Source organism: Pygocentrus nattereri, chromosome 12, assembly GCF_015220715.1.
Source record: "Pygocentrus nattereri isolate fPygNat1 chromosome 12, fPygNat1.pri, whole genome shotgun sequence".
In the NCBI taxonomy this organism is placed as follows: Eukaryota; Metazoa; Chordata; class Actinopteri; order Characiformes; family Serrasalmidae; genus Pygocentrus; species Pygocentrus nattereri.
Window position 1 is genome coordinate 16,839,934 of NC_051222.1, and position 52,929 is coordinate 16,892,862.

At 40.4% G+C, this 52,929-nt stretch overlaps 3 protein-coding genes and 1 long non-coding RNA gene across 4 annotated transcripts; 1 reads left to right on the forward strand and 3 right to left on the reverse strand.

The window, feature by feature from the left end:
• Positions 1 to 4,358: 4,358 nt before the first annotated feature.
• On the forward strand, positions 4,359 to 5,027 carry LOC119264764. Its single transcript, XR_005131198.1, has 2 exons — positions 4,359 to 4,451; positions 4,977 to 5,027. It is a non-coding gene; the product is annotated as an uncharacterized LOC119264764 (long non-coding RNA).
• Positions 5,028 to 5,496: 469 nt separating this feature from the next.
• On the reverse strand, positions 5,497 to 13,703 carry LOC108429798 (interferon-induced GTP-binding protein Mx3-like). The gene is made up of 14 exons (XM_037543555.1): positions 13,669 to 13,703; positions 13,496 to 13,565; positions 13,206 to 13,402; positions 12,687 to 12,824; positions 11,181 to 11,335; positions 10,958 to 11,096; positions 10,683 to 10,881; positions 10,508 to 10,586; positions 10,070 to 10,192; positions 9,162 to 9,294; positions 8,508 to 8,666; positions 7,607 to 7,683; positions 7,257 to 7,472; positions 5,497 to 7,119 (listed from the first exon to the last, which is right to left on the reverse strand). The coding sequence occupies exons 2-14, from the start codon at positions 13,546 to 13,548 to the stop codon at positions 6,895 to 6,897; spliced, it is 1,893 nt and encodes a 630-aa protein (XP_037399452.1). The 5' UTR covers positions 13,549 to 13,565; positions 13,669 to 13,703; the 3' UTR covers positions 5,497 to 6,894.
• A 13,656-nt stretch (positions 13,704 to 27,359) lies between these two features.
• Positions 27,360 to 33,594, reverse strand: LOC119264763 (interferon-induced GTP-binding protein Mx2-like). Its single transcript, XM_037543556.1, has 3 exons — positions 33,440 to 33,594; positions 33,105 to 33,320; positions 27,360 to 27,845 (listed from the first exon to the last, which is right to left on the reverse strand). The coding sequence occupies exons 1-3, from the start codon at positions 33,542 to 33,544 to the stop codon at positions 27,621 to 27,623; spliced, it is 546 nt and encodes a 181-aa protein (XP_037399453.1). The 5' UTR covers positions 33,545 to 33,594; the 3' UTR covers positions 27,360 to 27,620.
• Positions 33,595 to 36,799: 3,205 nt separating this feature from the next.
• Positions 36,800 to 44,877, reverse strand: LOC108417434 (interferon-induced GTP-binding protein Mx3-like). The gene is made up of 14 exons (XM_037543554.1): positions 44,794 to 44,877; positions 44,621 to 44,690; positions 44,331 to 44,527; positions 43,807 to 43,944; positions 42,322 to 42,476; positions 42,099 to 42,237; positions 41,819 to 42,017; positions 41,644 to 41,722; positions 41,206 to 41,328; positions 40,298 to 40,430; positions 39,644 to 39,802; positions 38,869 to 38,945; positions 38,519 to 38,734; positions 36,800 to 38,381 (listed from the first exon to the last, which is right to left on the reverse strand). Exons 2-14 carry the CDS (start codon positions 44,671 to 44,673, stop codon positions 38,157 to 38,159), a joined length of 1,893 nt encoding a protein of 630 aa, XP_037399451.1. The 5' UTR covers positions 44,674 to 44,690; positions 44,794 to 44,877; the 3' UTR covers positions 36,800 to 38,156.
• Positions 44,878 to 52,929: the final 8,052 nt, after the last annotated feature.

A 52,929-nucleotide genomic window follows, 5' to 3' on the forward strand; every position in this document is an offset into this window, starting at 1 on the left:
TATGAGGTTAAACTCTCTCTCCCAAGTCTAGTCTGTCTAGTCTAGACTGTTGCTATTCACTTATTTCATTTAGTACTTTGCGTGTATGAGCTCCACACTACAGTTATCACCAAGATATCAGGAACAGATAAAAAAAGTGTGCCCTACTGAAAAGGCCGGATATAATTGGATGTTTTAGCCTAACTGATTGCTGAAAACAACATATGACAACATATGCTGCGCACATTGCTGTGTGTTGTACGTAGGGTTTCATCTTCAATAACTACAAATACCATAATTACCTTGTATCTCCAAAGTGATAACTTCACAGGAGAGGGAAAAAACATACTTTCAATGTATGAATTTTTCCAAGTAATTTGTGGCCTTTGATCCAGACATCACAAAACTTATACAACATTTAAAGGGCCATTTATATATATATATATATATATATATATATATATATATGGCCCTTTAAATTTTATATATATGAGAAATAATATACCTGTGTTTGGTGAAAGACTCTAGTCTTCTCTGCTCATTCACTCTAGTTTAGTGGGTTAATCTGATCTTTTTCTGGACATTCTAAAGACACTGCAGATTTCAGAACGTTTGTGTTTGTTCATATGTGTCCAGTTGATGTGCTTAGGCTTTAACTAAGCTATCACCAAAATGACCCATCAGTGAACTGAAGATTTCTGGTCTCTTTGCGAGACAAAATTTGACACAGGAGGAAACACAGCAAAACATATAACTAACACCTTCAGCACGAAACTACTTACTAGATAAATCAATTCAGTTTAAATGGATTTGTATAGTGCCTTTTTTACAATGTTGTAAAGAAGCTTTACAGAAATCCAGCCCCAAGCCTCTTAATGAGCAAGCCAAGCGAAACAGTGGATTAAGAACAAGAGAAAAAACCTCAGCAAAAACAAGATATAAAAGGGAACCCAGCCACTTGAGGTTGACATCAGATAGTAGCAAGACAGAGGAAGCAAGAGTTATGAGAGTGAGGAGTCAGGACATGACTAATCAAATATACAATAATAAATAAGGAATAGAGCCCATTAGACAGGCGTATTCAGATCGACTTATGATAAGCAATGAATAATTTTAGAAATCTGGACAAGTTCTTCTAAGACGAAGACTGAGAATGAGAATTAAGTGTGTGATTGCAGTGAGAACATGTCAGTATGAACAGGGAGCTCAGTATAGTGTGAGGCAGCTGTACAAGGTCTTGGACTAAAGAGTTTTAGTTTTAGTCTGTACAGGGATCAGCCATTACCAGCCCAAAGCAAATAAGCTGCTGCTGAAGCTCATGAAAAATCCATTAAATGGGATTCTGTAGCCATGTTATGTATGGAGAATGGATGAAGTGATGCTATGGTTATTGAGAGAGAGAAAGAAAACTACGATGACACTGTTTTCAGATCGTCTTGACTCACTAAGCAGAAGCAACCAAATGTTACCGTGCTGTTGGGCTGCTTGTGCTCTTGTGTGGAAGTCATGCATATCATGTATATTTCCTTTAAAAAACTCAAGAGAAAAATATTCTGTATCCTCCACTAGAACCCAACTAATATAATCATTGCCTGATTAAATCAGCCATCACTGATGATTTCAATGAAAATATTATTGATGATGTGCCAATAATTAGTAATTAATCTATCACAGCATGACAAGCAGTGCTGATAAAACTGAACACAAAGTACCAGCACGGTCAGCAAAACAAAAACATGTTAAACGTGTCCAGATCTGAGTGTTGATGTGTCTTGGGTGGAGTCTAGGGTTACTCTAGACCTCAACTTGAGTAAAAGTACAGAAGTATTTGCCTTCAAATGTACTTAAGTATCGAAAGTAAAAGTACTAAAAGAGTAATTATGGCTCTGATGTCCTGTTATCAGTTTTATAACTCGCTTCATGAACTCATTTCAGGTGAAAGTCCTCCAGCGTCTCTCGTGGTAAACCAGTCTTTTAATAGAACGTCATTAATTAGTGATGCTGACGTCTATTAAAATGATCATAAGCACAAAACACTGAAGGCCAACAGTTTCCATCAGGGAGAACCGAGTGGCTCTGAAATCACTTTTACACACAAGCAAAGTTTTAGTTTAAGATTACTTTGTAAATTAGTTACAAGTTGAATAAAAACTGTCTTTAAACTCAGGATCACAAATAAGTTTTCCTTTACTGTATTTATTTGTAGGTCTCTGCTCATAAACATAAACTAACTGTAACTAATTTACTATAAAATGAAAGTGTTTGTATGAATTCAGAAAAAGGGAAACATGCCAGTCACGACTGCACATGTGGACATATTTCTATATTGTGGTCTGTTTACACAAAGTTAGGTTAGTTCATCATTTAGGTGACGCATGTGCTCCCAAATTTTTACACTGCTGCGCTGACATTGAACCGTGTGCTGCACTGGGTCGGTATGACCAACAGGTCAAAACAAGCTCAGAACAAAGTGACCGCTGGGCCCTGATTGGTGCTCTTGCTTTGCACTTCTTTTGTTTTGACATGTTACATTTTTATACACACAGAAACCAAAAGGACCGACAGATTTCTCAAAATGTAGCGGAGTAAAAAGTCAGATATTTGATTCTGAAATGTAGTAGAGTGAAAGTAAAAAGTTGCCCAAAATGGAAAAACAAGTAAAGTACAGATACACGAAAAAACTACTTAAGTACAGAAACTAATTACATTTACTTAGTTACTGTCCCCCACTGTCCATAGCGCACTGTGCACTGACTCTGCCCTAAAGCGGTGAACAGCACCAGAGGCGCTATAAATGAGGAGACGTCACCATGACGTCTGATTACAGAGCAAGTCCCGCCCTTCAAGAAAATGAGCCAATCAGATTGCTGGTTACAGCTCGAGCGGGGACCCGCACCAGCGCTGCTGACGGAACAAGCCGTAAAAGCCGTTTTGGTGCGTGATGGAGGCCAAAGCTACAAGCTAATTATGAGGTTTCTGTCACTTTGTGCTTCATCAGTGATTTCAGACATATGTACCACACGCTAACCTGACCTTCGGTTTCGTGTCTGTCCCCATATTCACAGGGAGAGGAGTCTGGTCCTCTCAGCTCTGCAGCTCCAACCCGCTCAGTAGCGCCCGCAGGCGGCGAGCGACGAGCCTTTACGGCCTGTGTGTAGCAAAAGAACCATAAAACAGATTCATTGGGATGAAATGTTCCTTTATTTGCTCATTTCAGCTGAAATGTAAAGCCTTATATGCCCGTCTTATAACGCTTTCTAGCCCTTTAGCAACCAGTGCTCTATATTTATATGTGAGTGAGGCTAACTAGCCACTGCTAACATTAGCGGACTTAGCTAACTAGCTAGCTAGCTGGCTTTGATACACTCCAACTCCTTTCTTGTCCAGTTTATGGGTAAAACAGCAGTAATGTGTCTGGGAAACCGCTTAAGGTAGTTAATAAAAGTCACTGGAAAGAAACTAAGAAATATAGCTCACCTTGCTAGCAGCTTCATTAGTTATTAACATCAGATAATGTCCAGTACTGTAGCCACATATCGTTACTGTCAGAAGAATGTTGTATCTCCATTTTTGGCATTTTTCAGTTTTTGACATAATTTGAAAGTATCTGTTACTATTTATATAGTTTGTAAATGTTATGATGAAAGAAATGTTAAAAGAAATGACCCAAAAAGACATGGGAAAAATTCTGGTTCCATTGACCTACATTGAAAGTAAAGTATGTTTTTTCCTTCTCCTGTGAAGTTACTAGTTTATAGATCCAAGGTTTTCTTCCGCCAGCAGCGATATGTAAGTTAACACTATACCTCATATCATTATACAGCTACAATGTTTTTAACAACACATTTGACGTCATCACCACGGTGAGAAAGTAGCTGTCCCCTCTCTCATGATGAAGGTGCAGGATGACCTTTCCTCCTGTGCACTCTTTGGGGCAGCTGTGTGCAGAGAGGTGAGAGTAAGTGCAACGTGCACTTGGAAATACAAAAAAGATACAGCGAAATCCAGAAATGGAGAAAAATATTTTGAAGTTGTTCTGTGTAGCACCAAAAAGGGTTCTGTTATTGATACAAGCTTGAAATCGTAACAGTAGAAGAACCCTAGAACTGTGTCCTACATATTCCCTGTCAATCCGAAGAACCATTTCATCATGCAAAGAACCCTTTAAGCATTTAAGGTTCTAAACAGAAGCATTCTCTTTACTAAAGAACCCTTGAGGAAACATCACGTTCAGTCATGTAGCTATAGTTTTATGTAGAGTGCTATCTAAATATATGCACTGTGGTAGGACATTTTGACAAGGTAGCACAATTTGGCAGAACAGAACAGAGCCTGTCTGCTCCCTGCTAGACAGCGCATGCGAGCAGGACCTGTTTGAATGAGGACTGAATGGAGCTAAACAGCTAAAACATTAATGAAACATATTTCTTTCATGCAGGAATTCCCAGACACCCAAGGATAACCCAGAAAAGGTGAGTTCTAATAACAGTAAATAAGTGGTAATCCATAAACAAGCCAAGGTCAGAACTGAGAAAAGTGAAGAGTAGTCAGGAAAAAGATCAGGGTCAAGTGCCAAACTACTTTTTTTGCCACCTGCTTTGTATTTTGTCTATATGAACGTGTATCAGTACAAAACAAAATAAAAAATTAAGATAAAAAAGAAGACAACCTGAGTTATACCTCAGTAGACAAACCATCCACAGCTGGTGTCTAATTTACCAAAATGATAATAATGCTGAATGGCTTTCAGTACTATGGAGCCTTTCATAGTACTGAGAATGATTGATGCTGAAAAATGATTATTACTGTGTGTGTCTATGTGTGGTAGGATGTCAGAAGCCTTGGTGAAGGCAAATTCTTACATTCAGATCAGTGGCTCCTCTGGAAAGCTGTATAAAATCTCAGAGGCCATAAAGGATGGGAGCTTACACCAAGCTTGTAGGTAATCCGTCCTAGGATTACTCATTTTTAACTGTTCGTTTGCTCTTATTTTTCAGAGAATGGAGCAAGGCAAAGATCCCCAATTCTGTTGCTATCCAGTCAGGCCATAAAAAGAGAGTCATACAAAAGATGTGCTTGGTAAGCATAAGTGATGTGCAGCAATGACAGGAGCTCAGCAAAAGTTCTTTACAGTGTATGTAATGTACTCAAAACCTCAGTAAAATAATTCAAGTATAATATTTTTATTGTTATTTTTTTAAATGTTCATTGCAGTGGACAGTTCTTAACAGTGGTAAAGCAAAGCTATAAAGTCTGTTTGTTTTTCCTTTTTGGAACATAAATTCGGACCATAAAGTAAAACTTCTATGCATGATGTTAAAGTTTTATTTATGTGATTATCTGTCATAGAAATGTATGTTTAACAGTTCACCAGTGAGAAAAAAGCCACTAAGTCCAAATCAATAAAAACTCCCAAAAAGAGCAATCCAAAGACAAAGTTGAAAAAACAAGGCAAGTCAATATAGAGTGATGACAAACTGGTATACAATGCTTTGTGGCAAAACAGTGGCAAAGACATAATGGCACATGTTTATTACAAAGCATGAAATGAGGAACAAGTGTAAACAGTATTCAGGTGACATGAAGCTTTGTCTACACACTTTAGGCATAAATAATTCAGTCATATTCAGATTGTTTTTCATTTTCTGTTTTTAAGACAAGAAATGAGCTAAGAAATCAGAAGGACTGTGAAGAATTAGTAATTGTGAAATGCTGGTGTAAACAGTCTGACCTCATTCTTTTATCAAAAAGAATGCAGCAACTCAGACGTTCATGTTCCCTTTAAATTAGAATCTATTTCCAGAGAGTTGGAAGATAGAGCTGATTGTATTATAGAATGATAAAATGCTGCATTATATTATAGTAGTGTGTGTCTTTGTAGTTTATATAATTAAATAAAATTAAATTAATTAAAGTAGTAACAAACATCTGCTAGTAAAATAGGCTACATTACCCTGCATGCACTAACAAATTCACAGACTCAGTGAATCATTTAAAGACAGCCAGGCATGCCTGATCAATGTTCAGTAATAAAACAGACCACCATGAGTCAACCAAGAAAAATAGGCCTTATGAAAAGTCTAGTGTTGGATGTTGTTTGGCTTTAGGTTTGAAATATACATTTTGTTGCATAGTTAATCAGTAAGCTTCTGTCGTTCTTCCAGAGGTCTGATAACGTCTACTGTATAAAAATATACTTACATACTTTTGTAAATATCTGAAAAGTGTTTTTATTAAAAAGGCAACAAATGTGTTTTTATATCAAGTCTTTAAAAAAACATTGTACACATCACATTCCTCTGTATTAGTAATATGAAGAATGCAAGTGTTTATTTGAAATTGTTTAAGATATGACACCAGACCCCCTTGAATTGTTCTGCAGAATTATTTAGGTCAGTTCCTAGTCTTGGTCCTGTAGCACCACTGGCGTGCATGTTGTAGATAATAATGTCTAATATGAAACAATGTGTGATCACTTGAAAACCTGTTGATGTGAAACAAACGTGATTACTTATAAACACATAATTGTGTGAAACATAAGGGACTTTGCTAAAAGAGGTGGCAAAATCCCTGTGGCTTGTTTGTTAGACATATGATGCACTGTTTGGATAGCTGAGGCCAGATAGGTCACAATGTAAGGAGCCATTTCAGAGTCAGCCATAGGAAGGAAGGGCTTGTAAATGAATTCCTGAGTTGCATCAGGTGTGTTGAGAGCAGGATTGAGAGCCAATGATGTAGGTTTTCTAAAATGTATCCACACTATTTGTGTGCTGTACCTAAAACCATAAAACATGAAAAAATTACCTTTAAAAAGATAAAAAATAACTGGAATTGTCATTACTGCATCTAAATAACTCCCAAGATGTCTTATCTGTTAGTATCTAAGATGATAGCTTATATCCAAGGTCGTCCCCTTCAAATGAAGTTACTGAGCTTCTCTTGAGCGATGGTGAGACGATCCATCCGGTTCTGCATGTTAATGCGGCGTCTGCTGACATCTGACTCCTCCCGGAGAACCTCAGCTACATTAGCACCGTGCATTAACCCCAACATCTCACTGCAGAGCAGCTGAGCAGACTCCTTCAGCATTAAGTATCTGATCAGCATGGGCACCTGGTCAGCCAGTCGCTGCACGACGATCTGTTAGGAGTTGAAAAATGATAACATTGTTGTGGATTTCTATTCCATTTCTATTTTGCATTCACACATTATAGCTGAGGTGGTTCTTCAAGACTATTTTGCCCTCCTACTTTATTATCCACTGAACTAAAATATACCTCATAATAAGTGTGCAGCATCTCAGGATATTTGGTCCTGCTGTCAAGCCCAGCGTAGTTGTCTTCTGAAGCTGTTTTTCCGTCCCCTGGTGTTCCATTCAATGTTTTGAAGTAGATGCTATCTTGAGTGTAGACCAGCTGTTCCATCTCAAACTGCTCCAAGATCCTCTGCTCCACTTTGGCTTCTTGCTTTGACTGAATGTTGTCTATCTTGTTCTGGGGTAGCAATTATAAGCAGAAAGGGTACATAGTGTCAGTAGAGCTGCTAGAAACCACCAAATCAAGTTGAAAGTTAAAAGTATTTTAAAATGTAATTAAAATATTCTTTTAATTCTAAAAGTAATGTTTACCATGGCAACACACTGGAGGAAAGGAAAGTTGAGGAAGCAGACTTTGGACACATCTGAGAACTGTTCCTGGATGGTTTCTGAAATCCATGTATCATATTCAGACAGTGGGTGCAGCTGATAAAGTGATAAAGTTCAACTAAAGATCTATTTACATAGTTTTCACCTCATCCCAAATGTAGTCAATCAGCCAAGCATGTTTGGTGTCCCAAGTGTGCTTTTTTAGTCTTACACTAGAACTACAAGGCTAATGCAAATAATGGAAGCTGGTACACTGACCCAGTTGGTTACCACGTCAGGTTGTTAAGTAACTTCAGAGAGACTTGCTTATGTGGCTTTTGACACTGTCTGTACAGTTACCTATACAAATTGACAAATTCAGGCATCAGCTGGCTGTTTTTAGCCATGCAGAAGAGCATTTTTAACAAAAAGTACTGCTTTAATCCAGTTACTGATAACACAGTCTTTTTTGAGTATAAGTGACTGTGGGACACTGCAAATTCTTAATTACTCAGAATTTACTAAAATCTTTATCTAAAAAAGCCAGACAAGGCACCATACTGATTTGTTTTGTTTTTGGCCAAACAAATTTGCTGATAACTTTACTCCTCTGTTTGGAGAATATATACTTTTCTTCAAGCAAAGTCAACATACAGAAAATTCAGTCACTGATATTTTAAAGACTGGAATGTTTGTCATTGCAAACTGTGTTAAAGATTAACTCCAGTTTAGGTGGTGTTAATGAATCTTTACTGCCGTTCCTGTAGTTTGTATAGTATAGTAGTATAGTAGGGAACACTTAAAACTGTGCATTGCTGGAGTTTACCAGGAGCAGGATTAGCAAAAAACCCTGTGTGAAAAAATAAAGACTGTGAAAGGCCATAGTGTGTAAGTGTGAACGTACCTCTTACGACTCTGAGTCGCTCAATGGCTGGTCCCTTCAGTTGGATCACAAGTCTCTGCACCACCATCTCAAACACATTATAATCACTGAAGCCAGGCAGCTCCCTTCCTCTGTGCTTCAGGTCATATTCTTTCACCACAGTCTGGACCTCCTCATGAACTGCGTTGCGTGTAAATTTTGACATGAATAACCTCTTCACATACAAAGTGATATTTCATAGAAAAAGTATATTTCATAGTTTTCTAGGCCAACTTTTGATCAGCTTTGAGCCTGTACTGCGGTGGATTACAATTGTAGCTGGCTAACTTCACTAGCATCACTCAGCAGGGTACAGCTCAAAGCTCAACAGAACAAGTCTATTTTTAATATTTCTGTCACTTCACCAGCAGACATTCGACTTTGTTCCCTCTTCAGAACACAATTAGAATACGTATTGATGAGAACAACCATGTCTGCCTTATGCTGTGCACTGAATTTAAAATGGTTAATAAACCAGTGCTGATGGTGTTTCTTTTGATGATTGATGATCTTTTTTCATTTAGTAGTGAAGTATTCCAAAAGAACAGAGATACTTAACTTCCGTATTCTGAATACATATTCCCAATACTTTTATAACCCTGGCCAGGCTTAACATGTATTGACACATTTACTTACATGATGACTTTGTACTGTCAAGATGCTCTTTCCACTTTTTGAACTCCGACCGAAGCTGAACAAACAAGTTGTCCGCATTACCCGCTTCCCCACATGCCAAGCGATTGATCTTGTCATTGAACTTCATCAAAGTCTGCAAGAACAAGGAACCACCAACACAGAATTTAGGCATGTAAACCAAAGCTTTCTTTAAACACTGGTACTGTAGTGAGAAGCAGTTAGGGCAGATTTATTGAGAGTAGAAAAATATGAGTTATAGTCAGGAGTGGAAATGGCCATGTTGTACTGAAGGGACTCCACTAGGTTTCATTAGTTTATTCATTTATAAGCCTGTTTCTTGTACATTGTCATGTTGAAACACTTTACACTAAATGCTCACAATTGCTTTACTCTAGTGCATTTCCTGCATTAAAATAGATTCAAGAGCTGAATCCTTTACTGACAGACTTGGTGATACTTCATATTCAGCTAAAAACACACTTCTTGAACCATGCTCCTACCTGTTTATCTTTTAAAATTAAACAGATTATTTTGGCTACTGTGCCTTTAAGAATGGTGTATGTAAATCGGCTCTGCTCTGATTGGCTGCCTTGTAAAGCTGAAAAAACAAAAACACTAAAAATCTACATATTTGAAATGAATTTCTCAGAAGTCTCTATCCAGTCTTATCAGTAATGCAAACAAACACCAGGAAATCACAAATATCCAGTCATGTATGGTTCTAACCTATATAAACAATTTCTTAGACGTGAAATCGAGTCAGATTTGTAAATCTATAAAGTGCATGTATGAGGTAGGTGTTTCTGATAAAATGGTCACCGAAACTTGATTCTAGGTAAGTAAACTAGATAGTAAACGGGCAACTCCATGTGGTTTTTGGAGTTTTAGAGTAGGCAGTGGTCTCTCACAATGATGAGGAAGTCTTTCCTCTTCTGTGGATCCAGCGGTGGGCCAGCCTCACACTGATTCAACTCTTTTCTCAAGTCCCACAGCTGCTTCTTTATCTGCTCTGAAAGCAGAGGCAGCGATTTCTAAACAAAAGAAAGGAAAAGACACAGTGAAATGAAATGGCCTGTATTTAGATAGCAAGCAGTGAAGAAGCTATGGGGACATGGAATAACAAAAACGTGCCATCGTGGAAAGATGAAATAAATGTTTAATTTCTTGCAGATGTTTGGATTTGGTTTGGACTCAAAGCCTGGCTCAGCACTGGGTGTGTGAGATGTCTGTCCAGGACTGTATTTGGGATACACTGTTTTAGCTGAAAGTGCTTAGTGTTGTTACTTTGTAAGTTTAGTGAAAGATACAGATATAGATTTAGATGGAGAGTAAAAATGTATTTATACTTTGATGTGATCAACCAGGTCTTGAGTCAGTTTGCCGGCAAGGCACTGAATCGTTGCTTTCTCCTCATTCAAAAGGCAACTGTCAATGAAAAAAAGGTGCTTTATGAGCTGCTTAAATGTCACGAATAAGAAATGATTGTACAAATTACAAATGACTTCTTCATGTGAAGCTTACCTGAAGAATTCATGACGTTTGAAGAAGTCTCTCTCCACTCGAGTGGCCTCCTCCAGAGAGATTTTCTCATCAATCTGCTTCTGACCACGGCACTTAACGATGATGTATCCTTTGCTTAAAGGAATAACCTGATTTCTGACTACATCCAATATGGTCTTCTCTGTTCCTCTGTCAACAAGGTCTGGCTTAGAAAGAATAGCTGATAAAACCAAAGTAAATAAATAAATACATATTTTTATTTCACATACATATTATTATTATTACTATTACTTTACCCAGAGTTCTTTTGCCTTCAGGGTCCACCTCCTGTGCCATCCTCAGTGCCTCTGTTGTTGCAATGTCAACATTGCATGGTACCACGACCAAATTGATGGTTTCACTTTTCTCAATAAAGGTCCGTATGAGATTTTTGATCTAGAAGAAAAGCAGCTTACCAATAAATGAAAATCCTATCATTTAAATGATGCATGAAATGATACACCATGGTTGTGTACTGACCTGCTCCCCAATATCATCAGGCTGACCTTTAACAGGAACCCTTGCAATCCCAGGCAGATCGATCAGTGTGAGGTCACTGACATGAGGAGACATGATCTCCAGAGTGATGAGGTCATCACATATTCCAACTCCGTCACCAGCCAACACATTCTGAGCTGTCAGACAGACGTAACACTTCATTTGTAGGTGCACAAAATCTTTTAAATGATTTTAAATGCCATTTAGCTAACAGTTTTTTTGATAAAGTGTGAGAAGCTGATAGTAAGCTAAGCTTTTTCTTTAAGAGCTACTACATAAGCATGAAACTAGGCCAGTTTTCCCAAATAAAGCTACATTACTAGTTAAAGTCATGTATAGTTTATTCTCATTCATTTCTCATTTCATTTTCATTCACAGCGCCAATAGTAGGGCGCAACCTGTGGGGGGGCCCTAATACCCTAATGCAGCGCTGCCTCTGCTGTGCGGCCAGACGTAATGTGAAAAGTAGAATCCCCACACAGCCAATCATATGAGACCTCATAAATTTTAAGCCAATCAAATCAGAACTCTTATGTTGTAAGCCAATCATTTAAGACGAGGTGGGGCTCTAGTTTTACTCACGCTGCTTAGTAACGTAGTTCAGCGACCGTTGAAGCAGAAGACGGGATTTTGGCTGAAAGCTTATTTGGCTTATAAACATTAAACCTTATTCAAAAACATGTAATGTACAGAGTGAAACAGTAAGTAGTTACAGAGTGAAGATACCCATCTAAAACATGGATCTGTGGCAAGGTATGGTCAGTATAGCTGGATATCACGTTTTTACTTGGTTGCGTTTTTTAGCGAGCTAACTTTGTGTTTTCGTGAGGCACCAACATTAACTAGTTAACTAACCAGGCTGACTAACTAACAGACAGGCAAAATTTAAGAATTTGAAGAAACTTAAAAGTGACAGTGAACAACAGGGATAGAAATGACATTACTTACATTTCTTTACATTTTTTTTATAGTATTTGGAAACATTGAAAGGTGTTTACCATATATTGATTTTTACAGTAAGTAAATGTCAGTGAAGAGGTCATACAGTGTTGATCATAACTGAGTTTTACATCCCACAGTTCCTCAACCCATGGAAGTTAAGAGGCAGAGGATTTTTAGCAGGTAAAACAAACAAAAAAATTTCATTCTTTTTTTAGGGATCTCATAAATCTGAGTTTAATTAAACAACGTATTAACATTTATACTTAACACAGGAATAGAGGGAGATAAAGAAGGTCTGACAGGACTGAAGGAGCAGATCTGATGGAGGTTAGTGATCAAGTAGAAAGCAAGGGAGAGTTGTATAAGCTTTAACTCAAATGAATGCTGAATTGAATTTAACTGGGCTGAGAACATGTTTATCAATATAACCCGAAATTTGAGACTAATTCTACTGGGGGACCGTGCCCTAGACCTCCGTACTACAGGCTTAGCCCCCCTATCCGTAAAGCTCTGGTCACGACCAGTATTATCAGCAACTGCACTGACCTTCTGCAACGTAATGTTCAACCAGTGATGGGTCATCAAACTCAATGTACTCCTCTTTGTAAGATATGGCCGCTCGCCACTGAACCCCACCCTTGATCTTCCTCAGCTTGAGCTCCAGAGGACACCTGGTAACAATACCTACAGTGTACAGAGAATTATTATATACCTACCTGTCCATATGCATTTACTGATGCATCTTTCTTGTGGTGAAACTTTTTAGACAACATTCCAGCAATTGGACTATGCAATAATTTAAGTGTACACACATTTACATGTATTTAACTACACACCTACAGAATGTGAATGCAAGTGAAAAACATAGTTTTTCAAAAGAGTTTCTTTAAATGTACATTGTTCATTTTCATTTTCCATTATGTAATTATTTGCTTAATTATGAACTAAAACAAAATTCAAAATACAAATTAAATAATGACATGCTTCAGAAGGTTAAGATGCTCTGTGCCCTTATTAAACTTTTTTATACTGTGAAAATATAAAGGACAAGAGAAAACTACCCACCACTCCCTCTGGGTAACGCCACCCCAGACAGCGCCTCCAGTACAGAGCTTTTCCCGGAGCTCTGATCTCCAATCACTGCTATAGTTGGTAGAGCTAAATCTTCTTCAATGCCGATCAGCCTCAGAGAGTCAATCAGGTCGATATAAGGACGAACTCTCTCCTCTAAATGGCTGTGAAACACCCCTTCCATGGCTTTACTGTAAATGAGGAACAGACATTAGTTTGCATGTTTGATATATTTATGAAATTCACAAGAGATTTCATTAATAACTTCAGTCAGTTATACACACCTGATTTCAGTAGAAGAAGATACGTCATCGAAACTAAATCCATCATTCTCCATAATTGAGGAGACAGTTACTGGAGAAAATTAAAGGAAGGGAAATTACATTTGAACAGCTTCAATACTTTAATAAAAGACTTTGCATGTATTTTAGGACCGTTAGCAAGGTGTTTTACTCACCTGTGTGTCTTCAACCTGATTTACAGAAGGACACAAATAAACTGAAAGCAACCACTGTGCTCTTGTATATATAGGCCCTCAGTCGCACTGCAACAGTACTTGTGAAACTGAAAGCTGGGAACACAGAGATTACATGGGTTTATACCAGATATGCCAGGTCTGGATTTATCAGGTTGTCCTGGCTAGTCCTCTTTGGGTTTCACATAAACACAGGTGTTAAAGGAAGCATAATTCAGGCATGATATAATTTTTTTAGTACCAAGCTCATGTGACAGCAGTGTGTTTTATTGTGCTCTGAAGTCTTGTTTACTGTAGGTGTGTATAATTAGACCCTGAGATTAAGAGTTAACAGTTACTGAATCCTAAGCTGTGCCTGATTCAGCTGAGAGGAATCTAATTTCTTTACAGAGCTAACCGTTTGCTCTGAAAACTGCATCCAAACATTTCGTAAAATGTACATATATGTACACACGTGGACAAAATTGTTGGTACCCCTCGATTAATGAAAGAAAAACCCACAATAGTAACAAAAATAACTTTAATTTGACAAAAGTAATAATAAATAAAAATTCTATGAAAATGAACAAATGAAAGTCAGATATTGCTTTTCAAACATGCTTCAACAGAATTATTTAAAAAAATAAACTCATGAAACAGGCCTGGACAGAAATGATGGTACCCCTGAAAAATGTGACCAAACGGACACGTTAAATCAAGGTGTGTTCACTAATTAGCATCACAGGTGTCTACAATCTTGTAATCAGTCAGTGGGCCTATATATAGGGCTACAGGTAGTCACTGTACTGTTTGGTGACAAGGTGTGTACCACACTCAATATGGACCAGAGGAAGCAAAGGAAAGAGTTGTCTCAGGACATTAGAAAGAAAATTATAGACAAGCATGTTAAAGGTAAAGGTTATAAGACCATCTCCAAGCAGCTTGATGTTCCTGTGACTACAGTTGCATATATTATTTAGAAATTTAAGCTCCATGGGACTGTAGCCAACCAGGAGGAAAATTGATGACAAATCAAAAAGACGGATAATACGAATGGTAACAAAAGAGCCAAGAACAACTTCTAAAGAGATTAAAGGTGAACTTCAAGCTCAAGGAACATCAGTGTCAGATCGTACCATCCGTCGATGTTTGAGCCAAAGTGGACTTAATGGGAGACGACCAAGGAGGACACCATTGTTGAAAACAAAACATAAAAAAGCCAGACTGGAATTTGGCAAACTACATGTTGACAACCTCCCATCGACCCACCACCAATGGGAGGGGCAGTAGTAGGGGTTCGGTGCTTTGTGGATCGGGCAGTGTCCGAAGGCGTGGGCCTTGGCGTTCTGATCCTCGGTTGCTGAAACTGGCTTTTGGAACTTGGAACGTTACCTCACTGGCGGGGAAGGAGCCTGAGTTGGTGCGCGAGGTTGAGAGATACCGGCTAGATATAGTCGGGCTCACCTCAACACACAGCTTGGGCTCTGGGTCCAATCTCCTTGAGAGGAGTGAGATGGTGAGAGGCGGCGGGCAGGTGTGGGCTTTCTCATAGCCCCTCGACTCGGTGCCTGTATGTTGGGGTTTTCTCCGATGGACGAGAGGGTAGCTTCCCTACACCTTCGGGTTGGGGAACGGGTCCTGACTGCTGTCTGTGCTTATGCACCGAACAGCAGTTCAGAGTACCCAGCCTTCTTAGAGTCCTTGGGAAGGGTGCTTGAAAGTGCTCCTCCTGGAGACTCTATTGTCCTACTGGGGGACTTTAACGCTCACGTGGGCAATGACAGTGAGACCTGGAGGGGTGTGATTGGGAGGAATGGCCTCTCTGATCTGAACCCGAGTGGTGTTCAGTTTTTGGACTTCTGTGCAAACCACAGTTTGTCCATCACGAACACCATGTTTGAACACAAGGATGTCCATAAGTGCACATGGCACCAGGACACCCTAGGCCGCAGTTCAATGATTGACTTTGTAGTCGTGTCATCGGACTTGCGGCCATGTGTTTTGGACACTCGGGTAAAGAGAGGAGCTGAGCTGTCAACTGATCACCACCTGGTGGTGAGTTGGTTCAGGTGGTGGGGGAAGATGCCGGTCAGACCAGGCAAGCCCAAACGTATAGTGAGGGTTTGCTGGGAACGTCTGGCAGAAGAACCTGTCAGATTGACCTTCAACTCACACCTCCGTCAGAACTTTGACCAGATATCGTGGGAGGTGGGGGACATAGACTCAGAATGGGCCATGTTCCGTTCCTCCATTGTTGAAGCGGCTGACTGTAGCTGTGGCCGTAAAGTAGTTGGTGCCTGTCGGGGCGGTAATCCTCGAACCCGGTGGTGGACACCCCAGGTGAGAGATGCCGTCAAGCTGAAGAAGGAGTCCTACCGGGTATGGTTGGCCTGTGGGACACCAGAGCAAGCTGGCAGGTATCGACAGGCAAAGCGATCTGTGGCTTCAGTCGTCGCCAAGGCAAAATCCCGTGTATGGGAGGAGTTTGGTGAGGCCTTGGAAAGTGACTTTAAGTCGGCTCCGAAAAGATTCTGGCAAACCGTCAGGCGACTCAGAAGGGGAAAGCAGTGTGCCACTAGCACTGTATATAGTGGAGATGGTGTGTTGCTGACTTCGAATGAAGACGTCATTGGGCGGTGGAAGGAATACTTTGTGGACCTTCTCAATCCCACCGACACGTTCTCCAGTGAGGAGGCAGAGTCTGGGGACATGGGAATAGGCTTGTCCATTACTGAGGCCGAAGTCACTAAGGTAGTTAAGAAGCTCCTTGGTGGCAAGGCTCCAGGGGTGGATGAGATCCGCCCTGAGTTCCTCAAGGCTCTGGATGTTGTGGGGCTGTCTTGGCTGACACGCCTTTTCAACATTGCGTGGACATCGGGGGCGGTGCCACTGGATTGGCAGACTGGGGTGGTGGTACCTCTTTTTAAAAAAGGGGACCGGAGGGTGTGTTCCAACTACAGGGGAATCACACTCCTCAGCCTCCCTGGTAAGGTCTATGCAGGGGTACTGGAGAAGAGAGTCCGGCTTATAGTTGAACTTCGGATCCAGGAGGAGCAGTGCGGGTTCCGTCCTGGTCGTGGAACACTGGACCAACTCTTCACCCTCTCCAGGATTCTGGAGGGTTCATGGGAGTTTGCCCAACCAGTCCACATGTGCTTTGTGGATCTGGAGAAGGCATTCGACTGTGTTCCCCGGAGTATTCTGTGGGAGGTGCTTCGGGAGTACGGGGTACATGGCTCTTTGCTATGAGCCATTCAGGCCCTGTACAAACAAAGCAGGAGTTTGGTTCGCATGGCCGGCAGTAAGTCAGACTTGTTCCCAGTGAGAGTTGGACTCCGTCAGGGCTGCCCTTTGTCACCGATTCTATTCATAATTTTTATGGATAGAATTTCTAGGCGCAGTCAGGGGATGGAGGGTGTCCAGTTTGGTGACCTCAGGGTCACATCGCTGCTGTTTGCAGATGATGTGGTCCTATTGGGGACATCAGGCCGTGAACTTCAGCTTTCGCTGGATCGGTTTGCAGCCGAGTGTGAAGCGGCCGGGATGAGAATCAGTACCTCCGAGACCATGGTTCTCAGGCGGAAAAGGGTGGAGAGCCCTCTCTGGGTCGGGGATAGGCTCTTGCCTCAAGTGGAGGAGTTCAAGTATCTCGGGGTCTTGTTCACGAGTGATGGTACAAGGGAGCGGGAGATTGACAGGCGGATTGGTGCTGGGTCAGCAGTGATGCGGGCTCTTTACCGGTCTGTTGTGGTAAAGAAAGAGCTGAGCCATAAGGCAAGGCTCTTGATTTACCGGTCGATCTACGTTCCCACCCTCACCTATGGTCATGAGCTTTGGGTAATGACCGAAAGAATAAGATCGCGAATACAAGCGGCCGAAATGAGTTTCCTCCGCAGGGTGTCTGGGCTCTCCCTTAGAGATAGGGTGAGAAGTTCGGTCATCCGGGAGGGACTCGGAGTAGAGCCGCTGCTTCTTCACATCGAGAGGAGTCAGCTGAGGTGGTTCGGGCATCTGGTTAGGATGCCTCCTGGACGCCTCCCTCGGGAGGTGTCACAGGCAAGTCCACCTGGGAGGAGACCCCGGGGAAGACCCAGGACACGCTGGCGTGACTATATTGCCCAGCTGGCCTGGGAGCGCCTCGGAATCCCCCTTGGAGAGCTAGTGGAAGTGGCTGGGGAAAGGGAGGTCTGGGCCTCATTGCTTAGGATGCTGCCCCCGCGACCCGAACCCCGGAGAAGCGGATGCTAATGGATGGATGGATGGATGGACATGTTGACAAGCCACAAAGCTTCTGGGAGAATGTCCTATGGACAGATGAGACAAAAATGGAACTTTTTGGCAAGGCACATCAGCTCTATGTTCATAGATGGGAAAATGAAGCATATCAAGAAAAGAGGTCGCAGGTCATGGGTCTTGCAACAGGATAATGACCCAAAACACACATCTAAAAACACCCAAAAATGGCTAAGAGGAAAACACTGGACTATTCTGAAGTGGCCTTCTATGAGCCCTGACCTAAATCCTATTGAGCATCTTTGGAAGGAGCTGAAACATTGCATCTGGAAAAGGCACCCTTCAAACCTGAGACAACTGGAGCAGTTTGCTCATGAGGAGTGGGCCAAAATACCTGCTGAGAGGTGCAGAAGTCTCACTGACAGATACAGGAATCGTTTGATTGCAGTGATTGCCTCAAAAGGTTGTGCAACAAAATATTAAATTAAGGGTACCATCATTTATGTCCAGGCCTGTTTCATGAGTTTATTTTTTAAAATAATTCTGTTGAAGCATGGTTGAAAAGCAATATCTGACTTTCATTTGTTCATTTTCATAGAATTTTTATTTATTATTACTTTTGTCAAATTAGTTATTCTTGTAACTATTGTGGGTTTTTCTTTCATTAATCGAGGAGTACCAACAATTTTGTCCACGTGTGTATGTGTGTGATGTGTAGGACTGTCCTGTTTTTCCTGCTCAGCTCCTGCTTCTTTTTCTCTCTGGCCTGGTCCTGTCTTCTATTGACTCGCCACACATTTGTTATCCTGTACGTATTTGTATTGTATTTAACACTTTCTGTGATTATTGCCTCCAGATGAGTTTATATACCATGGCAACCCTGAGCTCAGCGAGGTTGCAAGCTCATTTGGATCTTCCCATGAGCCGCCATGGCCAGCTGTTACTGCAGGTTTGCTGTTGATATTTATAACTAAAGTTAGTGTTAATATTAGCTCTCAGTGTGCTAATCTGTTTGTTTTCATGTGTACACATCTTATGGCAAAGTTTTTAGCGTAGGTTCGTGTTTACTGTCAGCGGGAGACTGGCTTCCCAGACAGGAATTAATAGACAGGTACTACACTTTCCAGGACTAGGATTAAACCCTATCGAGGAAACCAACCAATGTCCAAAGGTTTGAAAACACCTGTTCATCCAGTATTTCTCCTAAAATCTAAATTTAACAGCTTCTACTCTTCTGAGATGTCTCCACACTAGATGTTGAAAGTGAAGATTTGATTGCATTCATCCACAAGAGCATTTGTGAGTTCAACCTACTGATGTTAGATGATCAGTTCTGGATGACTCCAAATCATCCCAAAGGTATAGGATTAGGCTCCATCATTCCAGAGAACACAGTTCTACTGTTTTAGAACCCAGTATAGGGGGGGGGGGATTATACCCCTCTAGTCAACGCTTGCTGACCTTAGGCTTACGTGCGGGTGCTCCAAAACATCCCATTCTGTTAGCCTTGCTTTTCAATGGGAAATTATACAAGCCGTCTGTAACTGTACGCCTGTGTTGGATGTAGTTGAATTCATCAACTTAGAAGGGGTGTCTAGATACTTTTGGACATATCTTTCTCCGTGTTCCTTGCATGATGTGATGTTTGATCATCTCTTTGTTCTCTGTCATCGCCTGAGTCATCTTGTTATTATGCCGTTTTGCTTTCAGTTTCCAAGTTGTGTTCGAGCTTTCTGTGGTGTTTAACATGGGCTGGTGTTCTTCCTGTACTTTGACTTCCAGTGTTGCCAAGGACTTTAAATAAATAACTCGTGTACATACCCCGCTCAACCTTAGATGCAGGGCTGAACATTAAGAGCTTGACAAAATCACTTGTCCATGGAAAAAAGATCAATAACATTTACAAATGACTGCGGTATTATTGCACAAGTTTCTTGAAATGATATAGTTTGCATTGAATACTTTATATATATGAGAGAGAGAGAGAGAGAGAGAGAGAGAGAGAAATTAACAGATCTCAATTTAATTAATTTAATCTCAATTTAAATTGTTACTATCTCAGATTTTTAACAACTTTCTCTCACACTCTTTTCACTTGTTCAGTTCACACAACTTCATGAGGTAAAATAACTTATAACTAGCGCCAAGTGCAGCTGCAGCGCTAACCTTCGCTAAAAGTTATTAAATAAAGACATTAACTAGCATGAACTGAGTTTTGCCTTTAACTCTATATAATATTAACATCAGAAGCACATAGTGTGTTGTATGAGAGAGCTGTGTGGTTTGATGGATACACTGGAAGCTAATGCAGCTAAATTTACTTTCTTCTCAGGCAAGGCGGCTAACGCTAAACATGCCAGCTAAACACCCGCTACTCTACAGGCTGTGGCGCTGTGGCTTAGGTGATTAGTGCCTGTCTAGTAAACAGGAGATCCTGGGTTTGAATCCCTGACGTTTATCTGCGATTTTCCTTCAGAATCAATGAACAGTTTTGTTTCCTCTTTGACTCGTCCATGTCGTTTCGGACCTTTACCTCCCAGTTCTTCGTGCTGTGGAGGTTTTGAAAACATTGTTTGATTAGCTTAGCTGCTGTGGCTGAAGTGAAGCCCTCAAGTCTGATGAACACAGAAACTTGTGTGTTGTTTGTATGATTGCTGGGAAACTTACACATTTAGAGTTGCATTTGGTCTAGTCCTGGACTGCATTTCTTTCAATGGAGAATCTTAGAGAAGCTTACTTAGATAAAATTATATCATGTTATATTACTTTTATTTAGGCTTTTTGTGAGGAGCGAAGCTGTTTGTTCGGTCAGTGCACTGATATTGCAGCTGTAACCACAGTGAGTGACCCGCATATCAGAGAGCTTTTATCTACAAAGAGAGGTTTGTTCTTAGAAAAGGATCTCTGATAGCAGTTTTTCCCAAATGGAAGTGGAAAGAGGAAATGAGCTTAAAGAATCATTCACTTCATTAGCTTCTTATTCAGTTAATAATCTTTAAGCTCATCGTTAAGTTATTCTTATGAATTATTCTGTGAGAACAAATAAACTAGTAAGTTATATAGTTATGAGAATGAGGAAATCACAAAAATCTGAGACTCTGAATATAAATTCTTCCCTTACATTACATGTTACTTTTAAATATAAACTAAAACGACTGACAAGCACCGAGTAAATGCAATGCTTCAGAGATCCTCTTCTGTGCTTGCTGTGGTCGTTCCATGCGCCGATATAGCTCTGTGCTCTTTTAAGTCTTTACATCAGCTCCTTCATGTAGCTTCTTTCAGCATGAACAGCAAAATCAACACAGACACGTAGTCAGCCAGCCGCTGGTAGACGATCTGTTAGAGTAGAGAGGGATTTAGAATGGCATATTATTCAGTTATTAATAAAAAAATCTTTTATATTTGGAAACTATAATCATTGTAAATTCTGCAAAATATCTAGATATGAAAGTGAGTAATTGATGTGTGGGCTCTCTTTTTGTGAGGGGTTAAACTGAAAGTGAACGTGTAAAGGTGGGCCAAGGGGAGTTTTCAAACAAAATCTTGTGACTATGAGTCACAAACACACACCCAACCATAAACCGGTTCCTCAGCCGTTGTCACGTGCAAAACACCAGAACAAACAACAAAGAACTAAAAGTGATCAGATACAGACAGGGCCCCTGTCTGGGAAACAGACCTATAAAATAGAGTGCTGTGCAAAAGTTGGAGAAAAGTTCATTTATTTAATTTCTAAGTATGAGTTGTTTATTTTTCTGGAGATACATCTGAGATTAGATATAAGATAATCTTGCCTGTCAAAGTGGAAAGTGTAAGTAAAAGAAAAATAAACGGAAAAAGCATGTTTCCAAGCTGGAATTCAAAAAAGGATTAAAAGATACAGAGAAAATGGGATTGCTAACAAGACCACACAAGACCTGATAGACCATCTCCATCAGATAAACAGGACTTCAAAGCATTCATCTTTGAAAGAGATCTCGATTCAGATCTGAAAACATCCACAGGTGTTTCTGTCCATCCTTCCACTGTGAAAAGACAGCTCAACGGATGTGTAGCTGTCAAGCCGCTACTGAGAAAATGAAAAACTAAAAAAAAGAAAGCTTGCAAACAAGAAAAGTCGCCAATAACAAAAGAAGCTGCTGGTTTAGAACAGTGAACCGGTCACCCAGACTTCAACATTATTGCATGGGTTTTAGAGTACTTGGATCATGAGAAGCAGAAACTTCTAAGACTAAAACTAGGAGCTGAGGATTAAAGATTTCTTTGAAAAACTGAAAGCAAAACTACTGAGAAGAATTGAAGCTGCAATAAGGGAAAAGAGTGGTCACACTTTTATGGATTGTTCGGAGCTTGAAGTCAGTGCATAAAATTGTCCTTGTTTGTGACAATATAATTTTTGCATGAAGAGGACATTCATTTGGCGAATCGAGCTAGTCTTGAGTACTGCGCTTGAAGTTGATGGTGCTGGTAGTGATGGCATAATATTATTAGCATAGTGGCAATAAAATTGATCTGTTCATTCATTTTTCTCCATTCAAACAAAACATGAACTCTGGTTTGGACCTTGGTCTGGACTTTGAGGTCTGAAATGCCCTAATATATTTCTTACTAGCTTAAAACAATAATTTGGCGTAAAAAATTTACAAAATTCCTCCCTTAAATATACCTGATCATCCCTGACACTTTAGGGTCCGAAGTTTTTCACTGGAACAAATAACTAACAAATAACGTAAGCCACCAGCTAAGCAGCATTCATGCCTATCTTAAACCTCTTAAGTAATCTCAAATATTGATTTCTTTTTTGTCACTGTATTACATACAGTCCCCCATAAGCATGGACTAACAGTGTCCAACAATGAGTCAGTGACAGATACCACCTAACCAAGTCTTATAAATCCAGTCTAACCTGTATTTAAATAAAGACAGTATGAAGACATTTAGTGTTTCCAGTGTTTCCATGGTGATAGGTAACATTTTCCAAAGTTGAACTTTTCAAAATATCTGTGTATTTCAATGGTTAAGATGTGAATAATCCTCCCATCGACCCACCACCGATGGGAGGGGCAGTAGTAGGGTTGCGGTGCATTGTGGATCGGGCAGTGTCCGAAGGCTTGGGCCTTGGCGTTCTGATCCTCGGTTGCTGAAACTGGCTTTTGGAACTTGGAATGTTACCTCACTGGCGGGGAAGGAGCCTGAGTTGGTGCGCGAGGTTGAGAGATACCGGCTAGATATAGTCGGGCTCACCTCAACACACAGCTTGGGCTCTGGGTCCAATCTCCTTGAGAGGGGCTGGACTTTTTTCTTTTCTGGAGTTGCCCATGGTGAGAGGCGGCGGGCAGGTGTGGGCTTTCTCATAGCCCCTCGACTCGGTGCCTGTATGTTGGGGTTTTCCCCGGTGGACGAGAGGGTAGCTTCCCTACGCCTTCGGGTTGGGGAACGGGTCCTGGCTGTTGTCTGTGCTTATGCACCGAACAGCAGTTCAGAATACCCAGCCTTCATAGAGTCCTTGGGAGGGGTGCTTGAAAGTGCTCCTCCTGGAGACTCGATTGTCCTACTGGGGGACTTCAACGCTCATGTGGGCAACGACAGTAAGACCTGGAGAGGTGTGATTGGGAGGAATGGCCTCTCTCATCTGAACCCGAGTGGTGTTCAGTTTTTGGACTTCTGTGCAAACCACAGTTTGTCCATAACGAACACCATGTTTGAACACAAGGATGTCCATAAGTGCACATGGCACCAGGACACCCTAGGCCGCAGTTCAATGATTGACTTTGTAGTCGTGTCAGCGGACTTGCGGCCATGTGTATTGGACACTCGGGTAAAGAGAGGAACTGAGCTGTCAACGGATCACCACCTGGTGGTGAGTTGGATCAGGTGGTGGGGGAAGATGCCAGTCAGACCAGGCAAACCCAAACGTATAGTGAGGGTTTGCTGGGAACATCTGGCAGAAGAACCTGTCAGATTGATCTTCAACTCACACCTCCGTCAGAACTTTGACCAGATATCGGGGGAGGTGGGGGACATTGACTCAGAATGGGCCATGTTCCGCTCCTCCATTGTTGAAGCGGCTGACTGTAGCTGTGGTCGCAAGGTAGTTGGTGCCTGTCGGGGCGGTAATCCTCGAACCCGGTGGTGGACACCCCAGGTGAGAGATGCCGTCAAGCTGAAGGAGTCCTACCGGACATGGTTGGCCTGTAGGACACCAGAGGCAGCTGTCAGGTATCGACAGGCCAAGCGATCTGCGGCTTCAGTCGTTGCCAAGGCAAAAACCCGGGTGTGGGAAGAGTTCGGTGAGGCCTTGGAAAGTGACTTTAAGTCGGCTCCGAAAAGATTCTGGCAAACTGTCAGGCGACTCAGAAGGGGAAAGCAGTGTGCCACTAGCACTGTATATAGTGGAGATGGTGTGCTGCTGACTTCGACTGAAGACGTCATTGGGCGGTGGAAGGAATACTTTGAGGACCTTCTCAATCCCAACGACACGTTATCCAGTGAGGAGGCAGAGTCTGGGGACACGGGAATAGGCTTGTCCATTACTGAGGCTGAAGTCGCTAAGGTAGTTAAAAAGCTCCTTGGCGGCAGGGCTGCAGGGGTGGATGAGATCCGTCCCGAGTTCCTCAAGGCTCTGGATGTTGTGGGGCTGTCTTGGCTGACACGCCTTTTCAACATTGCGTGGACATCGGGGGTGGTGCCACTGGATTGGCAGACTGGGGTGGTGGTGCCTCTTTTTAAAAAAGGGGACCGGAGGGTGTGTTCCAACTACAGGGGAATCACACTCCTCAGCCTCCCTGGTAAGGTCTATACAGGGGTACTGGAGAAGAGAGTCCGGCTTATAGTCGAACCTCGGATCCAGGAGGAGCAGTGGCGGGTTCCGTCCTGGTCGTGGAACACTGGACCAACTCTTTACCCTCTCCAGGATTCTGGAGGGTTCATGGGAGTTTGCCCAACCAGTCCACATGTGCTTTGTGGATTTGGAGAAGGCATTCGACTGTGTTCCCCAGGGTATTCTGTGGGAGGTGCTTCGGGAGTACGGGGTACATGGCTCTTTGCTACGAGCCATTCAGGCCCTGTACAAACAAAGCAGGAGTTTGGTTCGCATGGCCGGCAGTAAGTCAGACTTTTTCCCAGTGAGAGTTGGACTCCGTCAGGGCTGCCCTTTGTCACCGATTCTATTCATAATTTTTATGGATAGAATTTCTAGGCGCAGTCAGGGGATGGAGGGTGTCCGGTTTGGTGACCTCAGGGTCACATCGCTGCTGTTTGCAGATGATGTGGTCCTATTGGGGACATCAGGCCGTGAACTTCAGCTTTCACTGGATCGGTTTGCAGCCGAGTGTGAAGCGGCCGGGATGAGGATCAGTACCTCCAAATCTGAGGCCATGGTTCTCACGCGGGAAAGGGTGGAGAGCCCTCTCTGGGTCGGGGATGAGCTCTTGCCTCAAGTGGAGGAGTTTAAGTATCTCGGGGTCTTGTTCACGAGTGATGGTACAAGGGAGCGGGAGATTGACAGGCGGATTGGTGCTGGGTCAGCAGTGATGCGGGCTCTTTACCGGTCTGTTGTGGTAAAGAAAGAGCTGAGCCATAAGGCAAGGCTCTCGATTTACTGGTCGATCTACGTTCCCACCCTCACCTATGGTCATGAGCTTTGGGTAATGACCGAAAGAACGAGATCGCGAATACAAGCGGCCGAAATGAGTTTCCTCCGCAGGGTGGCTGGACTCTCCCTTAGAGATAGGGTGAGAAGTTCGGTCATCCGGGAGGGACTCGGAGTAGAGCCGCTGCTTCTTCACGTCGAGAGGAGCCAGTTGAGGTGGTTCGGGCATCTGGTTAGGATGCCTCCTGGACGCCTCCCTTGGGAGGTGTCACAGGCAAGTCCACCGGGGAGGAGACCCCAGGGAAGACCCAGGACACGCTGGCGTGACTATATCGCCCAGCTTGCCTGGGAGCGCCTCAGAATCCCTCCCAGGGAGCTGGTGGAAGTGGCTGGGGAAAGGGAGGTCTGGGCTTCATTGCTCGGGATGCTGCCCCCACGACCCGAACCCCGGAGAAGCGGAAGATGATGGATGGATGGATGGATGGAAGATGTGAATAATGTTCAGAGTGGTTTGTTGTGAAATGCTCCCTTGTAGAGAAACTTAGAGTCAGAATTGTTCACAGTGGTGGTGATAGAAATCAGACATCTGAAGAGTTTGATGCCTTTAAAAGCTGCATCACAGAAAGTTATTAGATAAAGAGGTTATGATCGTGCTGCTTAATGCGACATTGTTTTTACAATAGTTTTACAAGCCTTTGGCCTAAAATAAAGATTTTTTAAAAAGCTATTCATGGCAAATGGGATGCTGTCAAGGCTAAATAGTACTTCAATAAAATGTTTTACGATTTAACCGTATTTTAACATCATCAGCATTAGATATAAAAATTCAGAAGACACGCGTTTACTGGTCCTTTTGGATATAGTATAAAATGGCTATTTTTGAGGTGTAGACATTATGAACCCTGGTTCCCATCACCACCACTGTAAAGAAAGAGTAACAGGTGAGTTTCCAAATCAATAATTTTACACAAACCATTCTGATTGACTTTGTTTACATCTCAACAATTGAACTGTCCCACTTTTGCTCAATTACTAACTCATTTCAGCTGTAATGTAAAATCCTTAACCAGTAGTAGTCGGATCATCAGAAATGATCATCCACCACAATCATGTAATCATTTCCAGTAATCATTTTTATTTGTTTATAATCATTTCACTGTTTACATGCTTCATTCAGCCTATTCAAACACCTAAGTTAAGTTATACTCTTAGCTAAGCCATGCACCTAATCATCTCTAGCAATAACAGGCTCTAAGTATCTCTGGTGTAGTGAAGAAGAGAGTCAAACCACAAACGAAAAAGGGCAGGAAAAAAAGCTTTTGTTAAATGTAATAAAAATAAAGATGACAATTTTCAACAACACAAAAACTAACAGCACAATAACACAAGGCTGGCGAGGCTCATTTTCAGACTGAGTGTTACTTGATGCAGACTAGCCCCCCCCTATCCACTAACTGTATCGCTACAAAGAAAGGCCAGTCTTAGCTACACACTTTCATTAATACAATACTGTTAGCCCACACAGCTTTGAAGACAATCAGTGTGAGAATAGGGATATCTATACATACACCACAAGGCATATTTGTGTTTATATTCACACAAATGAGGATGTTAACAAGATTTCAGTACGTGCATTCAATACATAAATCTCACAAATAATTAATGAAGGTTATATAGAGATCATGCATTTTAAAGTGTTTATCGCTTATATCCTACAGAACATATCCTATCGAAGCTTTCATCATAATTCTAAAACTAAACACTGCATAAAAATGAATATAAAGCTTTTCAGAAAAACAAAATAAAACTATAATGCACCTTATAATATAAAACTATAATGTTTTCTATACAAAACTATAATGCACCCTTAAGACAAACTAAACTAAAAATGCAAACAAAAAAATGGTACTAATGAAAATTTTTGAAAAATGGAAAATTTATATATGAACGGAAACTTCAGTCTGTCTGTACCTGGCTCAACAAACATCACAATCCAACAGTAAACAGACATAAAATGAACAGTTTATCTTTTTAAAAGCAAAAAGGTCATTGCTATTGTTGCATCTAAATAATTCATAGTGTCTTCCCTCTTTTACTATAGTGTGAGCTGTTGCCAGGGTTGTCTTCTTCAAATGAAGTTTCTTAGCTTCTTTTGAGCAATGGTGAGGCGTTCTATGCGGGCCTGCGTGATAATGCGGCGTCTGCTGATGTCCGACTCCTCACGAAGGACCTCAGCTATGTTGGCGCAATCTGTTAACCCCAGCATCTCAGTGCAGAGCAGATGAGCAGACTCCTTTAGCATGAAGTATCGGATCAGCATGGGCACCTGGTCAGCCAACCGCTGCACAACAATCTGTCAGGAAATTATGAATGATCAGGGTAGTGATCTCTGTCTTCGCACCACAAAAGATGGTTTCTTGGCAAGTGAAATTTTCTTAAACCTAGTCAATATAGCTAATATTTCTTAAGATTATTTTAAGCTTATTGTAAGATTATTAACTTATTTCTAGACATTTTTACATGGTTGGATGATTTTAGTACAGGGGTGCCGAAACCTATCAGTAAAGGGCTGGTGAGGCTGCATGTTTTTATTCCAGCAAAGCACGTGATCAGTTGTTTGACTGAAAGCAATTGATTAACGGAGTGGAATCAGGTTTGCTCCTGCTTGTTTGGAATGAAAATATGCTGCCACACCGGCTCCTTGCAGGCAGAATTATTTGGCTTGCTTCAGGCACATTTCTTATAACTCAAGTAAAATTACCTAACAATACAGTGAAATAATTTGACTTACTAATATCACCTAAACAAATAAAAGGTATCTAGAAATATGTTTTTAAAAATCTCATAAGGTTACAATCTCAAAACTAGAAATATTAGATATATTGACTAAATTTAAGATAATTTTACTTGCCAAGATACCATTTTCAGCAGAGCAAGAACTCCTCAGGCAGGCTGCACCAGCAAGGCTAACGCCTGGTTATAAACAAGCTTTGTCATAACTGTCTGGATGTAACTTTTAGAACAGGAGTCACTAGTTTTATCTACAAAAGCTGGTTTTCATTTCAATCAAGCAGAAACACAACTTTTTTTATTTGTTTAATGAGGTGGTCACAGTGTTAACATATCTAGTCTAAAACTAGATACGTTATATATGGAATGAAAACCTGCAACCACAATTGGTTGATATAAAAATAAAATTGGTGATAACCTTGTTTAGACCATTTCAACACCTCGTCATAAGCTGAATTTAGACTATTCTTTGACTGTATTAATGGGGTGGCCGTATCAACAAAACAGACAATTCCTGCTTATCAGCAGCCAACCAGTTGGAAAAAGCAGCTGTTATTTGGAGTCAGGCTAATGTTCACAAGCTCGCTACTACTGCTACTCTGTGCAGTTCATGTGTCACAGTTTTCAGATGGCTAAGCGCTATATAGCATTTCATACATTCATAAAAACAAGCTTAAAATCAAATTTACTACACATTAAAATCCAGGATCTCCAATCTTATAAGATGGAGCATGCATGATTCTACTGGTTTAATCAGTCTAAGCCAAACATTGGACACGCTTGCATTTAACTGATCACCTTGATCACGTTATACCTTTATCATACCCCAGACCTCCACTTGAACTTGCCCCTGTTAGCATGTGTAAGCGGGTTCGGGTTTCAAATACATCAGAACCAGTCAGGCCCATGTAAAGAGACCCATGAAAAGGCATAAGACAATATTTTTAGAAATGTGAGGGGTGTACTCAGTTTTGTGAGATACTGTATATGGATATGGGTTATCATTTACACTACTCACAAAAAGTTAGGGATATATGGCTTTCGGTGAAATTTATGGAAAATGTTAAAAGTTCATGCTACAGTAATATTATTTCATGAAAGTAGGGCATTTCAGTAGAAGCATGTAAAAGCCAACAACAGTGGTGGGTATACCCCAACAAAAAATGTCAATGTCTCGATAACTTGTCATGTGCCCTTGAGCCTCTACACAGCGACTCAGCTGATCCCATAGGTTTTCTATGGGATTCAGTTCTGGAGAAAGTGCAGGCCACTCCATTTGAGGTACCCCAGTCTCCAGCAGCCGTTCCCTAATGATGTGGCCTCGATGAGCTGGAGCATTGTCGTCCATGAAGATGAAATGACTGGATTAATTATGGTATGTTATTCAACTAGTATGAGCTTGCCACTTTACCCTTCACAAAGTGTAGGGCAGTTCTGTATTGACTAGACACACCTGCCCACACCATAACACCACCACCACCTTGCCGTTAAGCTCCTTGTTAGAGAACAGCAAGTTGTGCAAAAAGTACTGAAACAAACAGTTGGACATGTGCATTTAAAAGTTTAGAGAAGGTCACATTAAGTTCACCTGTAAAGTTTAGAGTGCATTTTAGGTTCATCCTGAAATTTCACCTGAAGGCCAAATATCCCATATATATGTATGTGCTGGGATGTGAACAGTACAGTACATGAAATGACAATGTGTGCATTGTAGAGCTTCTTCTTCTTTCGGCTGCTCCCTTTAGGGGTCGCCACAGCGGATCATCTGCCTCCATCTTGCCCTATCCACTGCCTCCTCTACTTTTACACCTTCCACCTTCACTACATCCATAAACCTTCTCTGAGGTCTACCTCTTCTCCTTCTGCCCAGCAGCTCCATCTCCAACATTCCTTGACCAATATATCCACTATTCCTCCTCAACACATGTCCAAACCATCTCAACCTGGCCTCTCTGGCTTTATCTCCAAACTGCTCTTCACTGTCCCTCTGATCTGCTCATTTCTAATCTTGTCCATCCTTGTCACTCCCAACGAAAATCTCAGCATCTTCATCTCCGCCACCTCCAGCTCAGCCTCCTGTCTTTTAGACAGAGCCACAGTCTCCAAACCATACATCATAGCAGGACGCACTACTGTCTTGTAAACCTTCCCTTTCACTCTTGCTTCTATCCTTCTGTGACACATCAGCCCTGACACCTGTCTCCACCCACTCCATCCTGCCTGCACCCTCTTCACCTCTTTTCTACACTGTCCATTGCTCTGGATGGTTGACCAAAGATATTTGAAGTCATCCACCTTTACGACCTCTACTCCTTGCATCTTCACCTTTCCACCTGCCTCCCTCTCATTCACATGTATTCCGTCTTGTCTCTACTGACCTTCATTCCTCTCCTCTCCAGTGCAAACCTCCACCTCTCCAGATTCTCTTCCACCTGCTCTCTACTCTCACCACAGATTACAATGTCATCTGCAAACATCATGGTCCATGGAGCCTCCTGCCTGACCCCATCTGTCAACCTTTCCATCACCATTGCAAACAAGAAGGGGCTCAAAGCTGATCCCTGATGTAACCCTACCTTCACCTTGAAACCGTTTGTCACTCCAACTGCACACCTCACCACTGTCTCACTATTCTCATACATGTCCTGCACCACCCTAACATACTTTTCAGCTACACCTGACTTCCTCATACAGTACCACATTTCCTCTCTTGGCACCCTATCATATGCCTTCTCTAGATCCACAAAGACACAATGTAGCTCCTTCTGACCTTCTCTGTACTTCTCTACCAACACTCAACGCAAAAATTGCATCTGGGGTATTCTTTCTGGGCATGAAACCAAACTGCTGCTCACTGATCTGAACCTCTCGCCTTAGCCTTGCTTCAACAACTCTTTCCCATACCTTCATGGTGTGGCTCATTTACTTTATACCTCTGTAGTTACTGCAGCTCTGCACATCACCCTTGTTCTTAAAAATGGGGACCAGTACACTGCTTCTCCACTCATCAGGCATCCTCTCACTCTCAAGGATTTTGTTAAACAACCTGGTTAAAAAGTCCACTGCCTTCTCTCCTAAACATCTCCATATCTCCACAGGTATGTCATCTGGACCAACTGCCTTTCCATTCTTCATCCTTTTTAAAGCTGCCCTCACTTCCACCTTACTAATTCTCTGCACTTCATGATCCACTATCTCTCCCCCCTTTGTCCTCCTCTCTCTCGCTCTCATTTTCCCTCATTCATTAGTTCTTCAAAGTACTCCTTCCATCTACTCAACACTCTTCACTCACTAGTACATTTCCCTCTCTATCCTTTATCAGCCTAACCTGCTGTACATCCTTTCCAGCTCTATCTCTCTGTTTAGCCAAACGATACAAGTCCTTTACTCCTTCTTTACTGTCCAGCCTCTCATACAGCTCATCATAGGCCTGAGCCTTTGCCACCATTCTTTGCGCTATGCGACTAGCCTCACAGTACTCCTGCCTACTTCCTTCATCTCTCTGGTTATCCCACTTTTTCTTAGCTGCCTTCTTCTTCTGAATACTCTCCTCATTCCACCACCAACTTTCCTTGTCTTCTTTCCTCTGACCAGACAAAACACCCAACACATTCTTGCCAGTTTCTCTAACCACCTTAGCTGTAGTTTCCCAGTCCTCAGGTAGCTCCTCACTGCCTCCAAGGGCCTGTTGCAATTTTTCCCTGAACTGCCTGCAACCACTCTCCTCCTTCAGCTTCCACCATCTAAACTTTGGCTCTGTCTTCACTCTCTTCCTCTTTGTTTCTAATCTCATTCTACAGACAACCACCCTATGCTGCCTTGCTACACTTTCCCCTGGTACCACTTTACAATCTCCAAGCTCCTTTAGGTGGCATCTCCTGCTAAGGATATAATCCACCTGTGTGCACCTCCCTCCACTCTTGTATGTCACCCTGTGTTCTTCCCTCTTCTGAAAATATGTGTTTACCACAGCCATTTCAATTTTCTTTGCAAAATCTACAACCATCTGACCTTCTGCATTTCTGTCTTTCACACCATACATACCCAGCACCTCTTCATCCCCTCTGTTCCCTTTACCAACATGTCCATTGAAGTCTGCACTAATCACCAATCTCTCCTCTCTAGGGACACCATCTACCACTTCATCCATCTTACTCCCAAATTCCTCTTTCTCCTCTAACTGACAACCAACCTGTGGTGCATATGAACTGACCACATTCAAAATTACACCATCAACCTCCAACTTCAGGCTCATGATCCTGTCTGACACTCTCTTTACATCCAGAACACTTTTCCCAAGCTGTTCCTTTAGGATTATCCCTACTCAATTTCTCTTCCTCTCTACACCATGATAGAACAGTTTGAATCCACCTCCAATGTTCCTAACCTTGCTTCCTTTCCATCTGGTCTCCTGGACACACGGAATATCTACCTTCCTTCTCTCCATCATGTCTGCAAGCTCTCTGCCTTTACCAGTCATTGTCCCTATGTTCAGAGTCCGCAGGCGTTGTTAACCTGGGCCTCGACCAATCCGGTATGGCAATCATATTTGTGATCCGCATGATAGTTTTGGCACAAGTTTTACGCCGGACACCCTTCCTGACGCAACCCTCACCATTTATCTGGGCTTGGGACCGGCACCAGAAGTACACAGAGTACACCCCTAATGGCTGGTTTGTGCATTGTAGAGCAAACTGTTTAATAAAAGTAAGAAAAGTAGGCTATTCAATGTTCAATGTGGGCCTTAATATTTTTACTGGTCCTTTAAAAAACATTTTGGTAGGACTACTTGGTAATTAGTCGCTGAAGTACTAAAACATACCTCATAATAAGCTTTCAGCATTTCAGGATACTTGTTCCTGCTCTCTAGCCCTGGATATCTGTCCTCTGAAGCTAGTTCCCCAGAAGAATGGATCTCGTTCAAGGTTTTAAAATAGATTTCATCCTGAGTGTAGAGCAGTTTCTCCATCTCAAACTGCTCCATGAGCCTCTGCTCCACCTTGGCTTCTTGCTTTAACTGAATGTCTTCTATCTTGTTCTGAAGTAGCAGTTGTAAGTAGTTAAGATACGTAGTTGTAATACAACAGCAAGCAGTGCTTTAAAATTTCAAAATGATTGTACTGAAATAATATTATATATTATAATAATAATATTTACCATGGCAACATTTTGGAGATGAGGATAGATGGGGAAGCATGCTCCTGACACTTTTAAGAACTGTTCCTGGATGATTTCTGAAATGCATGAATCACATTTAATCATTGATAACAATCAGATTGACAGTATTATGAACAGTACCTCCAATAAACATATCAAACAAAGACCAACACAGACCAGGGCAAACACAGGGCTTATATAACAGAGGCAAGACGAGGGACAGGTGGGAAACAGGTGGTAACAATCGGGTGGAGTCAGACAACATGGGGGCTGGACTGAACTAAAACAAACACACATGGATGAAAAAGTAAACAAAAACCACATGGAGGAATGGGAGGAGCCAATCGTGACATACAGGTCTGAATGTATACATAGTGTCTAGTGGAAGTTTAAATACACTGTATGGACAAAAGGTATTGGGTCACACCTCTTAATGTTTGAATTTGTGTTTCATTCGGTCCCATTGCCACAGGTGTATAAAGTCAAGCACCCAGCCATGCAGTCTGCTTTTACAAACGTTTGTGAAAGAATGGTTCGTTTTACAGAGCTCACAGAATTTAAGCGTGTATCTGTAATAAGATGCCACTGTTGCAACAACTCAGTTAAAAAAATTTCTTCCCTCCTAGATATTCCATAATCAGCTCTGAGTGTTATTATGGAAAAATGGAAGCATTTAGTAACCCAGAGCAACTCAGCCATGAAGTGTCAGATCATATAAATTTACAGAGCAGGTCGCTGAGTGCTGAGGGGCATAGTGAATAAAAGTTGCCAACATTCTTCTGACTCTGTAACTGTAGACCTGCAAGCCTACTCTGGCATTAACATCAGCACAAAAGTACACAGAGAGCGCACTTTTTGACGAATCACGCTTCTCTGACAGTCTAACGGATGAGTTTGGGTTTGGTGAATTCCAGGAGAAAGTTCCCTGCCATTGTGCCAGCTGTAAAGTTTGGTGGAGGAGGGATAATGCTATGGGGTTGTTTTTCAGGGGTTGGCCTAGGCTCCTTAGTTCCAGTGAAGGGAAATCTAAATGCTTTAGCATATAAAGATATTTTGGACAATAGTACACTTTTAACTTTGTGGGAACAGTGTGGAGAATGCCCTTTTCTGTTCAAGCATGACTGTATCCCAGTGCACAAAGCAAATGCAAAAGGTCAGTGCACAAAGCAATGACCTTAACCCCTTCAAACACCTTTGGGTTTGAACTAGAATGGAGACTGTGATCCAGGCCCGCTTGTCTAACATCTGTGTCTGACCTCACAAATGTTGTTGTGGTTGAATGGGCAAAAATCTAAACACAGACACTCTTCAAGATCTCCTAGAAAGCTTCCCAGATGGGTGGAAGCTCTTATAGATGCGGGGAACCAACTCCATAATAATGCTTATGTATTTAGAATGGGACGTTGTAAAGGCTCATGTAAGTGTAATGTGTGCCCCAAATGTACCAATACTTTTTTCCATATACTGTATGTTGTTTTGGTGTAAATGGAGGCAAATGTGAACGTGACAAAGCCCTTGAATCCTCACCAAATATCTGGCCAGGAAGAACCCAATGTACATAATGTACAAATATTTGAAATACATTCATCCAAATTTACATTTTGGGTGACACTTTATTTTGAATCGTCATTTTAAGATAAAAAATCCTCAGTGACATTAATAACATAATTATGTAGCAGCAGTAATGCATCTGAATACATGCAGTAGACTATCAAGAGACTTTTAACTAACTGCATAAATAAAATTTGCTTATAATCTGCTAAATGCAAAAATTGAAAAATAGTATTTGAAGTTACAACTGCTCACAATAAAATCAGTTAAAATATATGTAGAATGCCAACATGTCAAATTACTCTTCACTTACTTGCATTAAGCTAAACCTACAGGGGATTTGCATAACATGGAATCTGATTCTGGAAGCAGAGGCTGTACTAAATACAGTGCCAGTTAAATCTGTCAGTCTGAAAATCTTTTCAAGCTGTTTTTCTCCTCTGTTCTTCTACAGCATCAGTTAGACGGTTTGCTGCTGCTCCATCCAAACAGATTGAAATGTGTCTTTTAAATATTTCAGTTAATCATCTGACTGTGTATGTGTGATTTGTTGCATGTGTGAACAATCATGTTTGAAAACACTTTTGAACAGAATTTAATCCACATTACCTTCTCACTGGGAAAATTACTGTCAGAGCAGGTTCATGTGTTATTTTTGGCGGGAGGGTGTTGTGTTATGAATCGACACTGCCATATTTATGTATTTATAAGATAATAGTTCAGTCACACCTCATATTGCACAGGAAGTAAAATATAGGCGATCCTCATTTATAAATGAGCAAATGTGCTGCTTACTTACTGCCGTGGTAAATCTGGTGCTGCGTTTTATGAATCTGGCTCCAAATATCATACTTTTGTACTGTTTTCAATTTAATACAGGTCAAACACAGTTTACTCATCACTGATTTTTGTTTTTATTGGCATATCACTTACTGTCTCAACTTTTTTGGAATTGGGTTGTAGTACTATAGTTAATAATTACATTTGTGAGGTTCTCATAGAAGCTTTTCTTTCAACAATCTGCACAAAGCCTACTTAGCTATTAGCGCCCCTTTGTGGTGAAACATGGCCATTTTGCCACAGAGTTTCTCAACCCTGGAGGCCCACTGCTCTGCATGTTTTAGTGTTTCCCCAGTTTTACCACACCCACTTCAATTCAGTAAGAGGTTGTTAATGAGCTGACTAGTTGGATCACATGTGTTGGAACAGAGCAAACACAAAAAAGTGCAGGGCAATAGTCCTCCAGGACCAGGGCTGAGAAATGCTGTATTAGGTTGTTCTAGCCAGATACTGTACAATATGTAAAAACATCACAAGATGTCATATTGCAGTAACCAAGTAAACAAATAATAAGATGAGTAATATTTGTTTACCATGTTCACCTGGTGGGGCCTGTAAAACAGGCATGTCAAGCTGAAGGCCTTCCAAGACCAAAAAAGGCTGTGGATTTTAGTGTTAACCCTCACCTAGCGCTCTGAATTCAGGTCATGAAGGCCTTGCTTATAAGCTAATAGGCGGAATTAGGTGTGTTTTTTTTTTTTTACCTGATTTTCTCCCCAATTTAGTCGTTTTCAATTCCACCTGATACTTAGGACTACCCCAATCACATGATACTACCAGTGCTAGGGGGGTGAAGGCTAGCACAGGCTTCCTCGGAGACCTGTGAAACCAACCACTGCTTCTCTTCCAACTGCCGCTCACGCAACGCCATGGTACAGCCGAACGCGCTCGGAGGAAAGCGCCAACCGCGTGATCTGTTACATCACAAACTGGTATACAATGCTTTGTGGCAAAACAGTGGCAAAGACATAATGGCACATGTTTATTACAAAGCATGAAATGAGGAACAAGTGTAAACAGTATTCAGGTGACATGAAGCTTTGTCTACACACTTTAGGCATAAATAATTCAGTCATATTCAGATTGTTTTTCATTTTCTGTTTTTAAGACAAGAAATGAGTCAAGAAATCAGAAGGACTGTGAAGAATTAGTAATTGTGAAATGCTGGTGTAAACCGTCTGACCTCATTCTTTTATCAGAAAGAATGCAGCAACTCATACGTTCATGTTCCCTTTAAATTAGAATCTGTTTCACAAGAGATAACAGTGCATTATAGTATAGTAGTGTGTGTCTTTGTAGTTTATATAATGAAATAAAATTAAATTAAAGTAGTAACAAAAATGTGCTAGTAAAATAGGCTACATTACCCTGCATGCACTAACAAATTCACAGACTCAGTGAATCATTTAAAGACAGCCAGGCATGCCTGATCAATGTTCAGTAATAAAACAGACCACCATGATTCAACCAAGAAAAATAGGCCTTATGAAAAATCTAGTGTTGGATATTGTTTGGCTTTAGTTTTGAAATATACATTTTGTTGCATAGTTAATCAGCAAGCTTCTGTCGTTCTTCCAGAGGTCTGATAACGTGTACTGTATAAAAATATACTTACATACTTTTGTAAATATCTGAAAAGTGTTTTTATTAAAAAGGCGACAAATGTGTTTTTATATCAAGTCTTTAAAAAAAACATTGTACACATCACATTCCTCTGTATTAGTAATATGAAGAATGCAAGTGTTTATTTGAAATTAAGATATGTCACCAGACCCCCTTGAATTGTTCTGCAGAATTATTTAGGTCAGCTCCTAGTCTTGGTCCTGTAGCACCACTGGCGTGCATGTTGTAGATAATAATGTCTCATGTGAAACAATGTGTGATCACTTGAAAACCTGTTGATGTGAAACAAACGTGATTACTTATAAACACATAATTGTGTGAAACATAAGTGACTTTGCTAAAAGAGGTGGCAAAATCCCTGTGGCTTGTTTGTTAGACATATGATGCACTGTTTGGATAGCTGAGGCCAGATAGGTCACAATGTAAGGAGCCATTTCAGAGTCAGCCATAGGAAGGAAGGGCTTGTAAATGAATTCCTGAGTTGCATCAGGTGTGTTGAGAGCAGGATTGAGAGCCAATGATGTAGGTTTTCTAAAATGTACCCTCACTGTTTGTGTGCTGTACCTAAAACCATAAAAAATGAAAAAATTACCTTTAAAAAGATAAAAAATAACTGGAATTGTCATTACTGCATCTAAATAACTCCCAAGATGTCTTATCTGTTAGTATCTAAGATGATAGCTTATATCCAAGGTCGTCCCCTTCAAATGAAGTTACTGAGCTTTTCTTGAGCGATGGTGAGACGATCCATCCGGTTCTGCATGTTAATGCGGCGTCTGCTGACATCTGACTCCTCCCGGAGAACCTCAGCTACATTAGCACCGTCCATTAACCCCAACATCTCACTGCAGAGCAGCTGAGCAGACTCCTTCAGCATGAAGTATCGGATCAGCATGGGCACCTGGTCAGCCAGTCGCTGCACGACGATCTGTTAGGAGTTGAAAAATGATAACGTTGTTGTGGATTTCTATTCCATTTCTATTTTGCATTCACACATTATAGGTGAGGTGGTTCTTCAATACTATTTTGCCCTCCTACTTTATTATCCACTGGACTAAAATATACCTCATAATAAGAGTGCAGCATCTCAGGATATTTGGTCCTGCTGTCAAGCCCAGCGTAGTTGTCTTCTGAAGCTGTTTTTCCGTCCCCTGGTGTTCCATTCAATGTTTTGAAGTAGATGCTATCTTGAGTGTAGACCAGCTGTTCCATCTCAAACTGCTCCAAGATCCTCTGCTCCACTTTGGCTTCTTGCTTTGACTGAATGTTGTCTATCTTGTTCTGGGGTAGCAATTATAAGCAGAAAGGGTACATAGTGTCAGTAGAGCTGCTGGAAACCACCAAATCAAGTTGAAAGTTAAAAGTATTTTAAAATGTAATTAAAATATTCTTTTAATTCTAAAAGTAATGCTTACCGTGGCAACACACTGGAGGAAAGGAAAGTTGAGGAAGCAGACTTTGGACACATCTGAGAACTGTTCCTGGATGGTTTCTGAAATCCATGTATCATATTCAGACAGTGGGTGCAGCTGATAAAGTGATAGTTCAACTAAAGATCTATTTACATAGTTTTCACCTCATCCCAAATGTAGTCAATCAGCCAAGCATGTTTGGTGTCCCCAGTGTGCTTTTTTAGTCTTACACTAGAACTACAAGGCTAATGCAAATAATGGAAGCTGGTACACTGACCCAGTTGGTTACCACGTCAGGTTGTTAAGTAACTTCAGAGAGACTTGCTTATGTGGCTTTTGACACTGTCTGTACAGTTACCTATACAAATTGACAAATTCAGGCATCAGCTGGCTGTTTTTAGCCATGCAGAAGAGCATTTTTAACAAAAAGTACTGCTTTAATCCACTTACTGATAACACATTCTTTTTTGAGTATAAGTGACTGGGACACTGCAAATTCTTAATCTTAATCAAGCAAAGTCAACATACAGAAAATTCAGTCACTGATATTTTAAAGACTGGAATGTTTGTCATTGCAAACTGTGTTAAAGATTAACTCCAGTTTAGGTGGTGTTAATGAATCTTTACTGCCGTTCCTGTAGTTTGTATAGTATAGTAGTATAGTAGGGAACACTTAAAACTGTGCATTGCTGGAGTTTACCAGGAGCAGGATTAGCAAAAAACCCTGTGTGAAAAAATAAAGACTGTGAAAGGCCATAGTGTGTAAGTGTGAACGTACCTCTTACGACTCTGAGTCGTTCAATGGCTGGTCCCTTCAGTTGGATCACAAGTCTCTGCACCACCATCTCAAACACATTATAATCACTGAAGCCAGGCAGCTCCCTTCCTCTGTACTTCAGGTCATATTCTTTCACCACAGTCTGGACCTCCTCATGAACTGCGTTACGTGTAAATTTTGACATGAATAACCTCTTCACATACAAAGTGATATTTCATAGAAAAAGTATATTTCATAGTTTTCTAGGCCAACTTTTGATCAGCTTTGAGCCTGTACTGCGGTGGATTACAATTGTAGCTGGCTAACTTCACTAGCATCACTCAGCAGGGTACAGCTCAAAGCTCAACAGAACAAGTCTATTTTTAATATTTCTGTCACTTCACCAGCAGACATTCGACTTTGTTCCCTCTTCAGAACACAATTAGAATACGTATTGATGAGAACAACCATGTCTGCCTTATGCTGTGCACTGAATTTAAAATGGTTAATAAACCAGTGCTGATGGTGTTTCTTTTGATGATTGATGATCTTTTTTCAATTAGTAGTGAAGTATTCCAAAAGAACAGAGATACTTAACTTCCGTATTCTGAATACATATTCCCAATACTTTTATAACCCTGGCCAGGCTTAACATGTATTGACACATTTACTTACATGATGACTTTGTACTGTCAAGATGCTCTTTCCACTTTTTGAACTCCGACCGAAGCTGAACAAACAAGTTGTCCTCATTACCCGCTTCCCCACATGCCAAGCGATTGATCTTGTCATTGAAATTCATCAAAGTCTGCAAGAACAAGGAACCACCAACACGGAATTTAGGCATGTAAACCAAAGCTTTCTTTAAACACTGGTACTGTAGTGAGAAGCAGTTAGGGCAGATTTATTGAGAGTAGAAAAATATGAGTTATAGTCAGGAGTGGAAATGGCCATGTTGTACTGAAGGGACTCCACTAGGTTTCATTAGTTTATTCATTTATAAGCCTGTTTCTTGTACATTGTCATGTTGAACCATTTTACACTAAACGCTCACAATTGCTTTACTCTAGTGCATTTCCTGCATTAAAATAGATTCAAGAGCTGAATCCTTTACTGACAGACTTGGTGATACTTCATATTCAGCTAAAAACACACTTCTTGAACCATGCTCCTACCTGTTTATCTTTTAAAATTAAACAGATTATTTTGGCTACTGTGCCTTTAAGACTGGTGTATGTAAATCGGCTCTGCTCTGATTGGCTGCCTTGTAAAGCTGAAAAAACAAAAACACTAAAAATCTACATATTTGAAATGAATTTCTCAGAAGTCTCTATCCAGTCTTATCAGTAATGCAAACAAACACCAGGAAATCACAAATATCCAGTCATGTGTGGTTCTAACCTATATAAACAATTTCTTAGACGTGAAATCGAGTCAGATTTGTAAATCTATAAAGTGCATGTATGAGGTAGGTGTTTCTGATAAAATGGTCACTGAAACTTGATTCTAGGTAAGTAAACTAGATAGTAAACGGGCAACTCCATGTGGTTTTTGGAGTTTTAGAGTAAGAAGTGGTCTCTCACAATGATGAGGAAGTCCTTCCTCTTCTGTGGATCCAGCGGTGGGCCAGCCTCACACTGATTCAACTCTTTTCTCAAGTCCCACAGCTGCTTCTTTATCTGCTCTGAAAGCAGAGGCAACGCTTTCTAAACAAAAGAAAGGAAAAGAAACAGTGAAATGAAATGGCCTGTATTTAGATAGCAAGCAGTGAAGAAGCTATGGGGACATGGAATAACAAAAACGTGCCATCGTGGAAAGATGAAATAAATGTTTAATTTCTTGCAGATGTTTGGATTTGGTTTGGACTCAAAGCCTGGCTCAGCACTGGGTGTGTGAGATGTCTGTCCAGGACTGTATTTGGGATACACTGTTTTAGCTGAAAGTGTTTAGTGTTGTTACTTTGTAAGTTTAGTGAAAGATACAGATATAGATTTAGATGGAGAGTAAAAATGTATTTATACTTTGATGTGATCAACCAGGTCTTGAGTCAGTTTGCCGGCAAGGCACTGAATCGTTGCTTTCTCCTCATTCAAAAGGCAACTGTCAATGAAAAAAAGGTGCTTTATGAGCTGCTTAAATGTCACGAATAAGAAATGATTGTACAAATTACAAATGACTTCTTCATGTGAAGCTTACCTGAAGAATTCGTGACGTTTGAAGAAGTCTCTCTCCACTCGAGTGGCCTCCTCCGGAGAGATTTTCTCATCAATCTGCTTCTGACCACGGCACTTAACGATGATGTATCCTTTGCTTAAAGGAATAACCTGATTTCTGACTACATCCAATATGGTCTTCTCTGCTCCTCTGTCAACAAGGTCTGGCTTAGTAAGAATAGCTGATAAAAACAAAGTAAATAAATAAATAAATATTTTTATTTCACATACATTACATATTATTATTATTATTATTACTTTACCCAGAGTTCTTTTGCCTTCAGGGTCCACCTCCTGTGCCATCCTCAGTGCCTCTGTTGTTGCAATGTCAACATTGCATGGTACCACGACCAAATTGATGGTTTCACTTTTCTCAATAAAGGTCTGTATGAGATTTTTGATCTAGAAGAAAAGCAGCTTACCAATAAATGAAAATCCTATCATTTAACTGATGCATGAAATGATACACCATGGTTGTGTACTGACCTGCTCCCCAATATCATCAGGCTGACCTTTAACAGGAACCCTTGCAATCCCAGGCAGATCGATCAGTGTGAGGTCACTGACATGAGGAGACATGATCTCCAGAGTGATGAGGTCATCACATATTCCAACTCCGTCACCAGCCAACACATTCTGAGCTGTCAGACAGACGTAACACTTCATTTGTAGGTGCACAAAATCTTTTAAATGATTTTAAATGCCATTTAGCTAACAGTTTTTTTGATAAAGTGTGAGAAGTTGATAGTAAGCTAAGCTTTTTCTTTAAGAGCTACTACATAAGCATGAAAGTCGCTAGGCCAGTTTTCTCAAATAAAGCTACATTACTAGTTAAAGTCATGTATAGTTTATTCTCATTCATTTCTCATTTCATTTTCATCCACAGCGCCAATAGTAGGGCGCAACCCGTTGGCCCTAATGCCCTAACGCAGCGCTGCCTCTGCTGTGCGGCCAGACGTAATGTGAAAAGTAGAATCCCCACACAGCCAATCATATGAGACCTCATAAATTTTAAGCCAATCAAATCAGACCTCTTATGTTGTAAGCCAATCATTTAAGACAGGGCGGAGCTCTAGTTTTACTCACGCTGCTTAGTAACGTAGTTCAGCGACCGTTGATAGTTGTTCAGTTGACCGTATAAACATTAAACCTTATTCAAAAACATGTAATGTACAGAGTGAAACAGTAAGTAGTTACAGAGTGAAGATACCCATCTAAAACATGGATCTGTGGCAAGGTATGGTCAGTATAGCTGGATATCACGTTTTTACTTGGTTGCGTTTTTTAGCGAGCTAACTTTGTGTTTTCGTGAGGCACCAACATTAGCTAGTTAACTAACCAGGCTGACTAACTAACAGACAGGCAAAATTTAAGAATTTGAAGAAACTTAAAAGTGACAGTGAACAACAGGGATAGAAATGACATTACTTACATTACTTTACATTTTTTTAATAGTATTTGGAAACATTGAAAGGTGTTTACCATATATTGATTTTTACAGTAAGTAAATGTCAGTGAAGAGGTCATACAGTGTTGATCATAACTGAGTTTTACATCCCACAGTTCCTCAACCCATGGAAGTTAAGAGGCAGAGGATTTTTAGCAGGTAAAACAAACAAAAAAATCTCATTCTTTTTTTAGGGATCTTATAAATCTGAGTTTAATTAAACAACGTATTAACATTTATTCTTAACACAGGAAGAGAGGGAGAGAAAGAAGGTCTGACAGGACTGAAGGAGCAGATCTGATGGAGGTTAGTGATCAAGTAGAAAGCAAGGGAGAGTTGTATAAGCTTTAACTCAAATGAATGCTGAATTGAATTTAACTGGGCTGAGAAAATGTTTATCACTATAACCCGAAATTTGAGACTAATTCTACTGGGGGACTGCGCCCTAGACCTCCGTACTACAGGCTTAGCCCCCTATCCGTAAAGCTCTGGTCACGACCTGTATTATCAGCAACTGCACTGACCTTCTGCAACGTAATGTTCAACCAGTAATGGGTCATCAAACTCAATGTATTCCTCTTTGTAAGATATGGCCGCTCGCCACTGAACCCCACCCTTGATCTTCCTCAGCTTGAGCTCCAGAGGACACCTGGTAACAATACCTACAGTGTACAGAGAATTATTATATACCTACCTGTCCATATGCATTTACTGATGCATCTGTCTTGTGGTGAAACTTTTTAGGCAACATTCCAGCAATTGGACTATGCAATAATTTAAGTGTACACACATTTACATGTATTTAACTACACACCTACAGAATGTGAAGGCAAGTGAAAAACATAGTTTTTCAAAAGAGTTTCTTTAAATGTACATTGTTCATTTTCATTTTCCATTATGTAATTATTTGCTTAATTATGAACTAAAACAAAACAAAATTCAAAATACAAATTAAAAAATGACATGCTTCAGAAGGTTAAGGTGCTCTGTGCCCTTATTAAACTTTTTTATACTGTGAAAATATAAAGGACAAGAGAAAACTACCCACCACTCCCTCTGGGTAACGCCACCCCAGACAGCGCCTCCAGTACAGAGCTTTTCCCGGAGCTCTGATCTCCAATCACTGCTATAGTTGGTAGAGCTAAATCTTCTTCAATGCCGATCAGCCTCAGAGAGTCAATCAGGTCGATATAAGGACGAACTCTCTCCTCTAAATGGCTGTGAAACACCCCTTCCATGGCTTTACTGTAAATGAGGAACAGACATTAGTTTGCATGTTTGATGTATTTATGAAATTCACAAGAGATTTCAGTAATAACTTCAGTCAGTTATACACACCTGCTTTCAGTAGAAGAAGATACGTCATCGAAACTAAATCCATCATTCTCCATAATTGAGGAGACAGTTACTGGAGAAAGTTAAAGGAAGGGAAATTACATTTGAACAACTTCAATACTTTAATAAAAGACTTTGCATGTATTTTAGGACCGTTAGCAAGGTGTTCTACTCACCTGTGTGTCTTCAACCTGATTTACAGAAGGACACAAATAAACTGAAAGTAACCACTGTGCTCTTGTATATATAGGCCCTCAGTCGCACTGCAACAGTACTTGTGAAACTGAAAGCTGGGAACACAGAGATTACATGGGTTTTTCCCAGATATGGATCTTGATATGGGTCTGGATTTTCCAAGTTGTCCTGTCTAGTCCTCTTTGGGTTTCACATAAACACCGGTGCAGGTGTTAAAGGAAGCATAATTCAGGCATGATATAATTTTTTTAGTACCAAGCTCATGTGACAGCAGTGTGTTATATTGTGCTCTGAAGTCTTGGTTACTGTAGGTGTGTATAATTAGACCCTGACAGAAGAGTTAACAGTTACTGAATCCTAAGCTGTGCCTGATTCAGCTGAGAGGAATCTAATTTCTTTACAGAGCTAACCGTTTGCTCTGAAAACTCCTGTTTTTCCTGCTCAGCTCCTGCTTCTTTCTCTCTCTGCCCTGGTCCTGTCTTCTATTGACTCGCCACACATTTGTTATCCTGTACGTATTTGTATTGTATTTAACACTTTCTGTGATTATTGCCTCCAGATGAGTTTATATGTCATGGCAACCCTGAGCTTAGCTAGGTTGCCAGCTCTTTTGGATCTTCCCATGAGCCGCCATGGCCAGCTGTTACTGCAGGTTTACTGTTGATATTTATAACTAAAGTTAGTGTTAATATTAGCTCTCAGTGTGCTAATCTGTTTGTTTTCATGTGTACACATCTTATGGCAAAGTTTTTAGCGTAGGTTCGTGTTTACTGTCAGCGGGTGACTGGCTTCCCAGACAGGAATGAATAGACAGGTACTACACTTTCCAGGACTAGGATTAAACCCTATCGAGGAAACCAACCAATGTCCAAAGGTTTGAAAACACCTGTTCATCCAGTATTTCTCCCAAAATCTAAATTTAACACCTTCTACTCTTCTGAGATGGCTCCACACTAGATGTTGAAAGTGAAGATTTGATTGCATTCATCCACAAAAGCATTTGTGAGTTCAACCTACTGATGTTAGATGATCAGTTCTGGATGACTCCAAATCATCCCACAGGTATAGGATTAGGCTCCATCACTCCAGAGAACACAGTTCCACTGCTTTAGAACCCAGTATGGGGGGGGGGTTATACCCCTCTAGTCGACGCTTGGCTTTGGGCATGCTGACCTTAGGCTTACGTGCGGGTGCTCCAAAACATCCCATTCTGTTAGCCATGCTTTTCAATGGGAAATTATACAAGCCGTCTGCAACTGTACGCCTATGTTGGATGTAGTTGAGTTCAACTTAGAAGGGGTGTCTAGATACTTTTGGACATATCTTTCTCTGTGTTCCTTGCATGATGTGATGTTTGATCATCTCTTTGTTGTTCTCTGTCATCGCCTGAGTCATCTTGTTATTATGCCGTTTTGCTTTCAGTTTCCATGTTGTGTTCGAGCTTTCTGTGGTGTTTAACATGGGCTGGTGTTCTTCCTGTACTTTGACTTCCAGTGTTGCCAAGGACTTTAAATAAATAACTCGTGTACATACCACGCTCAACCTTAGATGCAGGACTGAACATTAAGAGCTTGACAAAATCACTTGTCCATGGAAAAAAGATCAACATTTACAAATGACTGCGGTATTATTGCACAAGTTTCTTGAAATGATATAGTTTGCATTGAATACTTTATATATTTGAGAGAGAGAGAGAGAGAGAGAGAGAGAGAGAGAAATTAACAGATCTCAATTTAATTAATTTAATCTCAATTTAAATTATGTTACTATCTCAGATTTTTAACAACTTTCTCTCACACTCTTTTCACTTGTTCAGTTCACACAACTTCATGAGGTAAAATAACTTATAACTAGCGCCAAGTGCAGCTGCAGCGCTAACCTTCGCTAAAAGTTATTAAATAAAGACATTAACTAGCATGAACTGAGTTTTGCCTTTAACTCTATATAATATTAACATCAGAAGCACATAGTGTGTTGTATGAGAGAGCTGTGTGGTTTGATGGATACACTGGAAGCTAATGCAGCTAAATTTACTTTCTTCTCAGGCAAGGCGGCTAACGCTAAACGGCCAACGCTAAACACCCGCTACTCTACAGGCTGTGGCGCTGTGGCTTAGGTGATTAGTGCCTGTCTAGTAAACAGGAGATCCTGGGTTTGAATCCCTGACGTTTATCTGCGATTTTCCTTCAGAATCAATGAACAGTTTTGTTTCCTCTTTGACTCGTCCATGTCGTTTCGGACCTTTACCTCCCAGTTCTTCGTGCTGTGGAGGTTTTGAAAACATTGTTTGATTAGCTTAGCTGCTGTGGCTGAAGTGAAGCCCTCAAGTCTGATGAACACAGAAACTTGTGTGTTGTTTGTATGATTGCTGGGAAACTTACACATTTAGAGTTGCATTAGGTCTCGTCCTGGACTGCATTTCTTTCAATGGAGAATCTTAGAGAAGCTTACTTAGATAAAATTATATCATGTTATATTACTTTTATTTAGGCTTTTTGTGAGGAGCGAAGCTGTTTGTTCGGTCAGTGCACTGATATTGCAGCTGTAACCACAGTGAGTGACCCGCATATCAGATAGCTTTTATCTACAAAGAGAGGTTTGTTCTTAGAAAAGGATCTCTGATAGCAGTTTTTCCCAAATGGAAGTGGAAAGAGGAAATGAGCTTAAAGAATCATTCACTTCATTAGCTTCTTATTCAGTTAATAATCTTTAAGCTCATCGTTAAGTTATTCTTATGAATTATTCTGTGAGAACAAATAAACTAGTAAGTTATATAGTTATGAGAATGAGGAAATCACAAAAATCTGAGACTCTGAATATAAATTCTTCCCTTACATTACATGTTACTTTTAAATATAAACTAAAACGACTGACAAGCACCGAGTAAATGCAATGCTTCAGAGATCCTCTTCTGTGCTTGCTGTGGTCGTTCCATGCGCCGATATAGCTCTGTGCTCTTTTAAGTCTTTACATCAGCTCCTTCATGCAGCTTCTTTCAGCATGAACAGCAAAATCAACACAGACACGTAGTCAGCCAGCCGCTGGTAGACGATCTGTTAGAGTAGAGAGGGATTTAGAATGGCATATTATTCAGTTATTAATAAAAAAAATCTTTTATATTTGGAAACTATAATCATAGTAAATTCTGCAAAATATCTAGATATAAAAGTGAGTAATTGATGTGTGGGCTCTCTTTTTGTGAGGGGTTAAACTGAAAGTGAACGTGTAAAGGTGGGCCAAGGGGAGTTTTCAAACAAAATCTTGTGACTATGAGTCACAAACACACACCCAACCATAAACCGGTTCCTCAGCCGTTGTCACGTGCAAAACACCAGAACAAACAACAAAGAACTAAAAGTGATCAGATACAGACAGGGCCCCTGTCTGGGAAACAGACCTATAAAATAGAGTGCTGTGCAAAAGTTGGAGAAAAGTTCATTTATTTAATTTCTAAGTATGAGTTGTTTATTTTTCTGGAGATACATCTGAGATTAGATATAAGATAATCTTGCCTGTCAAAGTGGAAAGTGTAAGTAAAAGAAAAATAAACGGAAAAAGCATGTTTCCAAGCTGGAATTCAAAAAAGGATTAAAAGATACAGAGAAAATGGGATTGCTAACAAGACCACACAAGACCTGATAGACCATCTCCATCAGATAAACAGGACTTCAAAGCATTCATCTTTGAAAGAGATCTCGATTCAGATCTGAAAACATCCACAGGTGTTTCTGTCCATCCTTCCACTGTGAAAAGACAGCTCAATGGATGTGTAGCTGTCAAGCTGCTACTGAGAAAATGAAAAACTAACAAAAAAGAAAGCTTGCAAACAAGAAAAGTCGCCAATAACAAAAGAAGCTGCTGGTTTAGAACAGTGAACCGGTCACCCAGACTTCAACATCATTGCATGGGTTTTAGAGTACTTGGATCATGAGAAGCAGAAACTTCTAAGACTAAAACTAGGAGCTGAGGATTAAAGATTTCTTTGAAAAACTGAAAGCAAAACTACGGAGAAGAATTGAAGCTGCAATAAGGGAAAAGAGTGGTCACACTTTTATGGATTGTTCGGAGCTTGAAGTCAGTGCATAAAATTGTCCCTGTCTGTGACAATATAATTTTTGCATGAAGAGGACATTCATTTGGCGAATCGAGCTAGTCTTGAGTACTGCGCTTGAAGTTGATGGTGCTGGTAGTGATGGCATAATATTATTAGCATAGTGGCAATAAAATTGATCTGTTCATTCATTTTTCTTAAACGGCCAACGCTAAACACCCGCTACTCTACAGGCTGTGGCGCTGTGGCTTAGGTGATTAGTGCCTGTCTAGTAAACAGGAGATCCTGGGTTTGAATCCCTGACGTTTATCTGCGATTTTCCTTCAGAATCAATGAACAGTTTTGTTTCCTCTTTGACTCGTCCATGTCGTTTCGGACCTTTACCTCCCAGTTCTTCGTGCTGTGGAGGTTTTGAAAACATTGTTTGATTAGCTTAGCTGCTGTGGCTGAAGTGAAGCCCTCAAGTCTGATGAACACAGAAACTTGTGTGTTGTTTGTATGATTGCTGGGAAACTTACACATTTAGAGTTGCATTAGGTCTCGTCCTGGACTGCATTTCTTTCAATGGAGAATCTTAGAGAAGCTTACTTAGATAAAATTATATCATGTTATATTACTTTTATTTAGGCTTTTTGTGAGGAGCGAAGCTGTTTGTTCGGTCAGTGCACTGATATTGCAGCTGTAACCACAGTGAGTGACACGCATATCAGATAGCTTTTATCTACAAAGAGAGGTTTGTTCTTAGAAAAGGATCTCTGATAGCAGTTTTTCCCAAATGGAAGTGGAAAGAGGAAATGAGCTTAAAGAATCATTCACTTCATTAGCTTCTTATTCAGTTAATAATCTTTAAGCTCATCGTTAAGTTATTCTTATGAATTATTCTGTGAGAACAAATAAACTAGTAAGTTATATAGTTATGAGAATGAGGAAATCACAAAAATCTGAGACTCTGAATATAAATTCTTCCCTTACATTACATGTTACTTTTAAATATAAACTAAAACGACTGACAAGCACCGAGTAAATGCAATGCTTCAGAGATCCTCTTCTGTGCTTGCTGTGGTCGTTCCATGCGCCGATATAGCTCTGTGCTCTTTTAAGTCTTTACATCAGCTCCTTCATGCAGCTTCTTTCAGCATGAACAGCAAAATCAACACAGACACGTAGTCAGCCAGCCGCTGGTAGACGATCTGTTAGAGTAGAGAGGGATTTAGAATGGCATATTATTCAGTTATTAATAAAAAAAATCTTTTATATTTGGAAACTATAATCATAGTAAATTCTGCAAAATATCTAGATATAAAAGTGAGTAATTGATGTGTGGGCTCTCTTTTTGTGAGGGGTTAAACTGAAAGTGAACGTGTAAAGGTGGGCCAAGGGGAGTTTTCAAACAAAATCTTGTGACTATGAGTCACAAACACACACCCAACCATAAACCGGTTCCTCAGCCGTTGTCACGTGCAAAACACCAGAACAAACAACAAAGAACAAAAAGTGATCAGATACAGACAGGGCCCCTGTCTGGGAAACAGACCTATAAAATAGAGTGCTGTGCAAAAGTTGGAGAAAAGTTCATTTATTTAATTTCTAAGTATGAGTTGTTTATTTTTCTGGAGATACATCTGAGATTAGATATAAGATAATCTTGCCTGTCAAAGTGGAAAGTGTAAGTAAAAGAAAAATAAACGGAAAAAGCATGTTTCCAAGCTGGAATTCAAAAAAGGATTAAAAGATACAGAGAAAATGGGATTGCTAACAAGACCACACAAGACCTGATAGACCATCTCCATCAGATAAACAGGACTTCAAAGCATTCATCTTTGAAAGAGATCTCGATTCAGATCTGAAAACATCCACAGGTGTTTCTGTCCATCCTTCCACTGTGAAAAGACAGCTCAACGGATGTGTAGCTGTCAAGCCGCTACTGAGAAAATGAAAAACTAACAAAAAAGAAAGCTTGCAAACAAGAAAAGTCGCCAATAACAAAAGAAGCTGCTGGTTTAGAACAGTGAACCGGTCACCCAGACTTCAACATCATTGCATGGGTTTTAGAGTACTTGGATCATGAGAAGCAGAAACTTCTAAGACTAAAACTAGGAGCTGAGGATTAAAGATTTCTTTGAAATACTGAAAGCAAAACTACTGAGAAGAATTGAAGCTGCAATAAGGGAAAAGAGTGGTCACACTTTTATGGATTGTTCGGAGCTTGAAGTCAGTGCATAAAATTGTCCCTGTCTGTGACAATATAATTTTTGCATGAAGAGGACATTCATTTGGCGAATCGAGCTAGTCTTGAGTACTGCGCTTGAAGTTGATGGTGCTGGTAGTGATGGCATAATATTATTAGCATAGTGGCAATAAAATTGATCTGTTCATTCATTTTTCTCCATTCAAACAAAACATGAACTCTGGTTTGGACTTTGGTCTGGACTTTGAGGTCTGAAATGCCCTAATATATTTCTTACTAGCTTAAAACTATAATTTGGCATAAAAAATGTACAAAATTCCCCCCTTAAATATACCTGATCATCCCTGACACTTTAGGGTCCGAAGTTTTTCACTGGAACAAATAACTAACAAATAACGTAAGCCACCAGCTAAGCAGCATTCATGCCTATCTTAAACCTCTTAAGTAATCTCAAATAGTGATTTCTTTTTTGTCACTGTATTACATACAGTCCCCCATAAGCATGGACTAACAGTGTCTAACAATGTGTCAGTGACAGATACCACCTAACCAAGTCTTATAAATCCAGTCTAACCTGTATTTAAATAAAGACAGTATGAAGACATTTAGTGTTTCCAGTGTTTCCATGGTGATAGGTAACATTTTCCAAAGTTTAACTTTTCAAAATATCTGTGTATTTCAATGGTTAAGATGTGAATAATGTTCAGAGTGGTTTGTTGTGAAATGCTCCCTTGTAGAGAAACTTAAAGAGTCAGAATTGTTCACAGTGGTGGTGATAGAAATCAGACATCTGAAGAGTTTGATGCCTTTAAAAGCTGCATCATAGAAAGTTATTAGATAAAGAGGTTATGATCGTGCTGCTTAATGCGACATTGTTTTTACAATAGTTTTACAAGCCTTTGGCCTAAAATAAAGATTTTTTAAAAAGCTATTCATGGCAAATGGGATGCTGTCAAGGCTAAATAGAACTTCAATAAAATGTTTTACGATTTAACCGTATTTTAACATCATCAGCATTAGATATAAAAATTCAGAAGACACCCGTTTACTCCTTTTGGTCCTTTTGGATATAGTATAAAATGGCTATTTTTGAGGTGTAGACATTATGAACCCTGGTTCCCATCACCACCACTGTAAAGAAAGAGTAACAGGTGAGTTTCCAAATCAATAATTTTACACAAACCATTTCTCACAAATAATTTCTCAAATCTCACAAATAATTAATGAAGGTTATATAGAGATCATGCATTTTAAAGTGTTTATCGCTTATACCCTACAGAACATATCCTATCGAAGCTTTCATTATAATACTAAAACTAAACACTGCATAAAAATGAATATAAAGCTTTTCAGAAAAACAAAATAAAACTATAATGCACCTTATAATATAAAACTATAATGTTTTCTATACAAAACTATAATGCACCCTTAAGACAAACTAAACTAAAAATGCAAACCAAAAAATGGTACTAATGAAAAATTTTGAAAAATGAAAAATGGAAAATTTATATATGAACAGAAACTTCAGTCTGTCTGTACCTGGCTGAACAAACATCACAATCCAACAGTAAACAGACATAAAATGAACAGTTTATCTTTTTAAAAGCAAAAAGGTCATTGCTATTGTTGCATCTAAATAATTCATAGTGTCTTTCCTCTTTTACTATAGTGTGAGCTGTTGCCAGGGTCGTCTTCTTCAAATGAAGTTTCTTAGCTTCTTTTGAGCAATGGTGAGGCGTTCTATGCGGGCCTGCGTGATAATGCGGCGTCTGCTGATGTCCGACTCCTCACGAAGGACCTCAGCTATGTTGGCGCAATCTGTTAACCCCAGCATCTCAGTGCAGAGCAGATGAGCAGACTCCTTTAGCATGAAGTATC

Bases quoted from the DNA above. Each gene is read 5' to 3' on its own strand.
- LOC108429798 (XM_037543555.1), bottom strand. From the start codon at position 13,548: ATGGAGAATGATGGATTTAGTTTCGATGACGTATCTTCTTCTACTGAA. The intron at 9,295-10,069 runs GTGAGAGACCAC...TTGTTCTTGCAG, and splicing joins GGAAAGACTTCCTCATCATT to ACTTTGATGAAGTTCAATGA. The intron at 7,473-7,606 runs GTAAACATTACT...TTGCTACCCCAG, and splicing joins TCCTCCAGTGTGTTGCCATG to AACAAGATAGACAACATTCA.
- LOC119264763 (XM_037543556.1), bottom strand. From the start codon at position 33,544: ATGATTAAATGTGATTCATGCATTTCAGAAATCATCCAGGAACAGTTC. The intron at 33,321-33,439 runs GTAAATATTATT...CTGCTACTTCAG, and splicing joins ATCTCCAAAATGTTGCCATG to AACAAGATAGAAGACATTCA. The intron at 27,846-33,104 runs GTATGTTTTAGT...ATTTCCTGACAG, and splicing joins TGCTGAAAGCTTATTATGAG to ATTGTTGTGCAGCGGTTGGC.
- LOC108417434 (XM_037543554.1), bottom strand. From the start codon at position 44,673: ATGGAGAATGATGGATTTAGTTTCGATGACGTATCTTCTTCTACTGAA. The intron at 43,945-44,330 runs GTGGGTAGTTTT...TGTACACTGTAG, and splicing joins GGCGTTACCCAGAGGGAGTG to GTATTGTTACCAGGTGTCCT. The intron at 41,329-41,643 runs GTATAAATACAT...TCTTTTGTTTAG, and splicing joins ACCTGGTTGATCACATCAAA to AAAGCGTTGCCTCTGCTTTC.